Source organism: Humulus lupulus, chromosome 2 (assembly GCF_963169125.1).
Source record: "Humulus lupulus chromosome 2, drHumLupu1.1, whole genome shotgun sequence".
Classification (NCBI taxonomy): Eukaryota; Viridiplantae; Streptophyta; class Magnoliopsida; order Rosales; family Cannabaceae; genus Humulus; species Humulus lupulus.
Window position 1 is genome coordinate 296,057,106 of NC_084794.1, and position 72,089 is coordinate 296,129,194.

At 32.6% G+C, this 72,089-nt stretch overlaps 6 protein-coding genes and 2 pseudogenes across 7 annotated transcripts in view; all 8 read left to right on the top strand.

Annotated features, from left to right (window-relative positions):
- The window catches only part of LOC133819965 (probable methyltransferase PMT3), a 4,364-nt gene extending 3,004 nt beyond the window's left edge, over positions 1 to 1,360 (top strand). Inside the window, exons 6-8 of the mRNA XM_062253354.1 lie at positions 224 to 336; positions 419 to 639; positions 729 to 1,360. Of these exons, the coding sequence (XP_062109338.1) occupies positions 224 to 336; positions 419 to 639; positions 729 to 1,053 (659 nt within the window). The 3' untranslated portion in view covers positions 1,054 to 1,360. The remainder of the gene's footprint in view (positions 1 to 223; positions 337 to 418; positions 640 to 728) is intronic.
- A 1,395-nt stretch (positions 1,361 to 2,755) lies between these two features.
- LOC133819967 (uncharacterized) lies at positions 2,756 to 4,773 on the top strand. The gene is made up of 4 exons (XM_062253357.1): positions 2,756 to 3,108; positions 3,202 to 3,347; positions 4,220 to 4,338; positions 4,423 to 4,773. The coding sequence occupies exons 1-4, from the start codon at positions 2,894 to 2,896 to the stop codon at positions 4,522 to 4,524; spliced, it is 582 nt and encodes a 193-aa protein (XP_062109341.1). The 5' UTR covers positions 2,756 to 2,893; the 3' UTR covers positions 4,525 to 4,773.
- Positions 4,774 to 10,810: 6,037 nt separating this feature from the next.
- Positions 10,811 to 16,355, top strand: LOC133819969 (uncharacterized; annotated as a pseudogene).
- A 1,623-nt stretch (positions 16,356 to 17,978) lies between these two features.
- On the top strand, positions 17,979 to 19,844 carry LOC133819971 (uncharacterized protein At4g14342). Its single transcript, XM_062253358.1, has 4 exons — positions 17,979 to 18,136; positions 18,505 to 18,590; positions 18,713 to 18,836; positions 19,366 to 19,844. Exons 1-4 carry the CDS (start codon positions 18,131 to 18,133, stop codon positions 19,411 to 19,413), a joined length of 264 nt encoding a protein of 87 aa, XP_062109342.1. The 5' UTR covers positions 17,979 to 18,130; the 3' UTR covers positions 19,414 to 19,844.
- A 137-nt stretch (positions 19,845 to 19,981) lies between these two features.
- On the top strand, positions 19,982 to 24,803 carry LOC133819970 (uncharacterized; annotated as a pseudogene).
- Positions 24,804 to 25,284: 481 nt separating this feature from the next.
- LOC133819972 (uncharacterized protein At4g14342) lies at positions 25,285 to 29,358 on the top strand. The gene is made up of 5 exons (XM_062253360.1): positions 25,285 to 25,455; positions 27,648 to 27,707; positions 28,058 to 28,143; positions 28,265 to 28,388; positions 28,951 to 29,358. The coding sequence occupies exons 2-5, from the start codon at positions 27,702 to 27,704 to the stop codon at positions 28,996 to 28,998; spliced, it is 264 nt and encodes an 87-aa protein (XP_062109344.1). The 5' UTR covers positions 25,285 to 25,455; positions 27,648 to 27,701; the 3' UTR covers positions 28,999 to 29,358.
- Positions 29,359 to 30,704: 1,346 nt separating this feature from the next.
- LOC133819973 (putative pentatricopeptide repeat-containing protein At3g23330) lies at positions 30,705 to 33,894 on the top strand. The gene has a single exon (XM_062253361.1). The coding sequence runs from the start codon at positions 30,801 to 30,803 to the stop codon at positions 33,078 to 33,080; it is 2,280 nt and encodes a 759-aa protein (XP_062109345.1). The 5' UTR covers positions 30,705 to 30,800; the 3' UTR covers positions 33,081 to 33,894.
- A 5,791-nt stretch (positions 33,895 to 39,685) lies between these two features.
- LOC133819974 (casein kinase 1-like protein 10) lies at positions 39,686 to 45,296 on the top strand. Of its 2 annotated transcripts, none has more exons than XM_062253363.1 (14): positions 39,686 to 40,551; positions 40,661 to 40,701; positions 41,238 to 41,307; positions 41,460 to 41,608; positions 41,698 to 41,793; positions 42,734 to 42,804; positions 43,050 to 43,111; positions 43,216 to 43,279; positions 43,365 to 43,449; positions 43,649 to 43,775; positions 43,911 to 43,984; positions 44,106 to 44,169; positions 44,350 to 44,483; positions 44,630 to 45,296. In XM_062253363.1, exons 1-14 carry the CDS (start codon positions 40,476 to 40,478, stop codon positions 44,915 to 44,917), a joined length of 1,401 nt encoding a protein of 466 aa, XP_062109347.1. In that variant the 5' UTR covers positions 39,686 to 40,475; the 3' UTR covers positions 44,918 to 45,296. The 2 variants fall into 2 exon arrangements, with proteins under 2 accessions (XP_062109347.1, XP_062109346.1); XM_062253362.1 differs by having other exon boundaries at positions 39,688 to 40,551; positions 44,627 to 45,296.
- Positions 45,297 to 72,089: the final 26,793 nt, after the last annotated feature.

The window sequence follows — 72,089 nt, forward strand, 5'->3', positions numbered from 1 at the left end:
GGTGTAGAATTTTTTTGTCAGTAGTAATTTGACATCTACTTGATAGTACCAATGAACTTACTCATCATCATCATCATCTTGATATGCATAGTAGATTCTTTTGAGGTTGGTTTGCAGATATATTTAAACTTTTCTAAAGTAGCTTATTGCTTAGAAGCTGTGTAGTTTTACAAACACCTTGTTAACTGGATACTGGCTAACAAATGGCTCTTTGTCCTATCAGATGATGATAAAGTTAAGGGCAGTGGATTGGCTCCTTGGCCGGCAAGATTGACTGCTCCTCCTCCAAGACTTGCTGATTTTGGCTATTCAAATGATATGTTTGAAAAGGACACGGTAAATAAATTGTGACTGCCGATTCGCATGTTCTAGATTATTGTACTTTAGCATGGTTTTAGTGAACACTCGTGTTGTGCAGGAACTTTGGCGACGAAGAGTGGAGAGGTATTGGGATTTATTGAGTCCAAAGATCGAATCAAACACACTGAGGAACATAATGGACATGAAAGCAAGCATGGGGTCCTTTGCAGCTGCTCTGAAGGCTAAGGATGTTTGGGTGATGAATGTTGTCCCCGAAGATGGCCCAAACACACTTAAGCTCATATATGACAGAGGTCTAATAGGCTCTATCCACAACTGGTATGCCAATTGAGTTGCTAGAGAATAAACTCACAATGCAAACAACTTCTTATTCATATTTAAACATTGCTGGGTGTTTATTTTTACAGGTGTGAAGCCTACTCAACATACCCGCGAACATACGATTTACTCCATGCTTGGACTGTGTTCTCTGACATGGAGAAAAAGGAATGCAGTCCCGAGGATCTGCTGATTGAGATTGATCGCATTCTCAGACCAAGTGGTTTCTTAATTATCCGAGACAAACAATCGGTGGTAGATTTCGTGAAGAAGCATCTAACAGCGCTCCATTGGGAAGCAGTGGCGACGGGCGATTCCAGTTCAGATTCGGAGCAAGATGTGGGAGATGAGGCTGTTTTTGTTATCCAAAAGAAAATATGGCTGACCAGTGAAAGTGTCAGGGATACAGAATAAGAAAGAATACAACCAACAAACCCTCAATTGCTTTGCTTTGTTACATTGTGTGCTGCTCCAAGGGATTAACAAAACAGTGTCAATATCCCCAGCAAGCAGTGCTGTGGTAAACAATTCCATTTTGTAGCTTTTTTTTTTCTTTCTTTGTTATAATGATTTTTTTTACTTGAAAGCTATATGGACTATGATCATCATCAATAGGTTATTCTTCAGATTTTAATTTTAGACATGTTTTGAAGTTATTGTAAGCTACTCAATCTATGAAATATTAATTTAATAATCAAAATTATATACATGTATTGCTGAATTACTCCTCTATTTACATTCATTTCCTGGTTCTTGTTTTTAGAAATCTTATATGGCTTTAATATTATCAATTTTTGTTATGTCATACAAATTATTTATTAAAAAGGAAAAAAGAAAATCTTGTAGAACTTGGAATTAAGGTATCATGTCCAATAGAAAAATTAAGACTATATGAAAAGGACATGAGATCAAAACAAAATTTTATAAACTAATTCATACTCCATAAGTAGAAACTTACTTTTACTTTTGCAAAACTAAGATCTCAAATCACTTCGAAGAAAATCTTCAAGCTCATAAGTGATTAATGTAGCATGTTCATGTTCCTCGTAAAGGAAGAGAACAATCTTATCGGTTTTTTCTTATCTTGAACTTGTAAAATTTAGTTTTGATAACGAGTAAAGTTTATAAGTGATTCAATTATAAAATATATTATATTAAAATTTGTAATATAAACGACATAATATCAATCTTCATCTTTTTTTTTTTTTTTAAATTGTTTAACTTGTAAAGTGTTGAGTAGCTAAAGTTAGGTTGAGCTATAAAGTTAGGTTGAGAACATCAACTTTAGATCAAGCTTGAGATTGTCACATTCAAGGAGCAGGTCCCCAACTTCAGATCGAGGTCATCTGATAGGCCTCCCGTCACTTAGAGCATCTTTAACGAGGGTGGCCAAAAAGGGTGCTCATGTTGAGATAGCTGCCAAAGTCAACAAAAAAGGGTATATTTAACTTAAAATTTTGGCAACGTTGCCCACTGTTGGCAACGTTGCCTTCTTTTTCTTTTGTTAATTTTAATAAACAATTATATTAATTAAATAAAATATTAAAATTTGTATTTTTTTCAAGATGGGCATCGTAGCCAACCATTTGAGCATTGGAGATGCTCTTATGTGTACGAGATAAGTGTGAGAAGAATATTAAGTCTGCAACTCATGCAGGTACGACGAATCAGTTAGAGTATAATTAATTGAGTGTGTGAGAGGTGCATGATTCTATGTTGTACTATCGAGTGATAAAATAAGCAAGAAGATAGTAGGCTATTGTGGGGTGAAAAAATTCTTAGGTTGTAAACCTTGGGAGAGAATTTAGGCTCTCAAAATCTTATTATTTCAATACAAACATTCAATTTTTTTTCATTCTATTCATGTTCAAACTAAAAAGCATGTCACTTATTTAAAACAGCCACAGACACTCAATTTCTTTGGTAAATGAATTTTTGTTAATAATATAAAAATTATTTTAAATATGAACTTATAAAAATTAAGAATGTTTTTTCAACCCCACTCTAAAATTTTTAAAAATTAAAATTACCCACAAATCATATAAAAATTATAACTGAACAACACGTGTTTGTATTCAGTCTGGTCTCAAGTGTTGATCTATTATTAGGCCTCACATAATTTCCCATTCCATTCAAGTATATATACAAATTTTTTCGAAAGTTCAAATAACAATCAAAGTTAAAGCTTGGATTTTTATTGATTTGGGAATTAAAGCTTGGATTTTTGGTTTGGGTTTGAGTGGAAGCATAAGCAATGAAGTACCGTTACGCCATGGTGTGTTCGTCGAACCAGAACCGGAGCATGGAGGCTCACGCCCTCCTCAAGAGGCAAGGCTTCGACGTCTGCTCTTACGGCACCGGTGCCCATGTCAAGCTTCCCGGTCCTTCTCTCCGAGAACCCAATGTCTACGATTTCGGAACTCCCTACAAGCAGATGTACGACGATCTTCGCCGCAAAGATCCCGAACTGTAAAATCTCTTTCTTTGTTCTTAATTTCTTTAAATTTTAGGGCTTTTTTTTTGTTTTGTTTATGATTTCTTTTTTCTTGAGCTTCTATTCAGCTACAAGCGTAATGGGATTTTGCCTATGCTTAAGAGAAACTTAGCTGTCAAAACGGCACCGCAGCGGTGGCAGAATAACGCTGCTGATGGCTGCTTTGATGTCGTTTTCTCGTTTGAGGAAAAGGTTTTTGATATGGTCGTTGAAGGTGAGTGGGTTTATAGGTTTGAGAATTTTAATACTTCTATTACTTGGGATATTGTTGATTTTCAATTTCCATTGTTATGATTCCAAGTTTCTATGTTGAGCTAGTTTGAGGATAATGTAGAGCTTTGGGGTTCTATGGGATTATCCCTTTTCAATCAAGAAGATTATTAACTTTGATTCATAACCTCTTGGTGTTGGAGTTTCAACAAGCATAGCAAGTATGCAAAATTTTCTAAGCTGAAATTAAGCTCTGTGAACAGACTTGTTACTTATTGTTCTACCCAAGAAAGAAGAAGAGTGGTATGGTATGAAAGTAAAGTCTTTTATAAGCATATGAACTTTCAGAAAAGATAACTGTTTTTGTAAATTGAGATTACAGCTGGGAACTTATCATATTTGGACTGGAAAAAAGAGAGAATATCAATGAGGAGCTGAATGGATATCAGTATAGTACTTTGTAGGATCCCTATGATGGGTGCCATCAAGGGCTGCAAGTGAGAACTGGAAAGTGCAATTTGTAGTCTTTTTGCTGACTACCCTTTTGATTTGAATTGTTAAACACTTCTGTCTGTAAGATACTTGTGTGGGGATTTTCAAATTCAAAAAGATCTTATTGTTGGAAGGTAGTTGTCTGGTGGTGAATACATGTTTACTTCAAAGGTTTCAATAGAATCTGTCATTGTCAGTGTTGCTGTTAGGCTCCTTAAGGTGCCCAACACCACATGAGGTGGCATCCTATGGAACTCGATATTGGATTACACCAATAACGATATGCCACCTCCTTGTGGTGTTAGGCACCAGTGGTGCCCCTCGGCAATTCTTTTTTTTTTTACTTGGAATGGTATCTTTGTTCACAATCTGATCACTGTGCAGATCTTCACACTCGAGAACATGTTCTGATGAAAACTGTGTTGGTAATCAACTTGGAGGTCAAAGACAACCATGAGGAGGCAGCCATAGGAGCTAGGCTTGCTATGGAGCTGTGTCAACAGGTATTTATACTGCTATGCTATGTTTTATAGCATGTGTTCGTCTACATTAGTGAGTAATACCGCTTGATTGAATTTTATACATAGATCGAAGCACATGAAATGTGGGAAGATTCCATTGATAGTGTGGTGGCTGCTTTTGAGAAACAGCATCGGCGGAAATTGTTATACACCATCTCCTTCTATTGAGGATTGAAAAATGAGTAAATATTAGCGACTCTCGAAATTTACACACATTATGATAACATCATTTTCAACCATATAATGTGAAATGTTTGTGCTCCCATTTTGAAATAAGAGTAGTGAAAATTGAGATCTCCAGAAGGTGTGTAATTTTAAAGTAACTTTTGAGTGTTTCTATCATTGCATGTTTTCAGTGGACTTACCACAATATATATCTCTTCTTTAGTATAGACTTTTAGATTAAGTTATCTTCCATTTCTTAATTTGCTTCATCTTTGATTTTCATTATAATGTGACCTTTTGATGGGATCAAAGCTCCATTATCATGATAAACTCTTTTTTCTTCTGAAATGTTAATATCTCTGTTTTTTATTCTTGGTTTTTAATGTGTTATTCAATTGCCATGTATATATATATAGGGAGCGATTACAACGCATCCCATTTTTTTGCAGCACCGGTGCATCCTTTTGCTATTTCGGCACCTCTTTTTGCTCTTTCGGCACCTGAATAGTTATAATTCAAAAAAATTTATATGATGGTTTACATTATAGCTATCTAGAACATCCTACAAATTTTTAAGAAATTCTGAATAAATTATGGTACCGAAACAAGGTCTAAACTGTTTGTTGCACGTGGGCCTATTTTTTTGTGTATGCGTGTAAAATTTGACAGTTTGAATTTTGTTTTCGGCTTCGTAAACTATTCAGAATTTCCTGAAAATTTGTAAGATATTCTAAATACCTATAATATCCACCGTCATATAAAAAAATTTGGGATTATATCTATTTAGGTGCCGAAATAGAAAAAGAATGTACCGGTGTTGAAAAAAAAAAATATTGTAGTCGTTCCCTATATATATATATATATAAAATCTTTGAAGTTGGTCCCAGTTGATGCTTAACAGTTCCCTGGTTTTATATTATTAAAAAAGAGAGTAGCAAAACACAAGTTGTGACCATTAGCATGTGTAATGCCCTAATGCATGTGCATCTATATATATATATTTATATCTCTAAATTGATGCCAACATCAGTCATGTTTTTGACTTGATTTTCCCCCCTCCAAAGAGACATAGAGGACCCTATTGGGCTCATGAATCTTGCAGTCCCAAAAAAAAAGCACATTCTGGTTTGTGTTTTGTGTTCTTCCTTTTTGTTTTCTTCAAGTACATACATACATACATGGAACTTGATTCTTTTCTACCAAGCCATCATCAACCATGTGACTATGTCATTATCCTTCCAATGCCACGTGGCACAAGAAACTCATACCATCACTGCCTCGCGCCACGTGGCAGTCCCTAAAATGGTGATTTGATCTAAATTAGGGAATAATATTAGTAAGAGTGTTGCTATTTGGCACCTTAAGGTGACCATCACCACATGAGGTGTCACATTGTGATTGGTTAGCGATATCCCATAATTTTTATTAAATTTAAATAAGTAGGACCCGATATTGGATTGCATCAATAATGGTATGCTACCTACTTGTGGTGTTGGGCACCAGTAGTGCCCCTTAGAGCAACTACAACCCAATGACATATCACCAATTTTTTGGTGATTTTACACCAATTGTCCTCCAACCGAACGGTATGTTACACATCATATATGATGTTATCTACAGTAGCCCCTCAAATTTGAGGTGACACTGTAGACCACGGCAAAAATTTAATCAGTATATTTTTTTACTTTTTGAATATAATACTAATAAAACTTATTAAATGTATATATATTATAATTATATGTTTTTAAAAAATAATATAATAATAAAGAATATATATTTTGGTGTAAATTTTGGTGTTGTGGTTGGAATGGAAAAAAGATATGGTGTTAAAATTCTTTAGTTTTGGTGTTGGTGTAACACCATATATAGTGTTATGGGTTGGAGATGGCCTTAGCAATTCTACCTTAAGGTGCTCAACACCACATGAGGTGTCGCATCATGATTGATTAGCGATATCTCATAATCTTTATTAAATTCAAATAAGTAAGACCCGATATTAGATTGCACCAATAGCAGTATGTTACCTACTTGTAGTGTTGGACACCAGTGGTGTCCCTTAGCAATTCTCTATTAGTAAAGACAAAACAAAAACCATAGGATTATTATCCCCTAAAAAAGGTATAATACTAGTACTTACCAACTTTAGCTATAAGCCATTTATCACATCTAATAAGGCAATAAGTGTTGTTTATTGAAGTGTGACACAAGGCTTAATGTGGTTGATCATTGTGATTAGTTTGGTGCCCTTATGGTCATTTTGGTCATGGCATTTTCAGGAACTTTTTCCCATCTTCTTCTTCTTTCATTTATTTATTTGGATTGAATAGAATTATAATAGGCATTCAATAATAGAATGGTCCACCATTGATGCCCTACTTCTAAGGGAACCCACCCAAAACCCAAGTTGCTTGTGTTGTGGGGCTTACTTTTTTGTTTTTCCAAACCTTATCCTTTTTTTCTTCTCCAAAACACCTTCCTTCCCAAGTCTTAAAAAACACATCTCATTCTCAAGTCAACATCTTTTGTTGCTTAACAGCTATTAATTCTTCATATGATTTGGAAGATACTTGTATTTTTTTTTCTTTTGATATGTGGTTAAGAATGTGATATAATGAGGTTTTTTTGGTTGGTTATATTACACTAAGGGGCGTTTTTGGAAAGTCACCATGTAATTAAAATTGAGTGTAATTCAGAGTAATTACTCTTATCTGACTGTGTAATTATAAAGTAACTGTGTAATTTGAGATAATTGAGGGGTTCGATTACACTCTCCAAACACATACTAAATTAAATAGTATTTAATTACTAACTGTTTTGCTAAACATGACAGTAAGAACTCATAAGTAATTACCACTTGACATCCAAACAGTTTCTATATTTTACCTAATAATTACAGAATTGTTTCTAAACACGTCCTGAATATTTTTCAAACCCAAATTAATTTTGTTTCTAATTAATTAATAATAAGAAAAGTAAAGGAGTGATTTTTATTGGGTTACCCATAAAACCAAAGTTTGATACTTTTTTAGTTCACTAGTGGGGTTAGAGAGAGTTGATTAAAATTCCTTAAATAAGGGATTAGAGAGTGATAGATGGATTGATAGGTAGATAGAGAGAGAGAGCATGACACGTGGTGGTAGATGATTGGACCGTGAGAAGAGTTTCAGTCTAAGAAATATTTGACTGACACGTGTCAAGAAGAGGTGGGCTGTGTCTGAGGCGGACATCAAGGCTTTGAATGTGTGTACTGTTGAGTAAAGTCATTGTTTGGGCAATTATTCTTTGACATATATCTGTCTAACTCTAACTGCTCCAGCTCACCAATCTTAGCTGCACCCCTTTTCTTTTTTATTATATATATATATAAATATAAAAAAAAATACTATAAAAATTAATCTCATTTTTTTTTACTTGGAGGTCACGTTGTCAAATATCTCTCACATTTTAAGTAAAGAAAAATATCATACAAGGAAAAAAAAAAAAAAAAAAAAAGGGAAAATACTTATTTGGTACCCTATGTTTTTGTAAAATATCATTTTGGTATCTTCTGTTTTCAATAATGCTCATATAGTACTCTGTATTTTAAAATCGTACATATTTGGTACCCTAAACTCAGATTTGATAGATAAAATTTTGTCAATTTAATCAAACTGCTGTCAATTATGTAAGTTACAAATTTAAATTTAATTACATAATTACATATAACTGATGACAGTTTGATTATATTGACAAAATTTTATCTATCAAATCTGAGTTTATGATACCAAATATGTACGATTTTAAAATGCAATGTACCATATGGGCATTATTGAAAACAGAGTGTACCAAAATGATATTTTGTAAAAATATAAGGTACCAAATGAGTATATTCCCAAAAAAATAATTCAAAGATGATTTTTTCTTTTTTAATTTTTTTATGGTATCTAAAAAGTTTATTTAAACAAAAAAAAAAATGATACTTTTAAGTCTTTCATCTGGTTAATAGCACTTGCGGTCCCCAAAGTTTACGAGTTGAATTTGTTAGGTCTCTAATTTTTATTTTGTAATAATTAGATTGACAATCTTTACTTTTAGGCTTACATACGTCCTCAATTTTATATTTTATGAAATAAATTCTAATTTACTTTATTCTTATAAATTATGTTTTATTTAATAACATATAATACTAGGAATCTATGTGAACCAAAATATAAAAGTTAGGATCTAATTGCAACAAAAATACAAATTTAGGGACCTCAATGATACAAGTAGTAAAGCTTGGGGACCCCTAGTGCAAGTGTTATTTACCATTTTTATTATAAAAATAGATATTTGCGGCATAAATACCTATTGTTTTACACTTGTTATAGTTAAATACCTAATATTTTATTTTTTACAACACAAATATTTCAATGTTCAATATATATTAAAGATAAATATCTAATAATTTTTTTGCGGCAAAAATATCTAAAGTTTTTAAAACATTACTTTTTTCAATACCTCTTCTGTTGAAGTTGTTAAGTGTTGACTCACCAGATATGTATTACTCTGTAATTTATGTATTTTTGTTATCAAAATATGCATTTTTTAAATTTGTATTAATTTAAAATATTTTTTCAATTTATTTTTCTAATTTAAATATATATTTTTTTAAAAATTATGAAATTGACCGATTAGAGAGTGACAAATGTCTACTTAGTCAATATATTTAATAATTCCAACACAGGAGGTACTGACAAAAATAATATTTTAGCAACTTTAGGTATTTTTACCGCAAAGAAAAAAGATTAGGTGTTTATCTTTAATATATTTTGAACATTGAAAAATTAAATAAAAAATATTTAACTTTAGGTATGCTTAATATTTTTGCTGTCAAAATAAAAAATTAATTATTTAACTATAATAAATATAAAACATTAAGTGTTTATGTCGCAAATAACCTTATAAAAATATATTCTTTTTATCTAACACACCTAACTTCTACCAATTATCTATTACACATATATGATGTACTTTACACATATTATAAAAATATAAATAAAAACAAAAACATAAAAAATAATTATTTTTTTTATATAAAAATTGTAGTAAATGTAAAATTTTATTTTCCAAAAAAAATATATATAAAAAAATTTTGAGCGTTATAAATCTTAAGATATTATTTGGACTTATTTGTTGTAATAAATAAGGAAAGATATTAGTTATTGCTGTCATTTTCATTTATGTCACTATTTATTATTATGTGACACTCTTTTACCGTTTAACAATTTCAGAGAATTTTCCTTAGATAATGGTTTGGTATTCTTATTTAATGGCTTTTGGTACTATATATAATATACAACAAGAGTAAAAACAAAATATATAATTAAAAAAAAAAAAACTACATATAAGAGCTTGATTTTTATTAAGTTTTATTCAAATGTTTTTGTTTTTTTAGATTCTGTATTTTGGCTCGTTACCTGTTTAGACTCTGTATTTTGAGAAATTACTTTTTAGACTCTGCATTTTATAAAATAGTTCAAATAAATTCATAAATCCGATTTTAATCAAAAAATTTTGAACTAAAATCACAAATAATTCATCAAACTAACAACTCAAAATAAAAATGCAGTCATTTTGCCTAAGAACTATATTGTTATATTCAATTTTTTGTTCATCAAAATTGGATTTAAGAGTTTATTTGAATAATTTTACAAAACACTGGGTCTAAAAAATAATTTATCAAAATACAAGGTCTAAACATTTAATTAGACAAAGTAAATAGTTAAAATTGTATAAACACTTTATTCAACTATAATTTTGAAAAAAGAAATTTGGCTATGTTCCCCAAAATTGAGCTAATTACTAAAATTAGAAAGAAAATAGCATATTCATTAATTAAAAAGTTGAAAAACATAAATATATTTGTCCCCACATATTATTTACATATAAGAGTATATATTTGACTTCATTATATTCTTCTACAAGTATAGTAGTAATAATTATCTTACCCTTAATATTATTACCCCTATAAAAAAAACTAAATATATAATTATTTTTGGTAAGAAAATAAATTCAATCATTATTAAAAAATAAAAAGAAAATCAAAATAGAAAAAAACGCGCAAAGAAAAACGTACAATTGTACAAACACGCAGTAATCGTGAACATTAAGATTAAAAAAAAAACATAAAAATCATTTTATTTTATTTATTGATTTAATAAATAAAAATTAAAAACCAATCTAATAAAGTCAAAGGAACTATAAAAAGCAGCAGTTGAAACTTTTGTCTAAAATTAAATTAAATTAAAAATAAAAATAAAAAGAAAGGGAAAGCGAATGAATGAATGAAATGGGTGGTATCATCAGAATGATGAAGAAACCAAGTGCTTCCCTTCTCTTCTCTTCTCTCCTCTCCACTCTGACTCTTCACTCTGAGTCTTTCTAACCCTAATTTTGATTTTTTTTGCTCTCTAGGGTTTTTATTTTGCTTCTGCTGCTGCTCTTGTTCATCAGGTACTTCTTTTTATTGTTTCAGACCAAGCCTTTTGGAGCTTTCTGATTTGGGTTTTCTACTGCTTTAGTTGGTCATTCAATTTAGGGTTCAAAATGAAATCTTTTCATTGTTTGATCATTTGGGTGTTTTTTTAATTTTTATTTTGGAGTAAATACTGAATGGTTCTGCTTGATCGGGTTTTTGTTTTTGGTTTGCTTTTCAGTTTGGTTTATGAGATGTTGTTGTGAGAATAACCACTGGAAATGTACTTGTTTTGAAGAGAGATGTGGAGTTGAACTTAATGTATTCTGATGGGTTTATTCTTAGTTTTTATTGATTTATTTTTTTGTATAAAAAATTTGTTAGGATTTGTTTTGGTACTTTTGTTTGATCGTGTGTGATTTTGAGTTTCTAACATAAAACTGAAAATTGTTCACATTCTGTTTATAACTGGGTTCGAATTGTCTATGGTAACACACTCATCACATTCTATATTTAGGACATGTAGGTGCGTTGCTTTTTCTCATTTCGAGGTCCTTTTGACAACACAACGTGGTACAAAGTTTTAGTTTTCAAAAATTAGTTTCCGTATAAATTTCTCAGTGATTCTAGCCATGTTTGTATTGTTTATTTTTACTTGTTTCCTATATTTAAAGGTGGGTTAGCTGATTATTCTAGAGGAAGAGTTCTGTTTTGTTTATGTTCTCTCTGGATTGGGGTGTTTTTGCTTACACTTAGGTGCTATTAAGACTCAAAGTAAGAGACTTTTTGTTGTCATTGCAGAACTGGGATTGGGCTCTGGTTATTAATTGTTTCTTCAGTATCCATTCATCTACATCTGCAAAATGTTACAGATTCGTTTATGAGCTGCACTCCCTTCGATAGTTGGGGAATTAAAATGTACACATAGAAGTGTGGATCCACAAGGACGTATAGTATTAGTAGTTGAATGCAATAATGGACACTGTGAAGGCTTGGATCAATAAGTTAAAATCAAAGGAAAAGGTGAGGTCGTCGAAAAGCAAGGAAGCTACAAGCAATGTGAAAGAGGGATTGAAAGCAGCTGCAAGTGAAGAAGCACCTTCAAATGTAACAAAACAGAAGGTCGCAGCTGCCAAACAGTATATAGAAAATCATTACAAGAAGCAGATGAAAAGCTTGCAGGAGAGGAGAGAGCGGTATAGTTTTTATGCTTTTACTCTATTGAGTTCCTTTTTAACTTTGAAGTCCACTTTTTAATTGTTCTGTGCTTGTTATTCTCCTTGATTACAGCTCATTATCGTCTGTTCGCCTAGTTCATTTCATGGAATATTGGCATTAGCATTGTTATCGGTCATTTCAGGCATTGCATATTTTATTGCTTCATTGTTTAGTGTAATATTTATGCAATATCAGATAGAAATTTGGATGGATTGCACTTTAATGCACTGACTATAGAAAATAACAAAATAGCCACTGGAAATGGAGTAGATTGACAATGATCCAATAAAATTCTCTTGCGAGTTGTGAGGAGAAGCTAAAATTATCAAATCTTAAATATAACTTAAATCTTTCTTCCTTTCCTCAATAATCTTATGTTAAGAATGCAGTAGATTATGTTCAACTTGCTTCTTGTTCTTCTTATGTGATTTTTGTGAATTCTAATGCTATTGGTCTCGGATATAATGGCAATTTTTCCGGGTTCAATTAATTAGTTAGTTATCAATTACATCTAGTAAAATTTATACTATTAAGAAATTGTTGTCTTATTTTTATTCTTAATAATTTGGAGTGATTGCATTTTGTGTAACACAGACGTAATATACTTGAGAAGAAGTTGGCCGATGCTGAAGTCTCCGAGGAAGAGCAGAGCAACTTGCTCAAGTATTTGGAGAAGAAGGAAACCGAATACATGCGTCTTCAAAGGCATAAAATGGGTGCTGATGATTTTGAGCCATTAACAATGATAGGGAAGGGTGCATTTGGAGAGGTAATAACTGATGCAAGTTTATATCTCATTGGCAACCTATGTACTGGATTCACCATTCATGTGAAAACCTGAGGAGCATTCATATGTACTGTCAGAGAAAGTTTCTGCTGCTGTACAGCGCCAGGATTCCCTGAGTAGCTAGTTCTTATTCTTTTAGTTGTTTTGGCTATATCATGACACACTTTTGGAGATTTGACAAATTTCATTTTCTTATGATCGTACGTAACCAAATGTACCTATTTTTTTGCTTCCATGACCTATTTTGTTTCTGCATGCAGGTTAGAGTGTGTAGAGAAAAAGCAACAGGTCATGTATATGCAATGAAGAAGCTAAAGAAATCAGAGATGCTTCGCAGAGGCCAAGTATAAACTTTTTCCTAACTTCGTAGACAGTCATATATATTTCTTTTGTTTCTTATGCTTATTCCCTATAATTATATGTTTGTATTCAGGTTGAACATGTGAAAGCTGAAAGGAATCTACTTGCAGAGGTTGAGAGTAATTGCATCGTCAAACTCTATTGCTCCTTTCAAGATGAGGAATATTTATATCTCATCATGGAGTATCTTCCTGGTGGAGATATGATGACTTTACTGATGCGGAAGGACACTTTGACTGAAGATGAGGCTAGGTTTTATGTTGGAGAAACAGTGCTTGCTATTGAATCAATTCATAAACATAATTATATTCATAGGTATGTTAATACTGTAAACTTGCTATTTGATAGCATTAGGTATGCATTTCCATCATTCTTGTTGTGTAACATCGTGAGAACCCTTTTTTTTTATTTGTTATGTTACAGAGATATCAAACCTGACAACTTGCTGCTTGACAAAGATGGTCACATGAAATTATCAGATTTCGGATTGTGTAAACCACTGGACTGTAGTAATCTCCAAGAAAAAGATTTTTCTGTGGGAAACAACCTTAGTGGGGCTCTCCAGAGCGATGGACGCCCTGTTGCTCCGAAACGCACCCAGCAGGAGCAATTGCAGCACTGGCAGAGGAACAGAAGGATGCTTGTGAGATTCCAATACTTGTTCAAAATATGTCTTGTCATTATTGTATACAGTAGATTGAAGCATTGCACTAAGTTACCATGAAGGGTCTGTTGTCCACAATCGAAGCTCTGCTAGAAATCATTGCTGTCCTACTATGGCTGCATGATGATTTATGTTATGCCTGACATTCTATGGGATTGCAGGCTTATTCTACTGTTGGAACACCTGACTATATCGCCCCAGAGGTTCTGCTGAAGAAAGGATATGGAATGGAATGTGACTGGTCAGTATTTTAAGTAGAATTTCCTGTTTCTTACATAAATGTATTCTTGATATTGAGACTTATGGTTTTACTTTTACTAATACTATTCAGGTGGTCACTTGGTGCTATCATGTATGAAATGCTTGTGGGATATCCACCCTTTTATTCAGATGAACCCATGTCAACCTGCAGGAAGGTAATGAAGCCTAGAATTTGATGTAACTTTGATATTTGTAATGGGAACTTTGACTATTTTATTTATAATTTGACATTTGTCACTATTCTGATTCTTAGTTTATTTTATTTTCCACTTATTTGATGTCTGTGTTGCCATTGATAGTTGATGCCTTCTCAATATCATGCAGATAGTAAATTGGAGAACCCATTTGAAATTTCCAGAAGAAGCAAAGCTTTCTCCGGAGGCAAAGGACCTGATTAGTAAACTCTTATGTAATGTTGATCAGAGGCTTGGAACCAAAGGGGCAGATGAAATAAAGGTGTTGTGTGGTGTGTTCTGTGCTAGATTCTTTGGTCTGTGCTCGAATTTAGATAATAGTTCATGTGTTCAACTAGTTGGCTTGGTATTTTCAGGCTCATCCATGGTTCATTGGTATTGAGTGGGACAAATTGTATCAAATAAAAGCTGCATTTATTCCTGAGGTCAATGATGAATTGGATACTCAGAACTTTGAGAAGTTTGACGAGGTAATTTAGTATGCTAGCTCATATGCACTCACAAGAATTACCAGATCTGGGGGTTGTAATATAAGTTGTAACTTATTCTCTCCGTCTTTCTGACCATGGATTCTTGAACAGGGCGAGAATGAAATTCAAACCTCGTCAAAAGCAGGTCCGTGGAGGAAGGTGCGTACCTATTTCGTTTTATTGTTGCCCTGAGTAGATTTCGTCAACAAAATTAGGAATGATCAATTGCTTTTTTTCTTTCACGTCTGATTTGGAAGCAGGAATGGCACACCTTAATTTGTAAATATTGGGTTGATGAAGGTTTAAATTTCAAAATAATATTTTAATTTAGTTCAGAGGACAATATCCATTTATAAGAAAAGTAGGTAGTTCTGCATGTTCTTTAGCTTCTCCTACTCTTCTCTTTCTTTCTTGTTAATAAGTTTTGCACATTCTTTCAACATTGACAATGTTTTCTTGGTCAATTTTTGCTGATGTTGTGAACTTGATGCAGATGCTGTCATCTAAGGATATCAACTTTGTGGGATACACATATAAAAACTTTGAAATTGTAAATGATCATCAATTACCTGGGATAGGTACGTAGTTCGTTACGCTTTTAAACTGCCCCTTGCAAAATTTGTGACAGTTTTTACTGTACCAATGCCTTATTTATAACTACAAATCCATTTTAAAAAGCACAAATTCTAAAATCTAAATGATCTGTTAAAGGCAGTTGAATTTATTTTCAAGTTTAGATTTTGTCTGTAATTTGTTTTTTTTATTCCGAAATTGGATCAAGAAGTTACATGTTTTTCACATATGGATTCCTCTATGCAGCTGAGTTGAAAAAGAAGAGCACAAAAAGTAAAAGGCCTTCCATCAAAACCCTTTTTGGTAAAGATCATCATCAGCCTATGACATCCATTGTGGAACTTTCTTAATCATAAAAATCAAGTCTTTCTGAATTTTCTGTTTATAACCCGCCGGTTTTTGTAATTTCCAGATGACGAGTCTTCAATAGCCACCAACCACCAACCTGTCCAAGGGAGCTTTTTGAAACTGCTCCCTCCTCAACTGGAAGTTCCAGAGAAGCAGAGTGAATCCAAGTGAGACTCGAAGAACTAATTTTCCGTTTTGTTTTTCTTCATAACATCAGATTGCGGCGAGCAGCATCCGAAGATGATGATTAACTTATGATAGAGATGAACAGTTTTTATGGGGCAAAGTCCCTGGGAGGGAGTGGTTTGGGGGATACTATTAGCAGTTGGTCAGATACCTTATTTGTATTTTCTTTCAAGTATATATTCTTTGAAATTGTTGTGTATTCTTTTTTTGTTTTCGATTTCCCACTTCACCAAGGTGCAAAAAATCTGTGTACAATAGCTGCAAATTGTTCTTGTATCTAACTATCACCTTAAATGTAGTTATGAGATGTCAAAAGGGTTTGTGATTGTTATGAATTTTTCCATCTCTTATTGAAAAAAAAAAAGTAGTATGAGTTGATTATGTTAGACTCGATTCAAATGTTATAATGAAGCATTTTTATATTAGGAGCTTTCTTCTATTAAATTTTGCCAAATTCGTAGTGTTTATTTATGCAAGTCAATATTATGGTAATTTCTTCTCAATAAACACAAATTTATTATTTTTATTAGGGAATTTACTCAAGTATTATTTTGGTACCATCTGTTTTTAATAATGTTCATATAGTACCCTGTATTTTAAAATTATACATATTTGATAGATAAAATTTTATCAGTATGATCAAATTGTCATCAGTTATATGTAATTAAGTAATTTAATTTAAATTTGGACATTACATAATTGACAGCAATTTAATTAAATTGGTAACGTTTTATTAATAAATTTGAGTTTAGGGTACTAAATATGTACGATTTTAAAATATAGGGTACTATATGAGTATTATTGAAAACAGATAGTACTAAAATGATATTTTGTAAAAACACAGGTACAAAATAGTTACCTACCCTTTTTATTTTTTATTAAGAAGGTTCTTTCTTTCTCCTATGTTCCAATTGGGTTTCCTCAGCAAATAAATAATGTTTTCCCCCAAAATTGATAATTTAACTTCTACTTTTTTACTTTTTTTTTATATATCAATGTCCTAATCTTTCTTAAAAATATCATTTGGGTTCTCAAATTTTTTTTATTACTTAAGTTTTTAAACTTACTAAATGTGAATCATATCGATCTTTTATGTTGAAAAACTATTTTCAAAATACACATTGGAAAATGATTTATGACCTAATATAGAGTAATTTATGAACCAGGTAAATTTTTGTGATTAACTAGGTTATAAATCGTTTTTTGCCACGTATTATTTAAATTATTTTTCAATATAAATGACTATGTGATACACATTTATTAAGTTTGAAAAATGATACTTTTAAAAAAAAATTAAGAATATGCTGATATAAACAAAAAAAATTATATTTTTCCCTATGAAAAGATACCAAACTCATTTATAGAAGAAAAAAAAAGTTATCTTTACTAAATAATCAATTTGTAATTTTTTTTTAATAAGCTTATGGGCATATAAAAATATAATTTTAATTTTTAATCTCTTTTTTTTATATAAATAATTCTTTATTTTATTAATTCAAAATTATATTTAAATCAATTAAGAATAACAAAAACATATGAAATCACATAAATTATAATATTAGAAATTTGTACACACAAGGGATCCTAAAGGGTCTGATTAGTAGGGTATCCAAATCCAATTTTATCATTTTAAAAACTTGAAAATAATGGGACCTACAAAAATAAATGATTGGTAGGATATTTTTTAAAATAAAATTCAAATCAGTATTCTAATTTTGTGTTATAAAATAAAAAACAAAAAAATCACGTTTTCTCTGATTCCAAATCATTGTATCCTAAAATCCTACAAATCTATCATTTTTTTATATTTTTAGATTCCATAACAATTACATATCAGTTTTTTAAAAACCAAAAATAATTTTTAGATATTGAACTAATCATATTTTTCAAAAACATATTTTTAAAATATAAATTCAGATTTTATTTTAAAAACTCTCTATTTTGAAAATGTAATTTTTGAATCACAAACCAATGTAGTCAGGATTTGTAAATAAAGAGCATCGATTTGTTTGAATCAGTTGGCAGGTTCCACCAACGCCGAGTCAACTCGCTCTCTCGCTCTCTCGCTCGCTCCTCACTCTTCCTCCGAAACGCTTCTTTCTACACCCAAATATGCAGGTACTTCTTCAACTCTCAAATCTTTTTCCTTTTTTTGTTTTAATTATTTAATAAATTCTTGACCTTTGATAGTCGATGCATCTTCTCCCGAATTTATTTTTGAACTGTAAAACTACAAACCCTAGGAGACCAGATTTCACTTGTGCATCACTATATCTAGCAATGAAACACGGTCGATTCAATCCCTGTTGTATGTAAAATTACAATCGTTGTTATTTTGGTCCGTCTTAAAAAAATTCATTATCAATTCTAAAGTATAAACCCTAGACCAGGCTGCAATTGTGTGTGTATATATATATATTATATGATTATGGTGGTTGTTAATTTGTCAATGCTAACCATTGGGTTTCTGTGTTTGGTGGGTTTAGGCCAGTGATAGGTTCAATATCAATTCCCAGCTTGAACATCTTCAAGCTAAATATGTTGGTACTGGGCATGCCGACTTGAACAGATTGTAAGTGTTTTTTTTTTCGTTTCTTTTGGGTCATTTTTGTGAGATTGTTATATCATTATGAACAAAATTATATATGCATATGATTCTGGTGAGATGATTGGTTTTTGATGGGGATTTTGTAGTGAATGGGCAGTGAACATTCAACGTGATAGCTATGCCTCTTATGTTGGACATTACCCACTTCTGGCTTACTTTGCTATTGCTGAAAACGAATCCATTGGAAGGGAACGCTACAACTTTATGCAGGTTCTACTCTTGTTACCCTATCTCATTTGTGATATTGCCAGTTCTATAGGGAATTCCATGCCATTGGGCAGTCACAGCTATGCTATGTTGAAATGAAAAATCATGTTCCTTTCACTCTAGCCCTGTGTGTGCTGTGTTTTGAATGGTCAATTTTGCACTTGCAATGAAACTTCTTCAGCTTGCTCATGACATATTTAATACTTCTATTATTAATGTACTGAAAAATTAATGTCTCAGCTCTGTTTAACTTCTAGTTGAGTGACAACATCAGCTAATATACTTAAAAAACAATATTATATGATGTCTGTTGTTAACACTCAACCATTATTTAACTAAACTCGATAAAGATATGTTGTCAGCACACTTTCTTCTGCTTCTGGTGCTTATGCTTTGGTAATTCATTGATGATATTTGGTACTTGGATCTTAATATTGTAATCTGAGGCAAAAATATGATTGCTTAGTGATTCTTCTCCAGTTATAGATTCTAATGAAAAGTTACTGATTCATCTTTCTCATTTTCTATGCAGAAAATGCTTCTGCCATGTGGGCTTCCACCTGAAAGAGAAGACGACTGAGAATCTCCGACGAGAGATCAAGCCGAACAGTTTAATCTCTGGTCTTCTCCAGGCTCTGCAGTTTCCATTTCCATTTGGGATATCTGTTGCATTGAAGCAGTGATTATATTTGACATTAAATAGGATATTGAATGCTGAGATTGATTTCTTGTTTGTGAATCTCTTATCATTAGTTGAAGTAGTCAAGGCTTGTACTTTTGGATTTTATATAGGTTTTGTCTAACTTCCCTTGGTCTTCTTGTTCTTCAAATTTCAAGTAAACTGTTCACTTCTGGTGTAGAACTACCAATGAGCAAATGAGTAGAAAATATCATCATTACCATGTAGTGAGAAAGTGATTTTGATGGCACCATTGACTGAGGTGATTTTGTTCATGTTCTCTCTCTTTGCTGAAATCAGAATGGTGTTAGTTGGGTGTTGAGTTTGTTCAATGTATGTGTACTCATTTGGAGATTGAAAAGAAAAAGACTTTTTACCAATATAACATTTTTGTGTAAATGCTAACCAAACTAGATATGTTTTAATTATCTTGAAACCAAAAACAACTACTTTTAATTGATTCCATTTTTCCAAAAAAGTTACCAAACTCTTTAATCATGTAAAATTTTGTTACATTCCCAAATAAATTTTGTTTGGTTCACACGTTTATCCCTAATTAAAGATAATTGGATTGATCGGATAAGAGGAAGAGTTCTGTTTTGTTTATGTTCTCTCTGGATTGGGGTGTTTTTGCTTACACTTAGGTGCTATCAAGACTCAAAGTAAGAGACTTTTTGTTGTCATTGCAGAACTGGGATTGGGCTCTGGTTATTAATTGTTTCTTCAGTATCCATTCATCTACATCTGCAAAATGTTACAGATTCGTTTATGAGCTGCACTCCCTTCGATAGTTGGGGAATTAAAATGTACACATAGAAGTGTGGATCCACAAGGACGTATAGTATTAGTAGTTGAATGCAATAATGGACACTGTGAAGGCTTGGATCAATAAGTTAAAATCAAAGGAAAAGGTGAGGTCGTCGAAAAGCAAGGAAGCTACAAGCAATGTGAAAGAGGGATTGAAAGCAGCTGCAAGTGAAGAAGCACCTTCGAATGTAACAAAACAGAAGGTCGCAGCTGCAAAACAGTATATAGAAAATCATTACAAGAAGCAGATGAAAAGCTTGCAGGAGAGGAGAGAGCGGTATGGTTTTTATGCTTTTATTATGTTGAGTTCCTTTTTAACTTTGAAGTCCACATTTTAATTGTTCTGTACTTGTTATTCTCCTTGATTACAGCTCATTATTGTCTGTTTGCCTAGTTCATTTCATGGAATATTGGCATTAGCATTGTTATCGATCATTTCAGGCATTGCATATTTTACTGCTTCATTGTTTAGTGTAATATTTATGCAATATCAGATAGAAATTTGGATAGATTGCACTTTAATGCACTGACTATAGAAAATAGCAAAATAGCCACTGGAAATGGATGGCACACAAAATATGTAGATTGACAATGATCCAATAAAATTCTCTTGCGAGTTGTGAGGAGAAGCTAAAATTATCTAATTTAAATATAACATAAATCTTTCTTCCTTTCCTCAATAATCTCATGGTTAAGCATGCAGTAGATTATGTTCAACTTGCTTCTTTGTTTTTCTTATGTAATTTTTGTGAATTCTAAAGCTATTGGTCTCTGATATAATGGCAATTTTTCCAGGTTCAACAAAGTAGTTAGCTATCAATTACATTTAGTAAAATAATACTATTAAGCAATTGTTGTCTTATTTTTATTCTGAGCCATTTGGAGTGATTGCATTTTGTGTAATACAGACGCAATATACTTGAGAAGAAGTTGGCCGATGCTGAAGTCTCCGAGGAAGAGCAGAGCAACTTGCTCAAGTATTTGGAGAAGAAGGAAACAGAGTACATGCGTCTTCAAAGGCATAAAATGGGTGCTGATGATTTTGAGCCATTAACAATGATAGGGAAGGGTGCATTTGGAGAGGTAATAACTGATGCAAGTTTATATCTCATAGGCAACCTATGTACTGGATTCACCATTCATGTGAAAACCTGAGGAGCATTCATATGTACTGTCAGAGAAAGTTTCTGCTGCTGTACAGCGCCAGGATTCCCTGAGTAGCTAGTTCTTATTCTTTTAGTTGTTTTGGCTTTATCATGACACACTTTTGGAGATTTGAAAAATTTCGTTTTCTTATGATCGTACATGACCAAATGTACCTGTTTTTTTGCTTCCGTGACCTACTTTGTTTCTGCATGTAGGTTAGAGTGTGTAGAGAAAAAGCAACAGGTCATGTATATGCAATGAAGAAGCTAAAGAAATCAGAGATGCTTCGCAGAGGCCAAGTATAAACTTTTTCCTAACTTCGTAGACAGTCATATATATTTCTTTTGTTTCTTATGCTTATTCCCTATAATTATATGTTTGTGTTCAGGTTGAACATGTGAAAGCTGAAAGGAATCTACTTGCAGAGGTTGAGAGTAATTGCATCGTCAAACTCTATTGCTCCTTTCAAGATGAGGAATATTTATATCTCATCATGGAGTATCTTCCTGGTGGAGATATGATGACTTTACTTTGACTGAAGATGAGGCTAGGTTTTATGTTGGAGAAACAGTGCTTGCTATTGAATCAATTCATAAACATAATTATATTCATAGGTATGTTAATACTGTAAACTTGCTATTTGATAGCATTAGGTATGCATTTCCATCATTCTTGTTGTGTAACATCGTGAGAACCCTTTTTTTTTATTTGTTATGTTACAGAGATATCAAACCTGACAACTTGCTGCTTGACAAAGATGGTCACATGAAATTATCAGATTTCGGATTGTGTAAACCACTGGACTGTAGTAATCTCCAAGAAAAAGATTTTTCTGTGGGAAACAACCTTAGTGGGGCTCTCCAGAGCGATGGACGCCCTGTTGCTCCGAAACGCACCCAGCAGGAGCAATTGCAGCACTGGCAGAGGAACAGAAGGATGCTTGTGAGATTCCAATACTTGTTCAAAATATGTCTTGTCATTATTGTATACAGTAGATTGAAGCATTGCACTAAGTTATCAAGACATTTGATTTCCATGAAGGGTCTGTTGTCCACAATCTATGCTCTGCTGGAAATCATCGCTGTCCTATTATGGCTGCATGATGATTTATGTTATGCCTGACATTCTATGGGATTGCAGGCTTATTCTACTGTTGGAACACCTGACTATATCGCCCCAGAGGTTCTGCTGAAGAAAGGATATGGAATGGAATGTGACTGGTCAGTATTTTAAGTAGAATTTCCTGTTTCATACATAAATGTATTCTTGATGTTGAGACTTATGGTTTTTCTAATACTATTCAGGTGGTCACTTGGTGCTATCATGTATGAAATGCTTGTGGGATATCCACCCTTTTATTCAGATGAACCCGTGTCAACCTGCAGGAAGGTAATGGAGCCTAGAATTTGATGTAACTTTGATATTTGTAATGGGAACTTTGACTGTTTGATTTATAATTTGACATTTGTCACTAATCTGATTCTTAGTTTATTTTATTTTCCACTTATTTCATGTCTGTGTTGCCATTGATAGTTGATGCCTTCTCAATATCATGCAGATAGTAAATTGGAGAACCCATTTGAAATTTCCAGAAGAAGCAAAGCTTTCTCCGGAGGCAAAGGACCTGATTAGTAAACTCTTATGTAATGTTGACCAGAGGCTTGGAACCAAAGGGGCAGATGAAATAAAGGTGTTGTGTGGTGTGTTCTGTGCTAGATTCTTTGGTCTGTGCTCGAATTTAGATAATAGTTCATGTGTTCAACTAGTTGGCTTGGTATTTTCAGGCTCATCCATGGTTCATTGGTATTGAGTGGGACAAATTGTATCAAATAAAAGCTGCATTTATTCCCGAGGTCAATGATGAATTGGATACTCAGAACTTTGAGAAGTTTGACGAGGTAATTTAGTATGCTAGCTCGTATGCACTCACAAGAATTACCAGATCTGGGGGTTGTAATATAAGTTATAACTTATTCTCTGTCTTTCTGACCATGGATTCTTGAACAGGGCGAGAATGAAATTCAAACCTCATCAAAAGCAGGTCCGTGGAGAAAGGTGCGTACCTATTTCGTTTTATTGTTGCCCTGAGTAGATTTCGTTAACAAAATTAGGAATGATCAATTGCTTTTTTTCTTTCACGTCTGATTTGTAAGCAGGAATGGCACACCTTAATTTGTAAATATTGGGTTGATGAAGTTTTAAATTTCAAAATAATATTTTAATTTAGTTCATAAGACAATATCCATTTATAATAAAAGTAGGTAGTTCTGCATGTTCTTTAGCTTCTCCTCCTCTTCTCTTTCTTTCTTGTTAATAAGTTTTGCACATTCTTTCAACATTGACAATGTTTTCTTGGTCAATTTTTGCTGATGTTGTGAACTTGATGCAGATGCTGTCATCTAAGGATATCAACTTTGTGGGATACACATATAAAAACTTTGAAATTGTAAATGATCATCAATTACCTGGGATAGGTACGTAGTTCGTTACGCTTTTAAACTGCCCCTTGCAAAATTTGTGACAGTTTTTACTGTACCAATGCCTTATTTATAACTACAAATCCATTTTAAAAAGCACAAATTCTAAAATCTAAATGATCTGTTAAAGGCAGTTGAATTTATTTTCAAGTTTAGATTTTGTCTGTAATTTGTTTTTTTTATTCCGAAATTGGATCAAGAAGTTACATGTTTTTCACATATGGATTCCTCTATGCAGCTGAGTTGAAAAAGAAGAGCACAAAAAGTAAAAGGCCTTCCATCAAAACCCTTTTTGGTAAAGATCATCATCAGCCTATGACATCCATTGTGGAACTTTCTTAATCATAAAAATCAAGTCTTTCTGAATTTTCTGTTTATAACCTGCCCGGTTTTTGTAATTTCCAGATGATGAGTCTTCAATAGCTACCAACCACCAACCTGTCCAAGGGAGCTTTTTGAAACTGCTCCCTCCCCAACTGGAAGTTCCAGAGAAGCAGAGTGAATCCAAGTGAGGCTCGAACTAATTTTCCGTTTTGTTTTTCTTCGTAACATCAGATCGCGGCCAGCAGCACCCGAAGATGATGATTAACTTATGATAGAGATGAACAGTTTTTATGGGGCAAAGTCCCTGGGAGGGAGTGGTTTGGGGGATACTATTAGCAGTTGGTCAGATACCTTATTTGTATTTTCTTTCAAGTATATATTCTTTGAAATTGTTGTGTATTCTTTTTTTGTTTTCGATTTCCCACTTCACCAAGGTGCAAAAAATCTGTGTACAATAGCTGCAAATTGTTCTTGTATCTAACTATCACCTTAAATGTAGTTATGAGATGTCAAAAGGGTTTGTGATTGTTATGAATTTTTCCATCTCTTATTGGAAAAAAAAAAAAGTAGTATGAGTTGATTATGTTAGACTCAATTCAAATGTTATAATGAAGCATTTTATATTAGGAGTTTTCTTCTATTAAACTCTGCCAAATTCGTAGTGTTTTTTATGCAAGTCAATATTATGGTAATTTCTTCTCAATAAACACAAATTGATTATTTTTATTAAGAGGGTTCTTTCTTTCTCCTATGTTCCAACTGGTTTTCCCCACCCAGTTGTGGCTGAGCATAAAATCCGAAAAACTGAAAAAATCGGATAAACCGACCATCTGAACACCGAAAAAACCGAAACCTATTAAATCGAACATAGAAAAAACCGCCACTATTTGGTCAGTTTGAAAATATTATCCGGACCGACCGACGGAACCGAAACCGACCGAATACTATTATATATAATAATATAATATTATATAATTATTAATTAAAAAAAATCTGATATGTTTTTTTACTAGGGCATCTCTCACTCTCGATCTCTCTATCTCTATAGCATATACTCTCAGCAGCTCAGCCCCTACTGTGTCGCCTCCTTCCTTCCTCTCTGTCTCCTCCCTCCGGCGACTGCCCAAACGAACGGAACGGAACAGCCCAGCCTCTTCCTCTCTGTCTCTCTCCTCATCTCCTCCTCTTCCTCTCTGTTTCGCTATCCTTCTTCCCAGCCCAAACGAACGGAACGGACCGCGCAAACGCGACTCGGCGGCAGCACTGCCCAGCCCACTCCGGCGACTGCTTCGGAGTCTGGAATTGAAGAAGAAAGATAAGCTAGTGTAAAATCATCTCATTCAAATTGACGTTAGGAATATGTTAGATTGTGCTGACAAGTTTAGTTGATGAATTTGGGGGAAGAAGGTTATGTTATTGTTAGTGAGAAAAAAGTGCCCAAGCAGCAGAAGAATATGCTGTAAGGCCTGTAATTGGGCTTCTGCATTATATCGTCGGCCCCAAAAAAAAATTGTCTTTTCAGTTTTAGAATGGGTTTATGATAATGACCTAGTTTTGCTGTATCATAATCAAAAAGGGAATGCCAGTTTTCTTTTTGTGGTTACCAATTCTTCTTTTCTAACCCATACCATAAAATTAAAACATCCGAGAACATTCAAACGGTGCCATAGTTTTTTTTTATATATATATATTCTCTCTTGAATATATATGTTCACACTTTGTATATTATTTACTATGAACTTTAGAAAATAAACATTCGTCGGACTACAGACGGTAGTTGGAGACCATAGAAAAAGCACGGGACATTTGCTACTGGACTTTAAAATAAACAATAATCAATTCGGTTTGGTCGGTTTAACCGACCAAACTGCGGTCTAAAACGGTCGGTTTTTTTTTAAACTGGTTTGGTTCGGTCGGTTTTTGGATTGCACCAATCCGGACCGAAAACCGAATTCTGAATTTTTTGTTGTGAAAAAACCGCCCAAACCGACCGATGCTCACCCTTAGTTGTAAGGGTTTCTTTAGCAAATGAATAATGTTTTTCCCCCAAAATTGATAATTTAACTTGTACTTTTTTACTCTTTTTTTTTTAATATATGGATCTCCCTAATCTTTCTTAAAATAATCATTTGGTTCCTCGAATTTTTTTTTAAACTTACTAAATGTGAATCACATCGGTTTTATATGAAAAATGATTTATGACCTAACATAGAGTAATTTATAAACCAGGTAATTTAACACATGTATTAAGTTTGGGAAATGATACTTTTAAAAAAATAGTTTTTTGTTTACATAATTAAAAATTTGAAAATTAAACATAAAATGTGTTTGGTAACTCTATTTTTATTTATTATTTTTTTAAATTTTAATTAAAATTTATTAAATTTTGAAAATAGAATTTTTTCACTTTCAAATTTTTTTTAAACAGTTTTCAATTTTTCCTTTCTTTTTTTCTTCTCTTCTTCAAACCAACACCTTATATTGTTAAACAAAAAATAAAAATAAAAGTTATCAAATGTGTTTATTATTTTTTGTTTTTAAAAACAAAAAACAAAAATAGTTACCAAACATATTTTTATTTTTTAAAAATAAAGAAACAAAAATAAAATTATATTTCTTTTAATAGGCCACATCTTTTCCCTATTAAAAGATACCAAACTCATTTATAGAAGAAAAAAAAGTTATCTTTACTATTGTGTTTGGTAAAATTTTTGTTTTTGAATTTTTTAAACACAAAAATAGAAATATTATTTTTATTTTTGTTTTTTATTTTTAAAAAATAAAAATATGTTTGATAACTATTTTTGTTTTTTGTTTTTAAAAATAAAAAATAAAAAATTCGTTTGATAACTTTTATTTTTATGTTTTGTTTAGCAATATAAAATGAGGTGGTGATTTGAAGAAGAGAAAAAAAAAAACTAAAAGTTGAAAACAATTTAAAAAAAATTTGAAAGTGAAAATTTTCTATTTTCAAAATTTAATAAATTTTGTTTAAAATTTAAAAAAATAAGAAATAAAAATAGAGTTACTAAACACTATTTTATGTTTAATTGTCAAATTTTTAATTAATTAAATAAAAAAACTGTTTTTTAATGGTTACCAAACAACACCTAAATAATCAATTTGTAATTTTTTTTAATAAGCTTATGGGCATATAAAAATATAATTTTAATTTTTAATCTCTTTGTTTTATATAAATAATTTTTATTTGATTAATTCAAAATTATATTTAAATGAATTAAGAATAACAAAAACATATAGAAATCAGATAAATTATAAAACTAGAGGTATCATAATATTAGAAATTTGTAGGATTTGTAAATAAAGAGCATCGATTTGTTTGAATCAGTTGGCAGGTTCCACCAACGCTGAGTCAACTCGCTCTCTCGCTCGCTCCTCACTGTTCCTCCGAAACGCTTCTTCCTACACCCAAATATGCAGGTATTTCTTCAATTCTCAAATCTTTTTCCTTTTTTTGTTTTAATTAATTAATAAATTCTTGACCTTTGATAGTGGATGCATCTTCTCCCGAATTTCTTTTTGAACTGTAAAACTATAAACCCTAGGAGACCAGATTTCACTTGTGCATCACCATATTTAGCAATGAAACACGGTCGATTCAATCCCTGTTGTATGCGTTGTTATTTTGGTCCGTCTTAAAAAAATTCATTGTCAACTCTAAAGTATAAACCCTAGACCAGGCTGCAATTGTGTGTATATATATTATACGATTATGGTGGTTGTTAATTTGTCAATGCTAACCATTGGGCTTCTGTGTTTGGTGGGTTTAGGCCAGTGATAGGTTCAATATCAATTCCCAGCTTGAACATCTTCAAGCGAAATATGTTGGTACTGGGCATGCTGACTTGAACAGATTGTGAGTGCTTTCTTTTCATTTCTTTTGGGTCATTTTTGTGATATTGTTATATCATTATGAACAAAATTATATATACATATAATTGTGGTGAGATGGTTGATTTTTGGTGGGGATTTTGTAGTGAATGGGCAGTGAACATTCAACGTGATAGCTATGCATCCTATGTTGGACATTACCCACTTCTGGCTTACTTTGCTATTGCTGAAAACGAATCCATTGGAAGAGAACGCTACAACTTTATGCAGGTTCTACTCTTGTTACAATCAGTTTAGCTAAATTGAACTCAGACAATACCCTATCTCATTTGTGATATTGCCAGTTCTATACGGAATTCCATGCCATTGGGCAGTCACAGCTATGCTATGTTGAAATGAAAAATCATGTTCCTTTCACTCTAGCCCTGTGTGTGCTGTGTTTTGAATGGTCAATTTTGCACTTGCAATGAAACTTCTTCAGCTTGCTCATGACATATTTAATACTTCTATTATTAATGTACTGAAAAATTAATGTCTCAGCTCTGTTTAACTTCTAGTTGAGTGGCAACATCAGCTAATATACTTAAAAAACAATATTATATGATGTCTGTTGTTTGCACTCAACCTTTATTTAACTAAACTCGATGAAGATATGTTGTCAACACACTTTCTTCTGCTTCTGGTGCTTATGCTTTGGTAATTCATTGATGATATTTGGTACTTGGATCTTAATATTGTAATCTGAGGCAAAAATATGACTGCTTAGTGATTCTTCTCCAGTTATAGATTCTAATGAAAAGTTACTGATTCATCTTTCTCATTTTCTATGCAGAAAATGCTTTTGCCATGTGGGCTTCCGCCTGAAAGAGAGGACGACTGAGAATCTCCGACGAGAGATCAAGCTGAACTGTTTTTAATCTCTGGTCTTCTTCAGGCTCTGCAGGTTCCATTTCCATTTGGGATATCTGTATATCTGTTGCATTGAAGCAGTGATTATATTTGACATTAAATAGGATATTGAATGCTGAGATTGATTTCTTTCTTGTTTGTGAATTTCTTATCATTAGTTTAAGTAGTCCAGACTTGTACTTTTGGATTCTATGTCTTTCGGATAGGTTTTGTCTAACTTCCCTTGGTCTTCTTGTTCTTCAAATTTCAAGTAAACTGTTCACTTCTGGTGTAGAACTACCAATGAGCAAATGAGTAGAAAATATTGACTGAGGTGATTTTGATGGCATCATTGACTGAGGTGATTTTGTTCATGTTCTCTCTCTTTGTTGAAATCAGAATGGTGTTAGTTGGATGTTGAGTTTGTTCAATGTATGTGTACTCATTTGGAGATTGGAAAGAAAAAGACCTTTTACCAATACAACATTTTTGTGTAAATCCTAACCAAACTGGATATGTTTTAATTATCTTGAAACCAAAAACTACTACTTTTAATTGATTCCATTTTTCCAAAAAAAATTCCAAAGAAGTTACCAAATTCTTTTATCATGTAAAATTTTGTTACATTCCCAAATAAATTGTGTTTGGTCCACACGTTCATCCGTAATTAAAGATAATTGGATTGATCGGACAATTGATTTCTAAATGAAATTAGTTTGTTCTTAGGCCAACTCCATTATCTAATTTAAAGCTATGCATTTTATATATATTTTTTTTTTGTAGGAAAATTTATATACACTATAACTAAATTTTTGAATAGTTTGTTTTAATTAAAATCAAGGGTTTATGTATTTTTAGACCATGTGTTTTGGTTCATTACCTGTTTGGACCTTGTGTTTTAAAAAATTATTTTTTTGATTCTGTGTTTTCTAAAAAGTTCAAATAGACCCCTAAATCTGATTTAGATAAAAGTTTTTTGAACTAAAATCAAAAATAATTCATCAAACTAATATCTCGAAATAAAAATATCGTCATTCTGCTTGAGAACTGTATTGTTATATTTAATTTTTTGTTCATCAAAATCAGGTCTAGGGGCCTATTTGAACCATTTTACAAAATACAGGGTCTTAAAAATAATTTGTCAAAAATACAGGGTCCAAACAGATAATAAAGTAAAATACATGGTCTAAAAATGTACAAAACCTAAAATCAATATTTATAGCATAAGTACATATAAGAAATCATGTCTAATTTGACTACGTTATGCAACGGTTGAGGAGATGAGATAAATTCATTGACCTAAATTAATTTGCCATATTTATTATCTTCAAAATTTAGAAAAAGTGACGATAAGATTTTGTTTGACTAAACAATGCAACGGTTGAGATTGTGGTTAAATTAATCTATTGACTCGGTCAATCCACAAAATATTTTATCTTCAAAAGTAAAAATAAGATATTATTTGACTACACATACAACCATCAAATTAATCCATTGGCTAATAAGTTTTTTATTATCAAAATTTGTATATAATAATTATTATGATTTAATAAAATAACATAATAATAAAGTATATTTTTTGTGTGTGTGTGAAATTCTTAGTTCTGAGTTGGAGTTGTCCTTAAGACCATTATTAATAATAAAAAAAAAAGAATAATAATTTAAAAAAAAAAAAAGAAAAAAGAAAAGTGGAAACATAAGTACAAAAATTAGAGTATTTTACAAAATCCAAACCTATATATTGTTAAATATTAAGTCTTTCTATCTGTATACAACAGATGACTTCTTCCTCTGATGACCCAAAAAATGCTCAAAACGATTCTCAAGAATCCTGGAAATGTCAAAACAAAGTTTCAGGCCAAACAACTCCATGCTCAAATTCTCATCACCGGTAGCTCATCTCCTTCTCACATCTCCACACTACTTTCTCTCTACTCAAACTTTAACCTCTTACATTACTCGCTTCTTCTCTTTCACACACTCCACTCTCCTTCCGTTCTGGCATGGAAGTCCATCATCAGAAGCTACACTTCCCATGCTCTTTTTCGTCAAGCTTTGGCTTCTTTCGTCGAAATGCGGGCTTTTGGGATATACCCAGATCACAATGTGTTCCCTTCGGTCGTAAAATCATGTGCTGTGCTCATGGACTTGAGGTTGGGGGAATCGGTTCATGGGTCTATCATTCGTTATGGTATGGATTCGGATTTGTATACATGCAATGCCCTCATGAATATGTATTCCAAAATTCAGAGCTTGAGTGGCGATGGTGGGCAGAGGTTTGATGCTCTTCATGTGCTTGATGAAATTCCTGAACGAAAGCGAGTTTGTACTAAAAGTGTAAGCTTTGCTGAAAGTGAAAGTAAAAAAATAGTATCTTTTGTGAATGCTGCTGATGAGACTGCGTATAGTAGCGAGTTAAATAAAGGAAAAATTGTATCTTTTGGAGATGTGTTGCCTCAAGATGTTGCATTTAGGGAAGCAGCAGGAAGAGCTTTGCAGATAGATAGTGTGAGAAAAGTCTTTGAAATGATGCCAAAAAGGGATGTTGTTTCGTGGAATACAGTGATTGCAGGAAATGCACAAAATGGTATGTATAAAGAGGCTTTGTCAATGCTTAGGGAAATGGGGAATGCGAATCTAAAGCCTGATTCTTTCACTTTGTCCAGTGTTGTTCCTATATTTGCAGAATACGTGGATGTTATCAAGGGTAAGGAGATTCATGGTTATGCCATAAGAAGTGGGTTTGATTCAGATGTATTCATTGGAAGCAGCTTAATTGACATGTACGCAAAGTGTACTAGAATAGAAGATTCACGTCGAGTTTTCGATCTCTTACCTCGTCGTGATGCCATTTCATGGAATTCCATCATTGCAGGCTGTGTACAGAATGGAGCATTTGATGAAGGCCTGAGATTCTTTCGGCAGATGTTAAGTGCTAAAATTCAGCCAATGCCGGTAACCTTTTCGAGTATCATGCCTGCTTGTGCCCACTTAACAACTCTTCATTTAGGTAAGCAACTCCATGGATACATTATCAGGGGCAGATTCGATGAAAATGTGTACATAGCGAGCTCGCTAGTAGACATGTATGCTAAATGTGGGAACATTAGGATGGCTAGGTGGATTTTCGATAGAATAGAGTCACATGACATAGTGTCATGGACGGCCATTATCATGGGATATGCTTTGAATGGCTATGGAAATGATGCCATTGCCTTATTTGAGCAAATGGAAACAGAGGGAATAAAACCCGGTTATGTCTCATTTATAGCTATATTAACTGCCTGCAGTCATGCTGGATTGATCGATAGAGCATGGGAGTATTTTAATTCTATGACTGAAAATTATGGGATTGCTCCTGGTTTGGAGCACTATGCTGCAGTTGCAGACCTCTTTGGTCGAGCCGGAAGGTTGGAGGAAGCTTATAATCTTATCTCAAATATGCATATAGAACCAACTGGAAGTGTATGGCTAACATTGCTGGCTGGTTGTAGAGTTCATAAAAAAACCGAACTGGCTGAAAAGGTTGCTGAGAAAATATTTGTTGTTGATCCTGAAAACATGGCTGCCTACGTGCTTTTGTCAAACGTTTACGCTGTTTCTGGGAGATGGAAAGAGGTGGCGAAGTTGAGAATGTGTATGAGGAATAGGGGCATGAGAAAGAAGCCAGCCTGCAGCTGGATTGAGATTAAAAACAAGGTGCATGCTTTTAGTGCAGGAGACAAATCACACCCGTACTACGAAAGAATTAATGAGGCTCTGAAAGTTCTTTTGGAAAAGATGGAGCGAGAAGGGTATGTAGCTGACACAAATGAGGTTCTCCATGATGTTGATGAGGAACAGAAGAAAACCTTGCTGTTTGGCCACAGCGAAAGGCTCGCCATTGCCTTTGGCATCCTTAATTCCCCTGCCGGCACAACCATTCGAATCACAAAGAACATTCGGGTTTGTGCGGACTGTCACACAGCAATCAAATTTATGTCAAAAATTTTAGGGAGGGAGATCATTGTGAGGGACAATAGCCGATTTCACCATTTCAATGGCGGACAGTGCTCTTGTGGAGATTACTGGTGATGAAGTAATACATAATGGAGCATGATTTGATATAGTGTTGTTGATACATTGCAAAGCAAAGACAGTGTTGAACTTCCATTAATGGATCAGGGGAAGAACAGTGGTGTGAAAAAATGGTATCTTAACATGGCTGAAGAGCTGTGCTGCTTACAAAAGCATCTGCATATTGTGCTGGATAGGACCCAAAGGGCCAAAGCTCCAGACAAAAGCAGTTGTGGAAAAGTTCATCCAGATAAGTTTTGATGGAAACCTGTGAATGATATGATCTGTTCATAATTCGGCCTGAGAATTCATATGATTGTTTTTGTAAACATGTCTTCAATGGGGTTTGCAGGTGGCCATAATGAAGCTTTAAAACCAATGTTCAGTAGCTGGTTTGGCCCCTTTAAGACCAAATAATGGTCACAGATCACAATCAATTCATATGAATGTGATTGAATACAATTAAGCACATTTTATTTGGTGTTAAAGCAAGTAAGATTAGTACATCAAATTGCTTAAAAGTCTTGTTTTTGTTAGTTAAACTTGATGTGATTATGTCAAATTGGTCAGCCATATTGGTTACACCAACCCCCACTTAAAATAACTAAAATTTAAAAAGTTTCAAGAAAAAAAATGTCATAATTAATTACTTTGGTCTTGGATCTTCAGCATGTTTGTGTGATTTTTGTGTTAGAATTACAAACTTGAAAGATACCATTTTTATTTATTTGTTACAATTGATTGATTTTGCAGCATGTCATCATGTCCCATGAACAACAAACCTTCTGGGTCATCATCATTAATTATGGTTGAAAAAGTTCCTTATTTTTCCCATTTTGTATAATTAATTGTAGTTCATTAATTAGAAAATATATGTGTATCTTTTGTAATGATTTTTTTTCAAAATAGTTGACAGATATAATTATTTCCTCACCGACTTTTCTTGCTATATATTGTTTGTTGTTTTTTTTTTTCCTATTTTTTTTATATATGTAAATTTGGCTATATTTCTGTTGAGAAAATAAATATTTAGAATTGACTAATTTATATGTATTTAGTTTTAAAATTGATTTATACTTCTAAAAAAATTTGATTGCTAATTTTCTAGTCAACTGATTCATTGGTCAAATAGTTTTGGATTGGATGGAATTCCTCTCCTCATTAAACAAAAATTTTAGCTTTTATATAAAAATACGTAATATATATATATATATATAACGGAAGCGACTACAATGTATTTTTTTTTTGCAATATCAGTACATTTTTTTTTCTATTTTTGGCATTTGGATAATATAATCTCAAATATTTTTATATGATGATGTACATTATATCTATATAGAACATCCTACAAATTTTTAAGAAATTCTAAATAAATTATGGTACCGAAACAGGGTCTAAACTGATTATTGCACATGTGCTTATTTTTTTGTGTACGCATGTAAAATTTGACAGTTTAAACTCTATTTTTGGCTCCGTAAATTATTCAGAATTTTTTCAAAATTTACAAGATATTCTAAATATCTACAATGTACACCGTCATATAAAAAAACTTGGGATTATATCTATACAGGTGCTGAAAATAGAAAAATGATGCACCAATATTAAAAAAAAAAAAAATGCGTTGTATTCGTTCATCACCCCCTCTTCTCTGTATATATAAAAGAAGTAGGAAAAGAAAATAGAAAATGACAATAGGGCTACCACCCTTCATAATAATATTAATTAAAATAGATAATCAAACACGTAAAAATTAATTATTACTCATAATGATTATAATGATGCTAACTAACTTAAAACTTAAAAACAAATTTTTAAAAAAATAAGTACTACCACAAAAAATGACTTTCAACCTAATTAACTTTTTCTTTTCTTTAATAATACTTGGCGTTAGTAAAAACGTTGAAATAAGATCCTATTGAAAATACTAATTTAAGATCATGAAAATAAGATCCTATTAATAAAAATGATTTATGTGCCTTTTCAAAAAAAAAAAAAAGATTTATGTGTTAGGTACTTAATATTATTTAAAAATATTATTAATTATTTTTATTAAATTTTTATAAATATCATGTCAATTTTAAATAAATAAATAAATAATATTATACATAAAAGAATGCATAAATATATTAAAAAAATTAAGTCAAAACATTACTTATAGTTTTTTTTTAAAATAAAATATGATAATATTTTTTATCACAAACTACCTTATTTAAGATTTATAATATTATTCAAATCACACATCGATGATTAAAGAAGAAGATTATTTATTCTTGATAAAAGATAAATATTATTATAATTTATTATTTAGTTACATAATCATACTATTTATACATACTACTTTTGTGTATAATGTATTTATTATGTATTATATATTATTATAATAATTATATTTTATAACATTTGAATTATATTAATATAATTAATAAATATCTAATATTGTATTAAATATTATTATAATAATGATATTTTATAATATTTAAATTTATATTAATATAATTAATAAATATATATTTTAATTAGTTTTAAAAATTTATTCTATTAAATATTTAAAATATTCCGTTTAAGTTAACAAAAAAAAATTAATTTTTTTTTATCTACAAGCTTTTTATATAGAATATATATACTAATCATTAATAAACACAACATGAATTTGAGGATCAAGTTAATTAATACAATATTATTTTTACTTTTTTGTAACATCCTATAAATATATTCATGTTATTGATAAGGCAACAAATGATTAAACTCAAAACCTCATCTATAAGAATAAAAGGAAATTAATGCTTCTAATTTAACAACTATGAGATATTATTACAACGAAATAATATTAGAAGATAAATCATATGAAGAGAAAAAAGTTAAGATAATTATTAGAAGGATAGAAGGAGAAACCAAAAATGTAACAAGCACCATTATAATATATTTCTTTTTAATGATTTTAACGTCATGATCATGTTGTGGATTATTTGATGTAAACTATATGAATGAATATATATATATATTTATATATATTTTGAGTGTCGACCAACTAGTAGTGACACATCAAATCAATGATACTTTCCCACTGTTTTTTCTCTTTTTTGCACATAGAAATGGAATAGATAGATAGATTGAGGAGCAATATCTTTACTTTACCTAACTTACACTTCTCTTTTGGGTGAACAAATCCCACTTAACTTTACACTATGTTTGGTTGGTACATTGGATAGTTAAGAAAATTGATTTATTGTGATATTGTTATATTACTCTTAAATTATTAATATGAAATTTGTGTAGAAAAATTAGTAATTTTTATTATGCTGCCCATGAAAAACATAAGGAAGAAAAAATGTGTCAGTTGGCATTATGAAGATTGTTTGTTTGTCTAAGTTGTTAGCATATTTATTTATTTATTATATAAAATTAATTTGTTACAACTAATTGTTTTAATATATTAAAAGTCAATATTTAATTTATTAACAAAATATTTTAATTAATGGTCAACATTATTTGTTATCTGATTTTGTTGTTACTCGATTTTTCATATCCCAATTGATTGAGAGAATATCTCCATCTGTGGCAGAGACTCTGATGGTATGTCTCACTTTATAAATATAGAGTATCAGTCCCCAAGCTCGCTGCTCATTCTGACTTTCAGTAACTCTATCTAAAAATAGTTAGTTAGAGCTTGGAAGCCCGTGTACTCTTTCTAACTTCTTTTTCTTTTCTTTTGTAGATCTAAAACTAGATCAAGATTATCAATTGAAATGATTGGAGGTATACAATATTCGATATTCCTTTTGTATATGTTCATTCTATATATTAATTATGCCTACATGTATATATGATTGTTCATATGCCTATGTTTATTTTAATCTAATATATATTTCATCAAGCGAGGAGGTTAACTATAACTCGCTAGTGTGAAAAGCTCATTCATCAAACACTTGGCAAGTCACTCGAGTCCTTCGTCATTGCGATAACATGACCTGACCTCGACCTGGAGCTCGCACGAGAAAGGAGATTAATGACATTATAGTAAATTGTGAACCTCTTATTTTATAAATAAAAAAGGTAAACCTTGTTGAAAGGGGGCAGAAAGTTTTGTTAAAAAAAAACACTTCAATAATAATAATACTCCAATTTCTCAAAATTATTTTTGTTATAAGTTTTTTGTGTGTAATTTTCTCATTTTCTGCATCTTCTTAATTATTCTTACAACAAAGATATTGTTAATGAAAAATGAGAGTTAACACCTTCATTTGTGTTTTTAAAACTTTGGTTGTGTTTGGTAAAATTTTTGTTTTTAAATTTTTTAAACACAAAAATGAAAATATTATTTTTATTTTTGTTTTTTATTTTTAAAAAATAAAAAAATGTTTGATAACTATTTTTGTTTTTAAAAATAGAAAATAATAAATGCGTTTGATAACTTTTATTTTTATGTTTTGTTTAGCAATATAAAATGAGGTGGTGATTTGAAGAAGAGAAGAAAAAAAAACTAAAAGTTGAAAACAATTTAAAAAAAATTTAAAAGTGAAAATTTTCTATTTTCAAAATTTAATAAATTTTGTTTAAAATTAAAAAAAATAAAAAATAAAAATAAAGTTACCAAACACTATTTTATGTTTAATTGTCAAATTTTTAATTAAATAAATAAAAAAACTGTTTTTTTAATGGTTACCAAACAACACATATACTTTCCTCTTTTCATTCTAATTTGAAGAGAAAATAATAATAATAATAGGCCCCACTAAAAAAATCACTTATTTTTCCCTTCCTTCCATTTTCTTTCCTACCCATCATCTTATTTTTCTATATTTTTCCACTTTTCCCTTCTACTATTTATTTCCCTCCTCTTTTCTTATTTGCCAAACATAGTGTTAAGGTAAAAGCCTACAAAATTAGCCTTATTAGAAATTATAATACATCTAAAATGTCACCTTGGCCTTTCTAGTAGGTACCCTTGAATATTCAAACACCAAATATATACAAGTATCTTGAGTACATATTGTACTAGTTTAAGGCTCAAGTTGGTTCAAAATTCAAATCCTCAATTATTAATTAGGAATGACATTATTATAATACACATGTATGTATTGGCCAAGATGAGCCTTGCATAAGGTTAAGAAAACAAAATAAGAGGGACATACATCTATCATTGGTCCACATACCCCAATAAATAATATTTAGGTCAAATCAATTACCAACTATTTATCTCTTTGTAAGCTTATAAAAGCAACACCTCAAATACCATGGGACATTTTTAGACCCCACTCACTCACAAGACTCCTTAATATTATTATCATTATTGTTATTAATTGCATGTATAAATGTAAATCAATCTTGTGTTAATACTTTTTTAATTTTAGGTCTTTGCACTATTTTTGGACAATCTCATTATTATCTTTCTAATCCTTTATTTAAAGACGGGTTTATAATTTTTTGGACCCTGTATTTTTTCTGATTACCTGTTTGGACCATGTATTTTAAAAGTTTATTTTTGACCCTATATTTTGTAAAATGGTTCAAATAGATCCATAAACTCAAATTTAATAAAGACAAAATTGAATATAACAACACAGTTTTTAAACAGAATGATTTTATTTTTGTTCTAAAATGTTAGTTTGGTGAATTATTTGTGATTTCAGTTGAGAAAACTTTGACCAAAATCGGATTTAGGGTTCTATTTGAACTATTTTATAAAATATAAGGTATAAAAAATAATTTGTTAAAATACAGAATCTAAACAAGTAATAGAAAAGCAAAACAGAAAGCGAAAGAAAAAAAAGGCACGCCATCTGTCTAATCATTAATCAAAGAAAGTCTAATAGTGTTCTCACTTTCTTATTTTCTTTCAAAATTATTTTTACATTAATTTTTTTAATACATCCAATTAAAATTTAAGAATCATTTTGTCTTTGTTAGGACACATTTGTAGTGATACTATCATTTTATAATTTTGTCATACTCATACACCATTTGATAATAATAATAATAATAAACTATAATACCCTTTTAACCAAATTCCATTATATATTAAAATTCTTTAAAAATGTTTTACACTTGTTATGCCATTTTTGCAAGCCTAAATATTTAAATTCAATTATTATTTTTCTAAATAAATAATTTTGAGTATATTATTGGTGGTGGGCACATCATTTTTCTTGTTGTTATAGTTCCTCCAAATTTTCATATCTATCTGAGATTTTATTTTCTAAAATATTTTCTTGAGGCAAAAAAATATTTCTACATATATATAATAATGATAAATTCGATTTTGTCCTTTTTTTTAGTGTGAAAGAGAATAATTATTTTTTTTACATGAATGGAACTGGAATCTAAATACATTTTTTTCTTGGTCACAAAGAAAAGAAACCTTTTTTATTTCTCCATTTATTACAACTTTATTTATAACTCTCCCTAAAAAAAATAGAATAATAATAAAATAAAAATAAAAAAACCTACTCTGTTCCCACGTGCCACTTCTAACACGTGCGGTATCTCCATTTTATAGCAGTTCAAGTATAGTTTGGACACTTCTCAGTCGTTAAATTATATTCTTTTTTATTTAAAAAAAATGAATTTGTCCTAAAAATATATAATAATAATTAAAAAAAAACCAATAATATCATCAAGCTTAGCTTTTTCCCTCACAATCATCCACTTTCTCATCCATTTTCCTCTCCTTTCCCGGAGTAACCTCTTCCTCTCTCTCTCTCTCATCTCAATTTTTCTTTTGTTCTCTCTCATACCCAGAAAAAATTTCCGATAAAAATTCTGTCTTTTTTAATTTTATTAGTTGTTTCCGAGAAAAATCAATCCGTGTCCTTAGCCCAGATCCAAAGATCTCCACGGAACCCTTAAAACTATTTTCATGTTTATAATTTCTTCGCCGTCATAATAGCAGGCATTAGATTCATTGTCCGATTTAAAAAACCTGTCTTGTACTGTCCATTCTTTGCCCAAACAGAAGTTTTTTTCTCTGAATATTTTTCTTTTCAGAAAAAACAATCCCTTCTCATTTTTGTTTCCTTGCCTTGTTTGATAATCAGAAACCTTTTTTAGGGTTCGATTGTCAATGGGTTTCGTTTAGATTATCAATAGTGTGGCATATTTTGTATTCTAGGAATTACATACCTTTAAGCATTTTATTTTTATTTTTAGCTTTGATTCATATAATATAGGTTTTGAATCATTGGGTTTTGTGTTAAAAAATTGATGGATCTGAGATTGTATTGCTAACTTAAATATTAGCTTAAGATTAGGAATAATACCCAGATGGGGGATGATCTTTTTGGTTGAAGGGAAGCTAATTTGGATCATAGTTTTGGTTGTTCTGGATTGGGATTGTGTTGAAACTCAAGAAAGGTGAAGTGGGGTTTTGAGTTTCTTTTTTATTTGTATATATATTCTCATTTGGGGATTTAGATCATGGAGCATGTTATTGGGGGGAAGTTTAAGCTGGGAAGGAAGATCGGGAGCGGATCTTTTGGTGAACTTTATTTGGGTATGTGATTAATGTGACTCTTTCTTTGGTTTGTTGTATTAGCATGCTTTCATGGCCCTTTTAGTGTGTTTGTGATCATGTTGCTCTGTCTTTATTTTTCTTCTTACAGGGATTAATGTACAAAGTGGAGAAGAGGTGGCCGTCAAGCTGGTATGTGGCCACCTACTTATTTTTTTTTTGTGTTGTATTGTTGAGTGGTGCTTGCCATTGTGGATGTCTAAAGTTCTCTTAGATCAGTATATGATTACTTGTTTAGTTATTATATACTTTATTGGGGTTTGTTAACATCTGAAGTAGTTGTTTAGCAATTGGCATTCAAAATATCAGCTTGTATTTTTTTTTAGCAGCTATGTGTCTATTATAAACCCCTCTCATGACATGAGTGCATGTGCATATTGCCGTCTTATACACATTGATAATGTCTTGCATGACGTTTGCAAGTTTAATATCAAAATACTCAAGGACTTGTGCATGTTCACGCACATTTTCTGAAACCATGTAAAATTTGTTTGTGTATGCATCTCTTTTGAGCTTGGTTAATGGATTAGTTGATTTATAATCATCCTGCCTCTTTTATTTTATTGTGGTATAAAGTTTCTAGAGTTCATCTGTACTTGATATTCTCTGTTCCAGTTTATGATTATTTTTGTGACTTGATTACCAACTTATATATTCTTGTTTTCCAGGAATCAGTGAAGACGAAGCATCCTCAATTGCACTATGAGTCAAAGTTGTACATGCTTCTTCAAGGAGGAAGTGGGTTTTCTTCTTCTTCTTCTTCTTCTTTTTTCCTTTCGACCATATAGCTATCTTTTCTGTTAACATTTTGGTTTTGATTTTGAGAATTATTAGTTAATATTGTAGACTTGTAGTTCATTTGTGTTGATTTATTACCTTATATCATATAGCGGGCATCCCCCATCTCAAATGGTTTGGAGTTGAGGGTGAATACAATGTCATGGTTATTGATCTTCTTGGGCCAAGCCTTGAAGACCTTTTCAATTATTGCAATCGGAAATTCACGTTGAAGACTGTGTTAATGCTTGCAGATCAGTTAGTAAGTTAGCTATTGCCTTCAGAAATGGTTTTCTAATGTGATTTAAATGGCTGCCATTCTCACTTTTCGCCCTGCACTGGTTTTTCTAGATAAACAGGGTTGAATACATGCACTCGCGTGGTTTTCTTCATCGTGATATTAAGCCCGACAACTTTTTAATGGGTCTGGGGCGCAAAGCTAACCAGGTATATTTCTTCAGCGGTTTTGCTTTGGCATGCATTTCATTTTTCTCAATGCAAAGTACCCATGCATTTATGACGGTTGGCGGCTGTATAGTTTTGTGTAAAGATCTTTGTATTGGTTAAAATGTAACACATTATGTTTGAACTGGGGAGTTTTGTGTGTAGCAATAATGTTTTGTAATGGAATGCAGTATGTTTCTTGACATATTAATTAAGTAATTTATTTTATGGCAGAATATACTTTATTTTCATCAATGTAAGTTCTCAATTTAGTAGAACGTATTCCTGCCCTGGTATCTCTTTTGTAGTGAAATTTTATCCAAAAGAGGCTTTACCTTACTCACTTTCTCACTTCATGTTGCTGGGTACTATAAAATTTTAACAACTATTGTGATTGTATGCTCTTAAATTATGTTAGGGGGCATATTTCATGTTAATTATAAGGTTCAGGATGAAGAAAGAAAATAATGGTTAAAACATAATTATCAATGTTTTTCATTGTTGAAATACAGTCTGGAGGATGGCTTTTGGTTTTGGAAATCTGAGTAAAACTAGGGTTTGATCTTTCTATTTTTGGGAAATTCTGGGAAAGATTTAACTTTCCTTTTTCTTCCATAATGAGAAAATAATAATTGAGGATTTACTTAAAAGTAGAACAGAATTTCATAAACTAGGATAGTTGGAACCTTGGCTCTTGTGTCACAGCACCTTAAATTTGAATTCATATTTTCATTGATTGTGATATTGGACACTAAACTTCCTAAACTTATGAACCTTTATGAATTGGGGTAGGGATGGCTTTATCCTTTTATGAGTCACTTTTGTTAAGTTCACCTGAACTTGGTTATGCTATCTATCAAAGCTAGAATAATTAATTCACAGTTTGATGTTGGGACAGCCTAACACTCTGTTTTTTTAATTTTATTTTTAATCTTTATTGCAGGTATATATCATAGACTATGGTCTTGCGAAAAAGTATAGGGATCTTCAGACGCACAAGCACATTCCATACAGGTAGCAGATATTTGAGAAATATTATGGTCTTAAGTAAAGTGGAAGATGTTTATATCATGTGTAATGATTATCACTGTGCTGAGTTTTAACTTATAAATGTTAATATTAAATAACAAGTTTTTAGATTGGTTTGGGCAAACATTAGGGTGATACTTGTGTGTTTCTCATTATCAATTTTGTGTTCTTGGATCCAAATTTGCTTCAACCTTCAAATTTCTGCTCATTATGTTAATTTATTGTTTCAGGGAAAACAAGAATCTCACAGGAACAGCTCGTTATGCAAGTGTTAACACTCACCTTGGAGTTGGTGAGCCATTTATAATTCATAATTAGAGAATATGTTATTTGTTTCTCCCGGTAATGCTCGAGACTTTTGGGCTTTATCTAATTGTGAATATAATCTTTATGCAGAGCAAAGCAGAAGAGATGATTTGGAGTCTCTTGGTTATGTGCTTATGTATTTTTTGAGGGGAAGGTTGGATACTTGTGTGATATGCTGAAATCCATTTTTCATTGCTCGGTTTCACCATATTATTTACTTATTTTATTTTCTTTACTAGTCTTCCCTGGCAGGGATTAAAAGCAGGTACGAAAAAACAGAAATACGACAAGATCAGTGAAAAGAAGATGCTTACTCCCATAGAGGTATGATCTTTAGCTCTTGCAAGTAGTGTAGAGTGAAATTAGCATTTATAACTCTCTTATGAGAATATGGTATTATTAGCTCATTACAGATGGTTGGTGGTGAATTTTTCAGCTCACTTCCATTGATATTTGATACCATGCACTGTTATTTTTTAAAGTAAAGGCATGGGAGATACTGATATGCCTACTACTTTGACAGGTTCTTTGTAAATCATATCCATCAGAATTTACATCGTACTTCCATTATTGTCGGTCGTTACGGTTTGAAGACAAACCAGACTACTCATATCTGAAGAGGCTTTTCCGAGACTTATTTATTCGAGAAGGTTAATTATTAAAAGATTCTTGAGGCTTCAATTTCAAAGTCCTTGTCACCAATGTGTTAGTGATGCATTGGACTTTTCAGATTATGGATCTTTTGAGAGTTAATCTTATCTGAGTGAGAATCTATTTTTTTCCAGGGTATCAGTTTGACTATGTATTTGATTGGACTATACTGAAATATCCACAGATTGGATCCAGTTCAAGAGCACGGGTGTGTACATTATTTATTACATCTGCAATACACTTGCAAAATTACCGACTAGAACTTGGATCCATGCTTTCTGTATACTCTCTCTTATCCATATTTATTCTGTTTTTTCCCCCTTTTGTAGCAACCAAGTGGGAAACCGGTTCTAAATCCTGGGCCATCTGCAGAGAGAACAGAGAGACCTTCAGGTTTGTTCTTTTTTTTTTGAGAGATCAAGTGGGAAACATCCACCTTCGCTACCCTAGTGGGCATTGTTTGCACATGTTTAGAAGCTCTATTATGTGGTCAGTGAATTTTTGAGCCTTTTTCTCCTTGTTTAATGAAGTTAAACTAATTGCTCGTTGTTTTATGTTGGAATGTTCCATTAGTGGGACAGGAGATTCGAGAAAGATTCTCTGGTGCAGTTGAGGCTTTTGCGAGAAGGAATAACTCTGGGCATGGTTTGCATGGAGACCATTCCAGACACAGAACTTCAGATGATGCACCATCGTCAAAAGATGTGGTAAGTGTTTTGCAAGCAGTGCAACCATATTTTGTTTGTGTATAATTTGTATTGCTTTGTGCCTTAATTGTGTTTTTCAAAATCCTGCAAGGTCAGATTTCTGGAATTGATGTCCATTGTGTCTCCTTTTATTTTTATTTCAGCAGAAACCTGATTCTGAAAGGGCTCGGAGTTCTTCCCGGAATGGTAGTGCTTCAAAGAGGCCTGTTTTATCAAGCAGTCGACCAAGCTCTTCTGGCGAGCCTAGTGAGAATCGTTCAAGCCGGCTGGTCTCAAGCAGTGGTCGCCTGTCAACAACCCAAAGAATTCAACCCGGGTTTGAGTCCAAAACCACTTCTTTCTCCCGCAATTCTGCAGCAGGCACAAGAGGCAGTCGTGACGATACTCTTAGAAGCTTTGAGCTCCTTTCAATTGGCACAGGAAAGAGGAAATAAATAAAAGAAAGTAAAAAAAAAAATGGTGAAGACCATCTGGTAAGTGCTTGTGTCAAAGTTCCAAGATTCCTTTTGTAGTAGAGCGACCAAAGATGTCATCAGCAACAAAAATGGTTGGTCAGTAAGTCTGTATATGCGTATCCATTGTTGGGTTCCATTCACAGTGTAAAAACATTCAATGAAGTTTCTCCTTGAGACAAAGTCTTCTTCTATTTTATGGCCTTTCCCTTCAAGTAAACACTCCCTCCCTTCCTCTATAATATATAGCATCCAAGTAAGAGATGGAATTATCTCACCAAAGGGAATTGTTTATATCTTCTGAGACACTGGTAGCTGTAATAAGTACACCTCTATTATTATTACTTTTTAATTTTTGCTATATACTTTCAGATAAAGATAACTTACTTTGGTTAAAGTATAATCTATTAGAATAGATTAGATTGAAAGTCTGATTCTTGGGATATCTTAGCTTTGGGGAAAAGTGACACTGGCATGACTCTCTACTCTGTGTGCTTTGCTTTTGTGTATTTTATTGGGTGTAATGTAAAGTGTCAGGGCATCACATATATAGTTGTTGTGGTTGCTTGTGTTAACCAGGGCTGATAATATGAGTTTTGCTTTTATCACATCAAATTATGAAAGGTTTTGCTTTAGTAACTTTACTATTATTACTTTGTCAGCCATTAGTGTCTCCTTAGTGCTTGAAATTCTAATGTCAAGTAAATAGCAGCTGCTTTCCTTCCTTTTTCAGCCCTATATCTATCATGATCTATTAGAATCCATCTATACCATGTGACTTGGTGCTTGCTTGGTGATGATTTAAAGTTATTCTCTTTTATATTAATTGTATTTGGCTGGAGGATTTTCTTTGCTGGTATTTATGTCATTCACAGTCCAATGTCTTTGTCTGTGTGTTGTGTTTTTTATTAGTTTGATATTGAAATAAAGAGATTCTTGATTGAACATGACTTTTTGTGTGTGAAATGTCTCTATTGATAGCATTTTAGTGTAGTCAAAGAAGTCATCCTTCTTCACTTTGCTCTATTCTATCTGCTGACTTTGACTGTTTGGAACTTTATCTTTAGCCTAAGTAGCCTATTACTTAACAGTGTCTCTAAATATAGCTCATTTTATAAAAATTTTTACTCTAACAGTGTATTAAAAATTATGCCAAATTTGATACATATTATATCACCATAAATATTATATTTATTTATTTATTTTTATGTGATTTATATTATTTTAGTATGCTATAAAGAAAAATGATATATTTTTCTATATTTTTAATAAATATTAAATTTTATAACCGATTTTACAATTTAATATTAGAGCATGATGTTAAAAACTGTGTTAAACATATAATATATTGAATTTTTGTGTCAAATATAGCATACTATTTATATCTCTCGATAGGAACAGTTGACAATTGAATCCAATTTTTCCTATTATTTTCGTATCCGTAATAGTGCGAAAAGAAGGCTCGACTCCAAGTTGTTTAAGAATAGTGGCGTTGAGTTTCTCGACCCTTTGCCTTAGGATTAGTCAGTTCTATTTCTCGATGGGGACAAGGAAAGGGATATAACTCAGCGGTAGAGTGTCACCTTGACGTGATGTAAGATCTCACTTTGTAGTTTGTTCAAATTCTTGAGGAATTCTTCCTCCCAAAAAAAAAACCTTTAGGATTTATAAATAGGTGTTTATTATTATTTTTCAACAAGAATTAAAATTTTACTTATATATGTGTTCCTAAACCTATGTTGTATTCCTTTTTATCCACCACTTATATAAAGAGAAGTCGTATTTAATTCATCAATTTGCCTTTTAAAAGGCAAGAAAAATAAAATTTAAACAGATCTTAAAAAAATAATTCAAGAGCTCCTTTTGCTAATGCCTCTATCACTCTTGAGGTAGCCCTAGTCTATTGTGGCATATTGATGGTGATTACATCATTATCTATCATTGGGACAATTTACAATGATGGGACCACATGTTGAATATAATGTCAAGGTGAGACATTGTATGTTTGGCTAAGGCAGAGGAAGGTTTCAGATTTAAAAATAATAGACATAATTTTTGGAAAATTTTAAGGTATAGGCATGGACTCCTACCTATAAGGGTGTCACTATTTTTCACGATGAGGAGAGTTTATAATTAACTTTTTCTTATATGGTAGTGTACGTTGTAGTTATAACAAATATCTCACTAATTTTCGAAAAATTATGAATAATTTACTGTGTTGGAATTATGATTTAAACCGGGCAAAACTCATGCCACCATAGTAGTATTGCCTTATAACTTTTTTTTTTTTTTAAAATATAAAAGTCTCTTAAATATAGAAAAGTATAATTTTATATATAATTATGGGTGATAGCGAAGATTTTTAGGCAAATTTATTCTAGTTACTAATGCATAGAATCCACGCTCTCTCAAATTGGAGTATACTTATATACTGCCTAAATTTTGTGTGATTGGTCCATGAAGTTACTATGTGTGTTAAGGTTTTTTTTTAATTTTTTATAAAAAGAATAACTAAACATTTCATTAGTTAGTTATAACTCAGCCATAAAGACTTGTCATCAACCTCTGAATCCCTTTTTTATAATGAAAGGAAGAAAGCTAGCAACATTCAAGAGTACCATGGCAGAGAATAGCTTAGTAAGATATCATATAAATAATATACATAGAAGGAAACTCTTCTCTCATAGTACTTTTGACTGAATAATTAGACCATCTCTTAACAAATAAAATATGGAACTTGTTTAATTGATAGTTTATATTTGTGGTGGGCTTTTATGAGTTCTGTGAGAATTTGCAGCATTTTTCAAACTTGGGATAAGATTGGGAAGTTGATAACTATTGGAATTGTGGACTAGCCAATGGTGATACAAAGAAGTTGATTGAGGATTGCAAGAATTTTGAGTTACTTAACTTCTTTCCCTTGAGAATATCTTTGCTTTCCTATGTTTTTTTTTGCCTATCAATATAGTCATTTTTTCCATTTTCTAATTGTGTTTCTATGCATTTAAGAGATTTTTCGTGGATTTCTCAAAATCCAATCCAAATGTGCTTTATAGTTGTCTTTTTTTTGCGACATCCAGTACTTTTAGAAAGAGATGTGGAAGCTTTAAAAAAAGAAAAAAAAAGAGAAAGAGAGATGTCAAAGGAGTGGAGATGCTAAAGACTTGTACAAGCTTTGCGGGAAACATAAAATATACGAAGGTAGAGATTAGCAAACCACCCATCAAGAAATGGATCCAGAGAACAAACCACTTGTAAGTGTAGATGATGTAGTTCCAAAACTCCTATAAAGTCTAAATAAGAAAAGACGAAGATGAAGAAGAAAGATGGGAGGTGGGTCAGGTTGGCGGGGAGGAAATCCTTGAATTTATTGATGTCGCAGTTGAGGACGTCGATAGGGAGGTACATGGAGAAGAAGGCACCAAGAGCCCAATTGGCAAAGAAGCTAGACTGTGCGAATCTTGTTATTAGAATTATTATATGGACTAATATAATCACAAACATAATTCCATAATCACAATCATTAATTTGAGTGCCTACTAATTATTAATAACCATAATGGGATGGTTAACACTTACTAATTGCATATGAGGCACATGGTTGCATCCTGATGACTATAGGTTGGCCCATTAAACCATAATCCTCCATCACTAATAATATGAGCCCAATAGGCCCAATATACTCCTTAGGGTAGAAAGGCATGATATGCATATGGTGTATATGTGAGGTTGGGTGGTAAGATGGTTTTGGTAAGGATTTGCTGTCCATAAGCTCTCTCTTGCATCTTTGCATTTGATCTTGGGTATTGTTGTTTTGGCAGATTCATAGTGCTCAAAAATGACTATTGAAGATTCAATGTCAAGTTTAAAAGGTATGTTTATTATTGTGCAATTAATGCCATAAATAGTTAGTGATATTGGATGGTAGATGAACATTGATTGTGTAGAGTAAATTATTTCATGATTGTGTAGAGTAAATTATTTCATGGTAGATGAGCATTGATTGCTCATTGGATTAAAACTAAAAATTGGTATCAGAGCCTAGATCATTTGATTTTAGGGTTCGTATCTAGACATATACCCATTTCTTCAAATATGATTTTTGCACAAATAATTTCGAACTAATGTTTTGATAATGTGGGAAATTGGATTTGACAATGTTTACTAGGTTTTATATATGATTTGGGCACATTTTTTTCACTTATCTTTGCTGTGAAAATAGAGCTTCCGAAACTCTTCCATGGTCGAATATGGGTCTAATTTTTTGGGTAAAAATGGATGGTAGAAATTGATATAGGATTGAAATTGAAGTAAAACGCCTCTATCAGCGCTGGAAAATAGCCACCAGAGGCTGAGAAAATGCCAAGTCGGATCGGCAGAAAAACAGGTCGGAAATGCGACCCATGCGCCCAGCTCAAGGTTAGGGACGACGTGAAAAATGACGCTCGTTTATGCGCAAGGGGCATATGTTGTTTGGCCAAACGACATGCCATTTTTTTCGTACGGGTAACCAAAAAAAAAAAACTTATTAGGTGCCTGGGGGCGCAACTCCATTCTTAATATTCTATCATTTTCATATGTTTTGTGTACAAGATTAATTTATGAATTTAATTTCATAATTATATTTGTAATCTTATTGTGGCATAAATATGTTTATTTGTTGAGAATTGTGAATGCTTAATTCATTACCTGCTGAATGATTGAACATATCAAATTATTTGGTGATGAGGAAAATTTAAATATTAATTTATTTGAATTTTGTGTTTTGTGTTTTTTTCTCCAAAATTATATTAAGATCCATATGAGTAATTAATTATTCTATCGATAATAATTGCTTGGTAATGATGCTTAATATAATAAAGAACATCTATTAATTATGAACCACAATTTGTCTATCATCTCAATAGTAAATTAATGTATCTGGTTATAATGTTTAATAAATTATTCTTACATGTGAATGTGTTCTATCTTTTGCTTATTTAAGAACTCTGGCATACATGATGATCATTTGTTGTTTTGTGATCATTAATTTGTGAGAAAAAGAGCACAAATGACATGATTATGTTATAATATGCATATTTAATGGTTATTGCTCTTGTTTCTCATCCAGCTTTAAGCATTCCAAGAGCCTTTGCCATTTTGACATTGAATGGAACCAACCACAAGCAGTGAGTTGATTCTCTCGTAAAAGTGGACTTGGCCATGAGAGTTGATGCACTATATAAGTCCGCTAATGATGATACTTAGAAGGATAATAAATCCTATAAGGACTGGAAATACTCTAACTGTTATTGCTTAATGATCATGAGATATCACATGGATGAATCCATTCGTGATAGTATTCTCGAGTTTGAAAATGCAAATGATTTTCTTACTGTCATTAAGGAGAAGTGCAAGAAATTCTCAAAGAATGAGCACTTGAATATGTTCCATCATACCAGTTATGATGGTTCAAGTGACATCAGGGCTTACATTGATAAACCCATGGGTTATTATCACAAACTTAATGCCATGGGTATGAATATTGATGAGGATTACATGGTATGGTTGGTGATGGAGACTTTTTCATCTAAGTTTGATGACATATGTATAATATTATTTTCTTCGACATAACTTTTTCACTTTTTTTGAAATTTTTTTTTTCACTTCTTGTTGAGACTAAAAAGTAATTTTTTTTACCAAATTTTTTTTTTAGAGTTTATTACAAATGATACTAAACAAATATTATTTTAGAAAACATTAGTCAACTACATCATTTTTTTTCTTTTATTTATTTTCTCTCACATCATTTTCTTTTTATCATTCTCTCTTGTTACTTTTTCTCATCATTTTCTTTAACATTATTTTTTCGCTCCAATTTTTTTCTAATATTATTTGTTGTATTATCACATTCTTTCACAATACTCTTTCCCCTATCTTTTTTATTTCTCATCATTTTCTCTCAATATTTATAGTGGATTCTCACAATATTTTCTCCTTTAAAATATATTTATTATTAAAAACATCAAAAATTTATTTTTGAAAAATATTAATCAAACACCTATTAGTTTCTTGAAAAAAAAACAAAAATTATTTTCTATTTTCATTTATGAGAAACACAGATTTTAAAAACAAAAAATAAAAAACAATAACAAACATAGCCTTACTTTCTCTTTCCTCATTATCTCATCTTACCTTTTCTCTTCTCTTAATTAATTCATTTTGCTTTCCTCACTCCATTTCTTCACTTTTTTTCCCTCTCATCAAATTGCTTTCTCTCTTCACATCCTTATTTTTCTTTGTCCATTATTTCATTCTCTCTTTCAAAGATATTTATCAAATTTCAAAATTATATATTTGCAAATGGTTTTCTAATATATATTTTTTCTATTATAATTTTTATAAACAAAATGTAATAATTACCAGACATGCTTTATTTTTCATTTTTTCAAAAACAGAAAATAAAAATATAGTTACTAAACACATTATACTGAAAAATGTATATAAAAAGTGAAAATATAGTGACCAAACACATTTCAAAACTTTATTTTTATCCATTATGTCCTCAATTCCTTGTAATAAATAAATGTTTAATTACTCATCTCCAAATTGAAAAAGTATATAACAATTAATATAATGAATCCACTTTGGTACATGTTTTGTGTATCAATTAATAAAATTTCAATCAATCATTGTGAAGACTACCTACTCAAACTATTTTGCTTAAACCCAATTATCACACACATAAATTAGTGTTGTGATTAATATTATAATTAAGTGGTGGTTAAATAAAACTAGGTTGATTTTTTAGTGCCAATGTTATATTAATTTCCAAATGTTATAAATGCCTTTTCTTTTTTGCAAAAATATAATTTAAAGAATATAATAAGTGGAACTTTATTTTAAAACAAAAGGGATATTGTAAAGTCTTATCTTTAATTTTATATTTACAAGTTTAGTATGTTATTAATTTTCGATATCAGAAAAAAAAGTCTATATGATAGCTATATATTAAGTTTCACTTAATTATTGAAAAAAGAAATCCATAGATATTATCTAGAAGCACATAATATAGTATAGTAAAAAGTAAATGAATTTATACACACACGTATTAGTAAATGACATACTAAATTAAAGAGGAGTGAAAAAAACCTTACCATAAAAATGATTCTATTTGGGAAATTCTTGATGAATTTGAAATAATATTTTTATTGTCTCCGCATACAGGTATTTATACATAAATACTACTATATAAATGTATTTTATTTTTCATAAAAACTTCCAAAAAAAATATATATTTATTATATTATCATAATATCTCTTTCTCTCTTTGGATAAGTTTACAAGGCCAGTCCATAGATTATTAGATTTCTTTCAACCAAACACTGTCATACCCACTCTAAATATGCATTAAATTCAATAAATCTACTTTCCATAAACACTATCAACTTTGGGTTTTTTTTTCATTTTTTTTGTTGAATATTGACAAAACTAATTATTTTTTTTTCAAAATAAAAGAAATGTGATGCATGCACTTTGTTGTGTATTAGAGAAAAACACTAATGGCTATAAACAAACTTCCAAAATTCTGATATTGTAGTAACATATTACCATACATGGCAAACCCAAAAACAAGAAAATTTAGCTATAAATTACTCCTTCAGTTTCTTTCTCAAACACACAAAAATCACTTTCATTTTCCGTTCTTAAACCCTAGAGACTAGTGTTCTTATTCTTATTATCATTATTCTCTTTCGTTGTTTGTTGGGTCATTTCCATGGCGGCTGGTAACAACTATGCTCTAACCATAAACCCAATTTGCCACCATGGAGCTCATCCACCACCATTGCCACCACCACCGCCCCACCATGGACGAACACCTAACAACAACAACAACAAGTCGCAACAAATCGCTTGTCGTTTGTGTCACCAGATGTTCATGAGCTCACAAGCCCTAATAAACCATATTGAGTCTCACATAGTCGAAGAAGACATAGTTTTGCAAAGGCGAAACCAATATCTTCTTCATCAACAACAACAACAACAGCAACTCAATAACTTCCATACAAACTCTCTCATCATTCCATCTGAGAGAAACATGATGATGATGAACAACAGTCTTTTTCTCCCAAATAATAATAATACTAAAAAAATTTCTACTTTGATCCAACCAAGCCAAGGCCAAGGCCAAGCCACGACCGTTCCTTATCTCTCTAGACAAGTCTTGATTCCTCAGCCACCGCCACCTCCACTGCCCCCGCAGAGTATTCCAGTTGCTGTACAACACCATACTGTCGCCACTGCTTTGGCCCAGATCAACACCAACAACAACATCAACAACCCTTTGTTGACCAATCCAGGTGGCCAAGCTAATTTTTATCAACAACATTTAAATTTTATTAATAATAATTTTAATAATTCTATTGCTAGGGCTATTCCCCAGCCAAAGACACCACCACCACAGGTAGGGTGTTCTCTTTCTCCACCGGCGGCTTCGTTGGTGACTAGTGTTGGCAAGTTGCGGAGGGAGGATGAGGATAAGGAGGAGAAGGAGGAGGAGGTGGAGGAGGAGGATGATGATGTGGTGGAACTAAATCCTGATGATAAAACTAGGCCGTTTCTAAGCCTTTTGGATCGTCCTTTACCAAAGAAACGACTGATTAGTGTTGAGAAGAAAGATCTCGAGAAGGAAAATGAAGAGGAGATGGATCTCACTCCAAAGCTCTGGCCTATGGTGAAATCTCCATAGAAGATATGGGAGGAGAAGCCATTGTTGTTGTTGTTGTCTCTCTATCTCATACAAATTTTTAGGGTTTAATGTCTTTTTTTTGGTTAATTAACAAATTAATCGTGTCTTAATCGATTAGTTGTTCTAGCTTTGTTTAGTTTGTTAAGATTATCGAGTATGTCTGTGTATATCATGATTCAAAGATGAAGACCCATTTGTATCATGATTTAAAATAAGAGCTTTAATTTGTGTCGGATATATCTGTAACTTCTATATGCATACATGTATTAGTGTTATAGGCTAATTGAGTCGTTGAAGTTTTTTTTATTGTAATTTTCCAAAGAAAAATGTATAATAATGCATGTTGAGAATTATTTAATTTTGTTTTATGTTTTTTATGTATGTTTATAATATAAATATTAATGAGGAGAAAAAACATAGAAACAAATTATTGATATAATGTCAAATAAATTAGTAATTAACAACCTATAATCCCATCAAAGAAAATAATGAAATAAGGAAAAAAAACAAGACAAGATAGTTAATACGTTGGTTTTGGGATGAGTTTGTGTAAAACTAATTCAAATATATATAAAAAAAAATCCAAGAAGATCTTACAATCATAGAGTAAAATGTTTATAATTTACTAGTGTGGCTAACGCGGTTTTAAAAAATCTAGGTGAGCCTTCTGCATTTGAATTAAAATTTTGTTCATCCATACATTCAATCATACTTAATGAACACCAAATCACAAAAAAAAAAAAGTCACCAAATCAACTATCATTAAATAAAATTACTATTATTCAAATATCTAATTAATTAAGTAGGTTCAGATTTTGATACTATATAAGATAATGATAAAGCTGTCATTTTCGGATTGTACACACCAATAGAATTACAATATTAGAGCGTTATAGTCATTATTAACAACGGTTGTGAACCAAGATTCCTGTAAAACCAATTTATCAAAGAATGGCTGAGACAGAATTTGCAAATAAACTGTAAAACTATAACAAGTATAAAAATAGAGTTAATTGGAAGGAACACACCAAAATAATTACGTGGTTCAACTCTCTTTTGGAGAACCTACATCCATGACTAGAACAACCCTTAAGGCTCGGTCTTTATCGATAAAAAATGTTTCAGCAGTACACTCATACAGATTACAAGTCTTTCATCTACAAGAAAATCTTGCTCTCAAAACATTCGGAACAAAAAAAAATTTACAACATAATTTTCTCTCTTTTCTTCTTCTGATTTTTTTTTCCCTTGTCCTCTAAACTGAGTAGTAGGCTCCCTTATATAGATGGCCAATCTAAAGTAGGAGACCAGAAGTTAGTAATAACTAACTTAACAACTTGTGACCTGTTATTGGATAAAAAATATCCATGTGAGCAACTGATATGTAATGACCCAACTACTCTAGACTTTGGACCATTAATGAAAACTACACATAGACCATAATCCCTAACAGAACTTACAAGTGAAAAGATCATAACTTTATTAAAACTTGTAAAAACAAATGTTAAACTTACATAAAATCTCAAGTAGGATATGGGATCCCATTGTTTTAAAATCAAAACATAACATAATGGTAATTAAAAAGAGATTACATAAATAAGTGCGGAAAAATACACATAAAACCATAAGTAAAGACTTCATCCTCAAATCGAAACTCTCGGCTCTTTGAATCCATTCCGCCTCAATACACATGCCCAAAACTACCAAGAACCTTCCTCGCCACTAAAGCTATTTTCCTGCACATATAAACAAAAAAGAAGTGAGCCTAATGCCCAGCAAGGAAAATCTAACATATAAACCATATACATAAATTTCATAAAGAAACATAAAACATATCATAACACTTATGTCACATACATACTATAATGGTCATTATTACTTGGGGTCTCATAAACTAAACAAGTCATATGCCCATCAGATTAGTGGGGCTTGCTAGCTAAGCAAGTCATATGCCCATAATCTATTTGGGGCTTGTTAGTTGTATGGGTCATATGCCCAAGTCTACAAACATACTTAGCATAGCATATTACATAACATAAAATCATAAGATAACATATAAAATCATATAACACATAAATCCTATCATATTTTCTTTACCAAAATTACCAGGATATGAGGATAGAGTTGGGACTTTGGAACACTCCTAAAAACCATTTATAACAGGGTGAGTATATTGAAGAAAAGGGATGAAAAAAATGGAAGAACTATACCATTGAGAATATACTTACCAAAAACTTATGTGCAAGTTCTTAGATTTCCTAATCAAGAATAAAGAGTAAGGTTAGAATGCTGAGTAGAAGACTATGAGAACTTAAAGAAAATAATACCAATTGAACTAGAGTTTGGAAATACCTTTAAGACTTATATGACCAATCTAAACCTTGAACCGAAATGTGAATAAACCTTACTTCCCCAAGTGTTTGGTAAGCTTATAGTGATCAAGCTTATGATCCCCAGCCCAAGTGTTTACACTCTCACAATAACCTAGCAACTTGCAGCCTCTGAACTTAGCTTGAAGAATGAATAAATGGTTGGGCACTAGATCCTATTTATAGAGTTTAGGAATGAAAAGATCTTCATTTAACTTGAATAAAAATAATGACTTTTTAAGTGAAAAACTTTTGAATTATCATTTAGCAGAGGCTGAAGAATCGTTCAGAAAGATGCTGGACTTATCAAGAAGTTGAAGATTTGAATGGAGAACATTTTCAAAATGTTTCAAAATTCCCTGAAGGAGGCGATATATCGCCTGGGCTAGTATGCCCGAGGCAATCGTGCAACGTTTTGTGTTTTTCGTATCTTCGTGCTGCGATATATCGATATACGCGGAATACTTAAACACAAAATTACACATTTTTAGCTTAAATTGAATTGAGTAAACAACCTTGACAAAGCCCTCTAACGTTTTCAAGGCTGCTGACTGATCCTAGGATATTCAAATTTTAACCTTAATAAATTTATTCATTACGGAGATGTCATGGTAGAAAATATAGAACGATTAGAACACGAGTGTAATACATTACGGAGAAATTAGTGAAATCTCCAATTTACCAAAGGGGTACCCCTTTCAGAAAATTTCGATTTGTACAATTTGAATTCAGGAAATATTTTGAAAATGAATACTAAAAAATCTGCAAAGGTCATGGCTACGAAAGATGTAGCCCTATTTCTTAGGCTTCTATGTAAAAAAATTCGTGAAATTTCGAGGTGTGTGAAGGTTGATACGACCAAAATACTGAGAGATGTACAAATATAAGGGAAAAACTTGCAAAAATTGCCATCGAAAAGGGGAAATTTTATCAAATGTGGACGTAAGGCTTCGTTTCAACCCCAATAGAAGCATTTACCCATGAGATGTCATGGTGGAAAATATCGAACGAGTAGAACACGAGTGTAATACATTACGGAGAAATTAGTTAAATCTCCAATTTACCAAAGGGGTACCCCTTTCAGAAAAATTTGATTTCTACAATTTGAATTCGGGCAATATTTTGAAAGGGAATACTAAAAAATCTGCGAAGTTCAAGGCTACCAAAGTTGTAGCCCTATGTCTTAGGCTTCTATGTAAAAAATTTCGTGAAATTTCAAGGTGTGTGGAGGTTCATACGACCAAAACACTGAGAGATTTACAAATATAAGGGAAAAACTTGCGAAAATTGCCATCGAAAAGGGGAATTTTTTTCAAATGTGGACTTAAGGCTCCGTTTCAACTCCAATAGAAGCATTTCCCCATGAGATGTCATGGTGGAAAATATCGAACGAGTAGAACACGAGTGTAATAGATTACGGAGAAATTAGTAAAATCTCCAATTTACCAAAGGGGTACCCCTTTCTGAAAAATTTGATTTCTACAATTTGAATTCAGGCAATATTTCGAAAGCCAATCCTAAGCAATCTGCCAAGGTCATGGCTACGAAAGTTATAGCCCTAAGTCTTAGGCTTCTATGTACAAAATTTCATGAAATTTCGAAGTGTGTGGGGGTTGATACGACCAAAATACTGAGAGATGTACAAATATAAGGGAAAAACTTGCAAAAATTGTCATCGAAAAGGGGAATTTTTTTCAAATGTGGACTGAAGGCTCCGTTTCAACTCCAATAGAAGCATGTCCCCATGAGATGTCATGGTGGAAAATATCGAACGAGTAGAACTCGGGTGTAATACATTATGGATAAATTAGTGAAATCTCCAATTTAGCAAAGGGGTACCACGTTCAGAAAAATTCGATTTCAACAATTTGAATTCGGTTAATATTTTGAAAGGGAATACAAATAAATCTGCGAAGGTCATGGCTACAAAAGTTGTAACCCTATGTCTTAGGCTTCTATGTACAAAATTTCGTGAAATTTCGAGGTGATTGGAGGTTGATATGACCAAAATACTGAGTGATTTACAAATATAAGGAAAAAACTTGCGAAAATTGCCATCGAAAAGGGGAAACTTTTTCAAATGTGGACTTAAGGCTCCGTTTCAACTCCAATAGAAGCATTTCCCCATGAGATGTCATGGTGGAAAATATCGAACGAGTAGAACTCAGGTGTAATACATTACGGAGAAATTAGTGAAATCTCCAATTTACCAAAGGGGTACCCCTTTCAGAAAAATTCGATTTCTACAATTTGAATTCGGGCAATATTTTGAAAGGGAATACTAAAAAATCTGCGAAGGACATGGCAACGAAAGTTGTAACCCTATGTCTTAGGCTTCTATGTACAAAATGTCATGAAATTTCAAGGTGTGTGGAGGTTGATATGACCAAAATACTGAGAGATTTACAAATATAAGGGAAAAAATTGCGAAAATTGCCATCGAAAAGGGGAAATTTTTTTCAAATGTGGACTTAAGGCTCCGTTTCAACTCCAATAGAAGCATTTCCCCATGAGATGTCATGGTGGAAAATATCGAACGAGTAGAACACGAGTGTAATACATGACGAAGAAAATAGTGAAATCTCCAATTTACCAAAGGGGTACCCCTTTCAGAAAAATTCGATTTCTACAATTTGAATTCGGCCAATAATTTGAAAGTGAATCCTAAAAACTCTCTGAAGTTCATGGCTAAGAAAGATGTAGCCCTATGTCTTAGGCTTCTTTGTACAAAATTTCGTGAAATTTCGGGGTGTGTGGAGGTTATAAGACCAAAATACTGAGTGATTTAAAAATATAAGGTAAAAACTTGTGAAAATTGCCATCGAAAAGGGGAAATTTTTTCAAAAGTGGACTTAAGGCTCTGTTTCAACTCCAATAGAAGCATTTCCCTATGATATGTCATGGTGAAAAATATCGAACGAGTAGAACAAGAGTGTAATAGATTACGGAGAAATTAGTAAAATCTCCAATTTACCAAAGGGGTGCCCCTTTCAGAAAAATTTGATTTCTACAATATGAATTCAAGCAATATTATTAAAGTGAATACTAAAGATTCTGCAAGGGTAATGGGCAGGAAAGTTGTAGCCCTATGTCTTAGGCATCAATGTATTAAAATTTCGTGCAATTTCGAGGTGTGTAGACGACCAAAATACTTAGAGATGTATGAAAATAAGATAAAATCTTGCGAAAATTGCCATCGAAAAGGGGAAATTTTTTCAAATGTGGACTTAAGGCTCCGTTTCAACTCCAATAGAAGCATTTCCCCATGAGATGTCATGGTGGAAAATATCGAACGAGTAGAACTCGGGTGTAATACATTACGGAGAAATTAGTGAAATCTCCAATTTACCAAAGGGGTACCCCGTTCAGAAAAATTCGATTTCAACAATTTGAATTCGGTAAATATTTTGAAAGGGAATACAAATAAATCTGAGAAGGTCATTGTAATGCCCCGAATTTCCTAATAAGAGTTAGGACCTTGATTAGGAGGCCGGGAAGGCCATAATTGAATTATGATGTTATTTAATGACCATATGCATGTTCATGTGAATTATATTATTATATGATGGTGAATGCATGCATATGGGAGTATTTATTATTATAAGGGTATTTTGGTAATTTGGCCGCTGTGGGCGTAATTGTGTATTTTGGGTGCATGGTTGTGATTAATTAATGTAGCCACATTATAAGGTGGATTGGTTCGAGCTATTCGGCATGAGACGATCATGAGATGTAAGTGTTCGGTCTAGTCATAACGGGTTTAAGTTCGGGGCTCGGGGTGAGTCTCGGGGTCATTTTGATGACTAGAACATTACCGGGAATAAAAAGGGTAATGGGATATGATTTATTGGTATTTGAGAATATTGAGAATAGCGGGAATTGGAGAGCGTTAATTATAATTAACGAGATAGGCAAAAAATGACGATTTTACCCTTGGGAGTGTTTAGAATGATTTATTTGGCTTAGGGGCATTATGGTATTTTGACCTTAGGGATTTATATCAGCCTTTGAGTGTTTAGAAGGCTGTGGAAAACAGAACAAAACAGAGCCCATCCTCATCTTCTCTTCTTCTTCTCTCGTACATGTTTTCCCCTTCACTTTTCTTTGAATTTTGAGAGCCCAAATTGAGGAGTTAAGCTAGGAGATCAAAGGTGTGAGCTTAGGAACTTGCTTCAGCCATTAAAGGGGATTCAAAATCAAGTTTGAGGTAAGTTCCAACCATTAATTTCATGGTATACTCTGTTTTGGCTTTGAACTTTCAGCTTGTGATTTCTTGATGGAATGTTTGAATTAAAGGAAGTTTAGTTGATGTTTAACTTGGGTTTTGATGTGGGTGAGTTGTTGATAATGTTTAGTGGTTGAATTGGGTGTTAGGTTGAGGTTTGGGACTGGTTTGAAGGTTTGGTTTCGAGGAGAAACACAAGGGAAGCAAGCTGGTGGCTTGCTGGTTTGCGTAATGTGCCGCGGCCTGTCTATGGTGTGCCGCGGCCTGAGTGTGCTTCTGGGGGGAAATATGCTTCTGTCTGAGCGTGAGCCGCAGCATGGCTCTGGTGAGCCGCGGCCCATAGAGGCAGATTTGGCCATAATTGTGTTTTTAGCTTAGGGATGCTTACCATAGGCCTCGGGGTTGATCCTACTACTTGGTTAAGTGGGGATTGATGTCCCAGAGGCTAGATATTGGTTTGGGAACTTGTGTTGATCATTTTTATTGATGGTATCCTATATTTGGTTATGACTAGGTGGCCACTAAAGGACTAAAAGTTGATCGTTCTCAAGGGTCGTTCTTTTAATCATTCTAGCTCGACTTTGAGGTAAGAAAACTACACCCTGTGTATATGTGACATGCATGACTATTCTAGATGCATGTTGGTTGGTTATTAAGTATGACATGCATGGCTATTCTTGATGCATGTGGGTTGATTATTAAGTATGACATGCATGGCTATTCTTAATGCACGTTGGTTAATTGTTGAACGTGACATGCATGGCGGTTATTGGTGCATGTTGGATTGTTGAGTATGATGCATGTGATGCATGAGAAACATGTGATTAGGACATGCTTTGTATACTGGGTATGATGTTGTTCAGAGCTTGAGCCTCTGTGTTGTGCATGGACCTAATTGTACTAGTACCTGTTAAGTAAGCGTGTTGAATGCCTTGTTTATGGATATTGGATATGTGATATATGTTTGGTGGCATGGCTTACTTGTGTATGGCGCTGGCTTATTAGTCAGAATCGGCAATGGTGTCAGATCCGTCTGTGAAGTTGTGACTGAACACTGGTTGAGTTTCACTGACCCTAGAGTCAGAAGTGGCAGTTCGTTGCAAACGCCGGGCCAAATGGAGATTAGATCTAATCGAGGTCGGCATTGGATGACCCATATAGGGTATCAGTGCTGGACCGACCGGAAGGTCCATGAGAACTATAAGCGCTTACCTGGTCTAAGACCAGATGATTTCAGCCAAGGTATATGACCCCGGTGACTGTTTTTCACATGGCTGGGGGACGCTGTCCTTAGTTACGACTCTAGAGTCAGGAGGATGGTTATGTTGGTGACTATCGCCATGCACCTATCCTGATCAAACTTATGAAGGAACCACCTATCAGTTGAGCTATCTGTTGATATTATATCATGTTACCTGATGATATTACATCATGTTATCTGTTGATATTATATCATGTTATACGGTGTTTTCTTGCTGGGCTTCGGCTCACGGGTGCTACGTGGTGCAGGTAAAGGCAAGAGGAAGTTGGACCATCCTTGAGTTGGAGAGCTTAGGTGATGACGTGTACATATGCAGCTGCTCGTCCACCACGACTGAGGTTTAAAGTGGAACTAGGGTTGAACCCTGTTTTGCCGCATAGAACGGCCTGTTGTAAATATTTTTTGTAATAGACTCTGAAATTATATTTTCAAGATCCCAATGTATATATTAAATGTTCTAGTGAAACGTTACATCTTAACCAAAGTTTTTAATCCCTAAACTGCTAATCATACTTAGTTCACAGTTTTGGCCAAATGACTCGGCTAGCGAGTTTAGCACTGTTTACATGGCACATCGTAATGGTCCCTGGAGTTTGGGGCGTTACAGTCATGGCTACAAAAGTTGTAACCCTATGTCTGTACAAAATTTCGTAAAATTTCGAGGTGATTGGAGGTTGATATGACCAAAATACTGAGTGATTTACAAATATAAGGGAAAAACTAGCGAGAATTGCCATCGAAAAGGGGAAACTTTTTCAAATGTGGACTTAAGGCTCCGTTTCAACTCCAATAGAAGCATTTCCCCATGAGATGTCATGGTGGAAAATATCGAACGAGTAGAACTCAGGTGTAATACATTACGAAGAAATTAGTGAAATCTCCAATTTACCAAAGGGGTACCCCTTTCAGAAAAATTCGATATCTACAATTTGAATTCGGGCAATATTTTGAAAGGGAATACTAAAAAATCTGTGAAGTTCATGGCTATGAAAGATGTATCCCTATGTCTTAGGCTTCTATGTACAAAATTTCGTGAAATTTCGTGGAGTGTGGAGGTTGATACGACCAAAATGCTGAGTGATTTACAAAAATAAGGGAAAAACTAATGAAAATTGCCATCGAAAAGGGGAATTTTTTTCAAATGTGGACTAAAGGCTCCGTTTCAACTCCAATAGAAGCATTTCCCTATGATATGTCATGGTGAAAAATATCGAACGAGTAGAACACGAGTGTAATACATTACGGAGAAATTAGTGAAATCTCCAATTTACCAAAGGGGTACCCCATTCAGAAAAATTCGATTTCTACAATTTGAATTCTGGCAATATTTTGAAAGCAAATACTAAACAATCTGCCAAGGTCATGGCTACAAAAGTTATAGCCCTATGTCTTAGGCTTCTATGTACAAAATATTGTGAAATTTCGAAGTATGTGGAGGTTGATACGACCAAAATACTGAGAGATGTACAAATATTAGGGAAAAACTTGCGAAAATAGCCATCGAAAAGGGGAAATTTTTTCAAATGTGGACTTAAGGCTCCGTTTCAACTCCAATAGAAGCATTTCCACATGAGATGTCATGGTGGAAAATATCTAACGAGTAGAACACGAGTGTAATACATTACGGAGAAATTAGTGAAAGCTCCAATTTACCAAAGGGGTACCCCTTTCAGAAAAATTCGATTTGTACAATTTGAATTCGGGAAATATTTTAAAAGCGAATACTAAACAATCTGCAAAGGTCATGGCAACAAAATTTGTAGCCCTATGTCTTAGGCTTCTACGTACAAAATTTCATGAAATTTCGGAGTGTGTGGAGGTCGATACGACAAAAATACTGAGAGATGTACAAATATAAGGGAAAAACTTGCGAAAATTGCCATCGAAAAGGGTAAATTTTTTAAAATGTGTACATAAGGCTCCGTTTCAACTCCAATAGAAGCATTTCCCCATGAGATGTCATGGTGGAAAATATCGAACGAGTAGAACACGAGTGTAATACATTACAGAGAAATTAATGAAATCATCAATTTACCAAAGGGGTACCGCTTTCAGAAAAATTCGATTTCTACAATTTGAATTCGGGCAATATTTTGAAAGGGAATACTAAACAATCTGCCAAGGTCATGGCTACAAAAGTTGTAGCCTATGTCTTAGATTTATATGTACAAAAGTTCGTGAAATTTCAAAGTGTGTGGAGGTTGATACAACCAAAATTCTGAGAGATGTAGAAATATAGAGGAAAAACTTGCGAAAATTGCCATCGAAAATCAGAATTTTATTTAACTGTTGACTTAAGGCTCCGTTTCAACTCCAATAGAAGCATTTCCCCATGAGATGTCATGGTGGAAAATATCGAATGAGTAGAACACGAGTGTAATACATTACGGAGAAATTAATGAAGTCTCCAATTTACCAAAGGGGTACCCCTTCTAGAAAAATTTGATTTCTACAATTTGAATTCAGACAATATTTTGAAAGTGAATACTAAACAATCTGCTAAGATCGTGGCTACAAAAGATGTAGCCCTATGTCAAAGGCTTCTATTTACAAAATTTTGTGAAATTTCGAAGTGCGTGGAGGTTGATACGACCAAAATACTGAGAGATGGAAAAAATAAGGGAAAAACTTGCGAAAATTGCCATCGAAAAGGGGAAATTTTTTCAAATGTGGACTTAAGGCTCCGTTTCAACTCCAACAGAAGCATTTACCCAGGAGATATCATGGTGGAAATTATCGAACGAGTAGAACACGAGTGTAATACATTACAGAGAAATTAGAGAAATCTCCAATTTACCAAAGGGGTACCCCTTTCAGAAAAATTCGATTTCTACAATTTGAATTCAGCCAATAATTTGAAAGTGAATACTAAAAAATTTGCAAAGTTAATGGCTATGAAAGATGTATCCCTATGTCTTAGGCTTCTATGTACAAAATTTCGTGAAATTTCGTGGTGTGTGGAGGTTGATACGACCAAAATACTGAGTGATTTACAAATATAAGGGAAAAACTTGTGAAAATTGCCATCGAAAAGGGGAAATTTTTTAAAATGTTGACTTAAGGCTCCGTTTCAACTCCAATAGAAGCATTTCCCTTTGATATGTATGGTGAAAAATATCGAATGAGAAGAACACGAGTGTAATACATTACGGAGAAATTAGTGAAATCTCCAATTTACCAAAGGGGTACCCCTTCCAGAAAAATTTGATTTCTACAATTTGAATTTGGGCAATATTTTGAAAGCGAATATTAAACAATCTGCCAAGGTCATGGCTACAAAAGTTATAGCCCAAAGTCTTAGGCTTCTATGTACAAAATTTCGTGAAATTTTGAAGTGTGTGGAGGTTGATACGACCAAAATACTGAGAGATGTACAAATATAAGGGAAAAACATGCGAAAATTGCCATCGAAAAATGGAATTTTTATCAAATGTGGACTTTAGGCTCCGTTTCAACACCAATAGAAGCATTTCCCCATGAGATTTCATGGTGGAAAATATCGAACGAGTAGAACTCAGGTGTAATACATTACGGAGAAATTAGTGAAATCTGCAATTTACCAAAGGGGTACCCCTTTTAGAAAAATTCGATATCTACAATTTGAATTCGGGCAATATTTTGAATGGGAATACTAAAAAATCTGTGAAGTTCATGGCTATGAAAGATGTAGCCCTATGTCTAAGGCTTCTATGTACAAAATTTCGTGAAATTTCAAAGTGTGTGGAGGTTGATACGACCAAAATACTAAGAGATGTACAAATATAAGGGAAAAACTTGCGAAAATTGCCATCGAAAAGGGGAAATTTTTTCAAATGTGGACTTAAGGCTCCGTTTAAACTCCAATAGAAGCATTTCCCCAGGAGATGTCTTGGTGGAAAATATCGAACGAGTAGAACACGAGTGTAATACATTACGGAGAAATTAGTGAAATCTCTAATTTACCAAAGGGGTACCCCTTTCAGAAAAATTCGATTTCTATAATTTGAATTTGGGCAATATTTTGAAAGCGAATACTAAACAATCTGCCAAGGTCATGGTTACAAAAGTTTTATCCCTATGTCTTAGGCTTCTATGTACAAAATTTTGTCAAATTTCGAAGTGTGTGGAGGTTGATACGACCAAAATACTGAGAGATGTACAAATATTAGGGAAAAACTTGCGAAAATAGCCATCGAAAAGGGGAAATTTTTTCAAATGTGGACTTAAGGCTTCGTTTCAACTCCAATAGAAGCATTTCCCCATCAGATGTCATGGTGGAAAATATCGAACGAGTAGAACACGAGTGTAATACATTACGGAGAAATTAGTGAAATCTCCAATTTACCAAAGGGGTACCCCTTCCAGAAAAATTTGATTTCTACATTTTGAATTTGGGCAATATTTTGAAAGCGAATATTAAACAATCTGCCAAGGTCATGGCTACAAAAGTTATAGCCCTAAGTCTTAGGCTTCTATGTACAAAATTTCGTGAAATTTCGGAGTGTGTGGAAGTTGATACGACAAAAATACTGAGAGATGTACAAATATAAGGGAAAAACTTGCGAAAATTGCCATCGAAAAAGGGAATTTTTTTTAAATGTGGACATAAGGCTCCGTTTCAACTCCAATAGAAGCATTTTCCCATGAGATGTCATGGTGGAAAATATCGAACGAGTAGAACAGGAGTGTAATACATTATGGAGAAATTAGTGAAATCTTCAATTTACCAAAGGGGTACCCCTTTCAGAAAAATTCGATTTCTACAATTTGAATTAGGGAAATATTTTGAAAGGGAATACTAAACCATCTGCCAAGGTCATGGCTACAAAAGTTGTAGCCCTATGTCTTAGATTTATATGTACAAAATTTCGTGAAATTTCAAAGTGTGTGGAGGTTGATACGACCAAAATTCTGAGAGATGTAGAAATATAAATAAAAAACTTGCGAAAATTGCCATCGAAAATCAGAATTTTTTTAAACTGATGACTTAAGGCTCCGTTTCAACTCCAATAGAAGCATTTCCCCATGAGATGTCATGGTGGAAAATAATCTGCAAGGGTAATGGGCAGGAAAGTTGTAGCCGTATGTCTTAGGCTTCAATATATAAAATTTCAAGCAATTTCAAGGTGCGTAGAAGTTGATACGACCAAATTAATGAGAGATGTACAAAAATAAGGGAAAAACTTTCGAAAATTGCCATCAAGAAGTGGAATTTTTTTCAAATGTGGATTTAAGGCTCCGTTTCATCTCCAATAGAAGCCTTTACCCATGAGATTCCATGGGGAAAAATATTGAAGGAGTAGAATACGAGTGTAATACATTACAGAGAAAATAGTAAAATCTCCAAATTACCAAAGGGGTACCCCTTTCAAAAAAATTTGATTTCTACAATAAGAATTCGAGCAATATTTTGAAAGTGAATACTAAATAATATGCAAGGTTAATGGGCACAAAATTTGTAGCCCTATGTCTTAGGATTCTATGTATAAAATTCTGTGCTATTTCGAGGTGCGTAGAGGGTATTACGACAAAAATATTGAGAGACACAGAATAAAAGGAAAAAACTTGCGAAAGTTGCCATTAAAAAGTGGAATTTTTTTTCAAATGTGGACTTAAGGCATCGTTTCATCTCCAATAGAAGCATTTACCCATGAGATGTCAAGGGGAAAATTTTCAAGCGAGTAGAATACGAGTGTAATACATTACGAAGAAATTAGTAAAATCTCTAATTTACCAAAGAGGTACCCCTTTCAGAAAAATTCAATTTCTTCAATACGAATTCGAGCAATATTTTGAAAATAAATACTAAAGAATCTGCAAGGGTAATGGGCAGGAAAGTTTTAGCCCTATCTCTTAGGCTTTTATGTGTAAACTTTTGTACAATTTCGTGGTGCCTAAAGGGTGACACGATAAAAATACTAGGAGATGTACGAAAATAAGATAAAAACTTGCGAAAATTGCCATCGAAAAATTGGAATTTTTTTTAAATGTGGACTTAAGGAACCGTTTCATCTATAATAAAAGCATTTACCCATGAGATGTCAAGGGGAAAATTTTCGAACGAGTAGAATATGAGTGTAATACATTACAGAGAAATTAGAGAAATCTCCAATTTACCAAAGGGGTACCCCTTTCAGAAAAATTTGATTTCTACAATATGAATTCGAGCAATATTTTAAAAGTGAAAACTAAAGAATCTGTGAGGGTAATAGGCAGGTAAGCTGTAGTCATATGTCTTTGTCTATAAAGTATAAAATTTCGTGCAATTTCGAGGTGTGTAGAAGGTGATTTGACCAAAAACTAATAAATGTACAAAAATAAGGGAAAAACTTGCGAAAATTGCCATCGAAAAGTGGAATTTTTTTCAAATGTGGACTTAAGGCTTCGTTTCAACTCCAATAGAAGCATTTACCCATGAGATTCCATGGGGAAAAATATCAAGCAAGTAGAATACGAGTGTAATACATTACGAAGAAATTAGTGAAATCTCCCATTTACCAAAGGGGTACCCCTTTCAGAAAAATTCGATTTCTATAATATGAATTCGAGCAATATTTTCAAAGTGAATACTAAGGAATCTGCAAGGGTAATGTGCATAAAAGTTTTATCCCTATGTCATAGGCTTCTATGTGTAAACTTTTGTGCAATTTTGAGGTGTGTAGAGGGTGATACGATAAAAATACTGGGAGATGTACAAAAATAAGATAAAAACTTGCGAAAATTGTGATCGAAAAGTGGAAATTTTTTCAAATTTCGACTTAAGGCTTCGTTTCAAATCCAATAGAAGAATTTACGCATGAGATGTCAAGGGGAAAAATTTCAAATGAGTAGAATACGAGTGTAATACATTACGGGGAAATTAGTGAAATCTCCAATTTACCAAAGGGGTACCCTTTTAGAAAAATTTGATTTCTATAATATGAATTCGAGCAATATTTTGAAAGTGAAAACTAAAATATCTGCAAGGGTAATGGGCAGGAAAGTTGTAGCCCTATGTCTTAGTATTCAATGTATAAAATTTTGTGCAATTTTGAGATCCGTAGAAGGTGATACATCCAAAATACTTAGAGATGTAGGAAAATAAGAGAAAAACTTGCGAATATTGCCATCGAAAAGTATAAATTTTTTCAAATGTGGGCTTAAGGATACGTTTCATCTCCAATAGAACCATTTACCCTTGAGATGTCATGGGGAAAAATATCGAATGAGTAGAATACAAGTGTAATACATTACGGAGTAATTAGTGAAATCTCCAATTTACCAAAGGGGTACCCCTTTCAGAAAAATTTGATTTCTACAATATGAATACAAGCAATATTTTGAAAGTGAATACTAAAGAATCTGCTAGGGTAATGGGGACAAACATGTTAGCCCTATTTCTTAGGATTCTATGTATAAAATTTCATGCAATTTTGAGGTGCGTAAAGGGTGATACGACCAAAATACTGAGAGATGTACGAAAATAAGGGGAAAACGTGCGAAAATTGACCTCGAAAAGTGGAATTTTTTTTAAATGTGGACTGAAGGCTCTGTTTCATCTCCAATAGAAGCATTTACCCATGAGATTCCATGGGGAAAAATATTGAACGAGTAGAATATGAGTGTAATACATTACAGAGAAAATAGTAAAATCTCCAATTTACCAAAGGGATACCCCTTTAAGAAAAATTCGATTTATACAATATGAATTCAAGCAATATTTTGAAAGTGAATACTAAATAATATGCAAGGGTATTGGGCACAAAATTTGTAGCCTTATGTCTTAGGATTCTATGTATAAAATTTCGTGCAATTTCGAGATGCGTAGAGGGTGATGCGACAAAAATACTTGGAGACAACGAATATGAGGGAAAAACTTGCGAAAATTGCCTTCAAATAGTGAATTTTTTTTCCAAATGTGGACTTAAGGCTCCGTATCAATTCCAATATAAGCATTTACCCGTGAAATTTCCTGGGGAAAAATATCAAACGAGTAGAATACAAGTGTAATACAATAGGAGAAATTAGTGAAATCTCCAATTTACCAAAGGGGAACCCCTTTCAGAAAAATTCGATTCTATAATATGAATTCGAGCAATATTTTGAAAGTGAATACTAAGAAATCTGCAAGGGTAATGAGCAAAAAAGTGGTAGACCTATGTCTTAGGCTTCTATGTGTAAACTTTTGTGCAATTTTGAGGTGCATAGAGGGTGATACGATAAAAATACTGGGAGATGTACGAAAATAAGATTAAAACTTGCAAAAATTGCAGTCGAAAAGTGGATTTTTTTTCAAATGTGGACTTAAGGGTTCGTTTCAACTCCAATAGAAGCATTTACCCATGAGATGCCTAGGGAAAAATATCAAACGATTACAATACGACTGTAATACATTACGAAAAAAATAGTGAAATCTCCAATTTACCAAAGGGGTACCTTTTTAAGAAAAAATTGATTTCTACAATATGAATTCGAGCAATATTTTGAAAGTGTATACTAAAGAATATACTAGGGTAATGGGCAGGAAAGTTGTAGCCCTATGTCTTAGGCTTCTATATATTAAATTTTGTTCTATTTCAAGGTGCGTAGAGGGTGATACGACAAAAATACTGAGAGACAACGAATATAAGGGAAAAACATGCAAAAATTGCCATCAAAAAGTGGAAACTTTTCCAAATGTGGACTTAAGGCTCCGTTTCACCTCCAATTGAAGTATTTACCCATGAAATGTCATGGGGAAAAATATCGAACGAGTGTAATACATTACGGAGAAATTAGTGAAATCTCCAATTTACCAAAGGGGAATCCCTTTCAGAAAATTCGATTTCTACAATATGAATTTGAGCAATATTTTAAAAGTGAATACTAAGGAATCTGCTAGGGTAATGGGCAGGAAAGTTGTAGCCCTATGTCTTAGGCATCTATGTATTAAAATTTTGTGCCATTTCGAGGTGCGTAGAGGGTGATACGACCAAAATAATAAGAAATGTATGAATATAAGGGAAAAACTAGTGACAATTGTTTTCGAAAAAGTGGAATTTTTTTAAGATGTGGACTTAAGGCATTGTTTCATCTCCAATGGAAGCATTTACCCATGAGATCTCAAGGGAAAAATTTTCAAACGAGTGTAATACATTACGAAGAAATTAGTGAAATCTTCCATTTACCAAAGGGGTAGTCCTTTCATAAAAATTCGATTTCTATAATATGAATTCGAGCAATATTTTGAAAGTGATTACTAAGTAATCTGCAAGGGTGATGGGCACAAAATTTGTAGCCCTATGTATTAGGCTTCTATGTATTAAAATTTCGTGCAATTTTTAGGTGCGTAGAGGGTGATACGACCAAAATACTGAGAGATGTACGAAAATCAGTTAAAAACTTGCGAAAATTGCGATCCAAAAGTTGAATTTTTTTCAAATGTGGACTTAATGCTCTATTTCAACTCCAATATAAGCATTTACCCATGAGATGTCATGTGGAAAAATATTGAACGAGTAGAATACGAGTGTAATACATTATGGAGAAAATAGTAAAATCTCCAATTTACGAAATGGGTACCCCTTTCAGAAAAATTGGATTTCAACAATATGAATTCGAGCAATATTTTTATAGTGAATACTAAGGAATTTGCTTGGGTAATTGGCACAAAAGTTGTAGCCCTATGTCTTAGGCTTCTATGTGTAATATTTCGTGCAATTTCGAGTTGCGTAGAGAGTGATACGACAAAAATACTGAGAGATGTACGAATATAATGGAAAAACTTGCGAAAATTGCCATCGAAAAGTGGAATTTTTTTCAAATGTGGACTTTAGGCACCGTTTCGTCTCCAATAGAAACATTTAACCATGAGATGTCAAGGGGAAAATTTTCGAATGAGTACAATACGAGTGTAATACATTTACAGAGAAATTAGTAAAATCTCCAATTTACCAAAGGGGTACCCCTTTCAGAAAAATTTGATTTCTACAATATGAATTCGAGCAATATTTTGAAAGTGAATACTAAAGAATATGCAAGGGTAATGGGCAGGAAAGTTGTAGCCCTATGTCTTAGGCATCAATGTATTAAAATTTCGTGCAATTTCGAGGTGCCTAGAGGGTGATACAACCAATATATTGAGAGATGTACGAAAAAAAGATAAAAACTTGCGAAAATTGCCATCGAAAAGTGGAAATATTTTCCAATGTGGACTTAAGGCTTCGTTTCAACTCAAATAGAAGCATTTACCCATGAGATGTCATGGGGAAAAATATCGAACAAGTAGAATACGAGTGTAATACATTATGGGGAAAATAGTAAAATCTCCAATTTACCAAAGGGATACCCCTTTCAGAAAAATTCGATTTCTACAATATGAATTCGAGCAATATTTTGAAAGTGAATACTAAAGAATCTACAAGGGTAATGGGCAGGAAAGTTGTAGCCCTATGTCTTAGGCTTCTATGTATTAAAATTTCGTGCAATTTCAAGGTGCATAGAGGGTGATACGACCAAAATACTGAGAGATGTACGAATACAATGGAAAAACTTGCGAAAATTGCCATCGAAAAGTGGAATTTTTTTCAAATGTGGACTTAAGGCACAATTTATTTCCAATAGAAGCATTTACCC

Excerpts from the sequence above, each read along its gene's own strand:
- LOC133819974 (XM_062253362.1), top strand. The coding sequence starts at position 40,476 with ATGGAGCATGTTATTGGGGGGAAGTTTAAGCTGGGAAGGAAGATCGGG. Across the intron at positions 41,609-41,697 it reads TAATGCTTGCAGATCAGTTA|ATAAACAGGGTTGAATACAT; the intron begins GTAAGTTAGCTA and ends TGGTTTTTCTAG. Across the intron at positions 41,794-42,733 it reads TGGGGCGCAAAGCTAACCAG|GTATATATCATAGACTATGG; the intron begins GTATATTTCTTC and ends TCTTTATTGCAG.
- LOC133819973 (XM_062253361.1), top strand. The coding sequence starts at position 30,801 with ATGACCCAAAAAATGCTCAAAACGATTCTCAAGAATCCTGGAAATGTC.
- LOC133819971 (XM_062253358.1), top strand. Across the intron at positions 18,591-18,712 it reads CATGCCGACTTGAACAGATT|TGAATGGGCAGTGAACATTC; the intron begins GTAAGTGTTTTT and ends GGGATTTTGTAG. Across the intron at positions 18,837-19,365 it reads AACGCTACAACTTTATGCAG|AAAATGCTTCTGCCATGTGG; the intron begins GTTCTACTCTTG and ends TTTTCTATGCAG.
- LOC133819972 (XM_062253360.1), top strand. Across the intron at positions 28,144-28,264 it reads CATGCTGACTTGAACAGATT|TGAATGGGCAGTGAACATTC; the intron begins GTGAGTGCTTTC and ends GGGATTTTGTAG. Across the intron at positions 28,389-28,950 it reads AACGCTACAACTTTATGCAG|AAAATGCTTTTGCCATGTGG; the intron begins GTTCTACTCTTG and ends TTTTCTATGCAG.
- LOC133819967 (XM_062253357.1), top strand. The coding sequence starts at position 2,894 with ATGAAGTACCGTTACGCCATGGTGTGTTCGTCGAACCAGAACCGGAGC. Across the intron at positions 3,348-4,219 it reads TTTTGATATGGTCGTTGAAG|ATCTTCACACTCGAGAACAT; the intron begins GTGAGTGGGTTT and ends ATCACTGTGCAG. Across the intron at positions 4,339-4,422 it reads CTATGGAGCTGTGTCAACAG|ATCGAAGCACATGAAATGTG; the intron begins GTATTTATACTG and ends TTTTATACATAG.